Source organism: Procambarus clarkii, chromosome 91, assembly GCF_040958095.1.
Source record: "Procambarus clarkii isolate CNS0578487 chromosome 91, FALCON_Pclarkii_2.0, whole genome shotgun sequence".
Classification (NCBI taxonomy): Eukaryota; Metazoa; Arthropoda; class Malacostraca; order Decapoda; family Cambaridae; genus Procambarus; species Procambarus clarkii.
This window is the reverse complement of record NC_091240.1, coordinates 15821594-15893682: the sequence shown is the minus strand read 5'-3', so window position 1 is coordinate 15893682 and position 72089 is coordinate 15821594. Positions and strand designations below refer to the sequence as shown.

The window sequence follows — 72089 nt, the reverse complement described above, 5'->3', positions numbered from 1 at the left end:
GCTGCATGTGTTCTGTGTCGCCTCAGGACCGGCTTACGGCACTGCAGCCTACTTGGTAACAAATCAACAAGCAAATTTGCTTACATCTAAAGCCAGGGTGGCGCCCTTAAAGAAACGGTCATTACCACATTGCAATGCGAATGCATAGCTGGACGCTGGAAAAAGTTCTGAGGTATGCCACAAGGCTAGTGCCAGAAATAAGAGGCATGAGGTATGAAAAGAGGCTGCATGAACTGCACCTCACATCGCTGGAAGACAGAAGAGCTCGGGGAGACATGATCACCACATGCAAAATTCTCATGGGAATTGACAGGGTAGACAAGGATGGCATATTTAACACGGTTGGTACAGGCACAAGGGGACACAGGTGGAAGCTGAGTACCCAAATGAGCCACAGAGACATTAAAAAGAACTTTTCAGTGTCAGAGTAGTTAGTAAATGGAATGCACTAGGAAGTGATGTGGTGGAGGCTGACTCCATACACAGTTTCAAATGTAGATATGATAGAGTTCGAGGAACTCATGAATCTCTAGACCAATTGATTTACGGTTGCGAGGCGGGACCATAGAGCCACAACTCAACCCCCGTAAGCACAACTAGGTAAGTACAACTAAGTGGGTACAGGTGTGGGCTTCCTCAGACTCAATACTTTTCCAGTCAGCAATTTACAACGCACAGGAGTACAACTTGATCATAAATGCTTGAAAATTATTAATTCCGTGACCTTCTCTCACTGAAGCATCTACTATAAGCTCTAATCTGTGATTAAGACGGTGCCAGATTATTATATAAGGGTAATGTTCCTTGAGAACTGTTGTAACGCTGAGTTTGGCACCAAGCATGACACTTGCATGACACCATGACTCCATGACAAGCATGACACTTGCCCCATCACTAACAAATGCTATAAGGAGAAGGAGTTCTGTTCCAAATGTAAGTCATCAAACCCATGATAATTGAGACAGTTCAACAGATGCCTAGCAATAGTTGCCACTTGCTGATCAGGTAGTTCAATTAGATCTAAGAACATGAAATAGGGATTACCTTCCTCATCACTTTCACATTTCATGTAAACTATCAAGGTTGTTTTAATGCTCAGTCTTGTTGATTCATCAATGAGAACAGAAATGTTGCCATTTATCTGCTCGATATGCTGGCAAATTTTCTTGTCTACATTAATGGCTATGTGATTAATTATCTCTGTGGCACTAGTGCAGGAATGCCGTACCATTGCAATGTCATCTCTATTGTGCTTTTGTAGTTTCAGTAAGCCAAAGTGATCAGAGTTTGGTATTTAGCTCAGAGTCATTCTGAGCTAAATAATGTGCAGAACGCAAAATTGAATGTTGTTCACTTGTCATTGTCATCTAAAGTTTTCTTTAGAAGCGAAGCATTCACTAGCTTCAAGATCCAAGAGCATCTTCACTAGCTACATTTTAAACACGTAAAGCAGCAGTGTGAGTTTTCCATAGTTTATGATCAACAACTTTTTTTCTGAGAGACTTCAAGCGTGTACTTGGATCTGCTCAATAATTGTTTACTTGGTACATCTGCCACTCATTTGATAGTCTTAAACACTTAGAAATGATGTGTTACATTGCTTATGTTAGCACTCACTTTACACCCAAGTTTATCATCCCTCAAGTCTAACCATGGATAAGTTTCCCTATTGTCCACAGCTCGTCAGTACAAAGACCTGACCAGGATACAAGTTAGACTTCCAATAACCATTAGTTTCTGAATTGTACATGGATCCAGTTTGAAAATTTGAATTAGAAACAGTAGAAACACAATTTTTGACACTTTCACTGTTATCATTATCAGTCTCCTGGATGTTATTCTTCTTACACTCCTCATTTTGTTTACGAATGAGGAAAGTTAACATTGTTTGCTTAGAAGCCACGATGGGGTTGTTGGTGAGGAAAAATGCTTATGAATTAAAGAGACATCCAGGTACGACCAGGGGACAACCAGTGACCTCCAGGGACCGCGAGGGACCACCAGCCACCACCAGGGACCACCAGCCACCACCAGGAACCAGCAGCCATCACCAGAGATCACCAGCCACCATCAGGGACCACCAGCCCCCATCAGGGACCACCAGCCCTCATCAGGGACCACCAGCCACCACAAGGGACAACCAGCCACCACCAGGGACCACCAGCCACGACCAGGAACCAGCAGCCATCACCAGAGATCACCAGCCACCATCAGGGACCACCAGCCCCCATCAGGGACCACCAGCCCCCATCAGGGACCACCAGCCACTACCAGGGTCTACCTGCCACCACCAGGGTCTACCAGCCACCATCGGGGACCACCAGCCACCACCAGGGACCACCAGGGACCACCAGCCACCACCAGGGATCACCAGCCACCACCAGGGACCACCAACCACCACCAGCCACCACCAGGGACTACCAACTGCCACCAGGGACCATTAGCCACCCTTAGGGACCACCAGCCACCCTTAGGGACCACCAACCACCACCAGGGACTACCAGTCACCACCTGGGACCACCAGCCACCACCAGGGACCACCAGCCAACACCAAAAACCACCAAGGTCCACCAGGGACCACTAGCCACCACCAGGGACCACTAGGGACCACCAGCCAACACCTGGGACCACCAGCCACCACCAGGGATCACCAGCCAACACCAGGGACAACCAGGGACCACCAGGGACCACCAACTATCACCAGGGACCACTAGCCACTACCAGGGACCACTAGGGACCACCAGCCAACACTTGGGACCACCAGCCACCACCAGGGATCACCAGCCAACACCAGGGACAACCAGGGACCAACAACTATCACCAGGGACCACCAACTATCACCAGGGACCACCAGTCACCACCTGGGACCACCAGCCACCACCAGCCACAACCAGCCACCATCAGGGACCACCAGCCACCACCAGTTACCACCAGCCACCATCAGGGACCAACAGCCACCACCAGAGACCACCAGTCACCACCAGAGACCACCAGCCACCACAAGGGACAACCAGCCAACACCAGGGACCACCAGCCACGACCAGGAACCACTAGCTATCGCCAGAGACCACCAGTCACCATCAGGGACCACCAGCCACCATCAGGGACCACCAGTCACCATCAGGGAACACCTGCCATCATCAGGGACAACCAGCCACCATCAGGGAACACCAGCCACCATCAGGGAGCACCAGTCACCACCAGGGTCTACCAGCCACCACCAGGGACAAACCGCCACCACCAGAGACCACCAGTCACCACCAGGGACCACCAGCCACCACAAGGGACAACCAGCCACCACTAGGGACCACCAGCCACGACCAGGAACCACCAGCTATCGCCAGAGACCACCATCACCATCAGGGACCACCAGCCACCATCAGGGACCACCAGCCACAATCAGGGAACACCAGCCACCATCAGGGACCACCAGCCACCATCAGGGAACACCAGCCACCATCAGGGAGCACCAGTCACCACTAGTCACCACCAGGGTCTACCAGCCACCACCAGGGACAAACCGCCACCACCAGGGACCACCAGCCACCAGCAGGGACCACCAGCGATGGTCCCTGTGGTGCTACGATCTTCATTGCCCTGATTTCCACGTCAGAGGTACACAGTGCTATATAAGAGAGGAAGTCCAATATAATAGCCCTGAAATTTTTTTTTGAGGCAGGCAGAAACAGAGGGAGAAACAGACAGGCAGAAACGTGGCAGGAGTATGGATGGAGAGGGGAAAATGCCCAAGACTGGACTACGGTTCGTCATCAAGCCCCCATATACTACACCCCCCAACTACACAGAGACTACCACACTCCCCAGTATCACTTCCAAAACTGGACAAACCATTGCCACAACAACACACCCTGGGTCAGGGTAGAGGAGGGAGAACTACCAAAACCTTCCAGAAGTGACACACAATATGGACAATCATTCATATTTGCAAACTTTCAAGGTTTAAAGCCAAAGTCAAGAAATAAAGTTAAGTTCATAAATGGCCTCCTATTAGAGCCAAACTCAATATTTGGGGCATTCACGGAAACTCATACAAAAGATTACATGGATGGTGAGATCTGGATTCCAAATTATAATTTATATAGATGTGATAGAAAAACTAGGTCAAATGGAGGAGTAGGCGTGTATATTAAAGAAGACCTGGTATGCACAGAACTACTAAACTCAACTAATGAGGTGTTAGAGGTACTTAGAATTAAGGTAGAGAAACTAAACCTAATTATCATTCTAATATATAAACCGCCAGATACAACGGTTGAGGAATTCACAGAGTAGATGCCCAAAATAGAGAACATACTTGACAACCTAGCAAACCCAGCTCCAGATATTATCTTCCTTGGAGATTTCAATTTACCGAGTCTAAGATGGAGAATGGCAAACACAAATATCATAGCAGGGAATGACCCGGGAAATAACCAACCACAGGTCAGAGAACTTTTGAGATTCTGTGACAAATTCTCACTCAATCAACAGATTACAGAACCAACTAGGAACGAAAACACACTAGACTTGTTATTCACAAACAATGATGAACTAATCAGAGACATTACAATCTCAGATACTTTATACTCAGACCATAAGCTCATTGAAGTGCGAACTAGCATAAATAACGGTAGTAGGTCTAAGAGACCCAACAAGCGAGAAGGAGTATTCAATCAATTCAATTTCAACAATAAGAGGATCGACTGGGAAAAAAATAAATGTAGACCTTGCAACCATTCAATGGGAGATGGTATTAAGCGACAAAACTCCCACACAGGGAATAGCTCAACTGACAGCTGAAGCTTACAATGTCAGCTTGAAGCACGTGCCTGTGAGGAGGGGCAGAAAGAGGACCACTCTAGAAAGAGAACGCAGACGACTGTACAGAAGGAAAAAAATAACGGAAATGCTTCGCCAGACACAACTATCACAAGCAAGGAAAATAAGCCTAAACAGGGAGATCGAAGAAATAGAACAAACGCTAAAGCGATCATATGAGTCTGAATAAATGGAATTGGAACAGAAAGCTATACAAGAGATAAGGAAAAATCCGAAATATTTTTTTCACATACGCAAAATCAAAATCCAAAACCTCGACCAGTATTGGACCGTTAATTACAAATGAAGGTTCGTACACAGAGGACAACAAAGAGATTAGTGAAATTCTAAGAAGCCAGTATGAGGCCATGTTTAGCACACCAATAAACAACATGAAAGTTGATGACCCAGACAGCTTCTTTATGAATGACATTCAAGCTGCAGATAATATAACGGATATTACAACGAACTCGGAAGACTTTGAAAGAGAAATTGACAATATGCCTATGCACTCAGCTCCTGGGCCTGACTCATGGAATTCAATATTCATAAAGAAATGTAAAGTACCAGTAGTGAGAGCACTCAGCGTAATATGGAGAAAGAGCCTGGATACAGGGGAGATACCAGCAGCACTTAAATCTGCAGATATAGCTCCGTTGCACAAGGGGGGGGGGGGTGGTAAAGCCTTGGCAAAAAATTATAGGCCAGTTGCACTAACATCACACATAATAAAAGTGTTTGAAAGAGTGATTAGGAATCAAATTTCTAGTTTTATGGAAAACAATGAATTGTACAATCCAGGACAATATTGATTTAGAGCGGGAAGATCCTGTCTGTCACAGTTACTCAATCACTATGACAAAATCACAGAAGCCCTAGAAGAAAAGCAAAATGCAGATGTTGTATACAAAGACTTTGCAAAGGCGTTCGACAAATGTGACCATGGAGTGATAGCTCACAAAATGAGGTCAATGGGAATAACTGGAAAAGTAGGACGCTGGATACTCAATTTCCTGTCGAACAGAACACAAAGAGTAACAGTCAATCAGATAAAATCGAGTCCAAGCGATGTTAAAAGCTCTGTACCTCAAGGTACAGTCCTTGCACCGCTACTGTTCCTAATTCTCATATCTGATATAGACAAAAATACACGTCACAGCTTCGTGTCGTCCTTTGCAGATGACACAAAAATCAGCATGAATATTACCTCTGCTGAAGACATTGAAAAACTACAAGCAGATGTCAACAAAGTTTTTGATTGGGCAGCAGAAAATAACATGATGTTTAACAGTGATAAATTTCAGGTACTCAGGTACGGCAAAAATGAGGATCTGAAACATAATACAGGGTACAAAACACAATCGAATCTTCCCATAGTAGAAAAACAGCATGTCAAGGATTTGGGAATAATGATGTCCGACGACCTAACGTTTAAGGAGCATAACCAAGCAAGTATTGCGTCAGCCAGAAAAATGATCGGACGGATTACGAGAACTTTCGAATCCAGGGATCCCATCACAATGGCTGTACTCTTCAAGTCACTTGTGTTGTCCCGTCTCGAGTACTGCTCAGTACTCACTTCCCCCTTCAGAGCAGGAGAGATTGCTGAAATAGAGGGAATACAGAGAACATATACGGCACGCATACGAGATAAAACACCTAAATTATTGGGATCGTCTCAAAGCTCTCCAAATGTACTCTCCAGAAAGGAGACGTGAGAGATACCAAATAATATTCACATGGAAAATACTGGAGGGCCAGATCCCAAATCTACACAGTAGAATAACAACGTACTGGAGTGAACGATATGGAAGAAAATGCAAGATTGAACCAATGAAGAGCAGAGGTGCCATAGGCACAATCAGAGAGCACTGTGTACACATCAGAGGTCCGCGGTTGTTCAACGTCCTCCCAGCGACTATAAGAAATCTTGCCGGAACAAGCGTGGACATCTTCAAGAGAAAACTGGACTGTTTTCTAAGAGAAGTTCCGGATCAGCCGAGCTGTGGTGGGTATGTGGCCCTGCGGGCCGCTCCAAGCAACAGCCTGGTGGACCAAACTCTCACAAGTCGAGCCTGGCCTTGGGCCGGGCTTGGGGAGTAGATGAACTCCATCAAGCAGGTATCAAGCAGCCACCACCAGGGACCTCAAGCCACCACCAGCCTCCATCAGGGACCACCAGCAATCAGCAGGGACCACCAGCCACCATCAGGGACCACCACCCACCAGCAGGGACCACCATGGAACATAAGCTATCACCATAGTCTAACGGCCAAAACCAGGGACCATCAGCTACCACCAGTGACCACAGTCACTACCAGGGACCACCAGCTACCACCAGGGACCACCAACCACCACAGGGACCACCAGCCACCACCAGAGACCATCAGCCACAACCAGGGACCACCAGTCACCAACAGGAACCGCCAGCCACCATCAGGGACCACCAGCCACCATCAGGGACCACCAGCCACCACCAGAGACCACGAAACACCACCAGGAACCACCAGCCACCACTAGGGACCACCGTCCATCACCAGGGACCACCAGCCACCACCAGGGACCGCCAGGCACCACCATGTACCATCAAGGACCGCCAGCTACCACCAGCCACCGCCAGAGACCACCGGCCACCATCAGGGACCACCAGCCACCACCAGGGACCACTAGCCACCACCAGGGACAACCAGCCATCACCAGAGACGACCAAGGACCATCAGCCACCCGTAGGGACCACCAGGGACCATAAGCTATCACCATAGTCTAACGGCGACAACCAGGGACCACCAGCCACCACCAGGGACCACCAGCTACCACTATGGACCACCAGCCACCACCATGGACCACCAGCCACCACCAGGGACCACCAGCCACCACCAGGGACCACCAGCCACCACCATGGACCACCAGCCACCACCAGGGACCACCAGCCACCACCAGGGACCACCAGCCACCACCAGGGACCACCAGCCACCACCATGGACCACCAGCCACTACCAGGGACCACCAGCCACCACCAGGGACCACCAGCCACCACCAGGGACCACCAGCCACCACCAGGGACCACCAGCCACCACCAGGAACCACCAGCTACCACTATGGACCACCAGCTACCACTATGGACCACCAGCTACCACTATGGACCACCAGCCACCACCATGGACCACCAGCCACCACCATGGACCACCAGCCACTACCAGGGACCACCAGCCACCACCAGGGACCACCAGCCACCACCAGGGACCACCAGCCACCACCAGGGACCACCAGCCACCACCAGGAACCACCAGCTACCACTATGGACCACCAGCTACCACTATGGACCACCAGCTACCACTATGGACCACCAGCCACCACCATGGACCACCAGCCACCACCAGGGACCACTAGCCACCACAGGGAGCACCCAGGCATCACCAGGGACGACCAAGGACCGTCAGCCACCCGTAGGGACTACCAGGGACTATAAGCTATCACCATAGTCTAACGGCCACAACCAGGGACCACCAGCCACCACCAGGGACCACCAGCCACCACCAGGAACCACCAGCTACCACTATGGACCACCAGCTACCACTATGGACCACCAGCTACCACTATGGACCACCAGCCACCACCATGGACCACCAGCCACCACCAGGGACCACTAGCCACCACAGGGAGCACCCAGGCATCACCAGGGACGACCAAGGACCGTCAGCCACCCGTAGGGACTACCAGGGACTATAAGCTATCACCATAGTCTAACGGCCACAACCAGGGACCACCAGCCACCACCTGGGACCACTAGTCACTACCAGGGACCACAGTCACTACCAGGGACCACCAGCTACCACCAGGGACCACCAGCCACTACAGGGACCACCAGTCACCACCAGGGATCACCAGCCACCACCAGGGAGTACCAACGGCCACCAGGGACCACCAGCCACCACCAGGGACCATCGGCCAACACCAGGGACCACCAGCAACCACCAGGGACCACTAGGGACCACCAGGGACCAACAGGAACCAACAGGGACAACCAGCCACCACCTTACTAATGCCACTGAAACACAAAAGCAGAGTTGCCAGCTCAGAATTTCACACGACGCCGGAACCACCCCAAAAAACACTAAAATGTGTAAAGTTGTGTTTAGCAGTTTTGTGGTTTACCTGTCCAGTGTTTAATACTAAAATATACTATTGTATGAATAAGGAATACCTGTCTAATGAACTACTGCTAAACCAAGTACGAATATCGCTGAGTATTGGCACCCAAAGCTGTGGGTTGGCAGCATTCTCTCATATCGTGCGTCTGGCACAAATGGACAGGAAGCGTTCACGAGCGTCGGGTATTATGTGCTCACATTCCTACCACTACAGATCAGCCTGTGTACATTTTAAATATATAAAAATTTTAATATTATTGAATCTTTACAGAAAGTTATGAAATATCATAACATTATTGACTTGTTAGTGATGTATTACTAATATTTTCCGGCCATGATCAATCATCACCCACAAGCCATCATCTCCCTTTCCCCCTCATTCTCTCTCCCTTTCCCCCATTCCATCATCCACTTGCAGAGGTGCCGGAGTGGCGCTCCGGCGAGCTCCGGCACCTTTGGACGAGATGCAAAGGTCAAGGTAAAATATTCTCGTTTTCTGGAGCAAATATATTACGACTGCTATCTCTTTTATATCTAACTAATGTGTTTTCTTATAATGGAATTAACACATTCAACGGAAATTGATTTCTACGTGTTGCATTAACACACTGAGGTGATATGGGAGTTAACTCCCACAACATTCTCCCTTAGACATTTGTTCGCTCCTCGCTCGCTGTCTGCGCCTTCCTCCGTTAAGGAACGGACATAAAAAATATTTCCATTGGCATGCGCCTCTACCTGAGGGTCGTCGCAGGCGGGTCGTCGCAGGCGGGTCGTCGCAGGCGGGTCGTCGCAGGCGGGTCGTCGCAGGCGGGTCGTCGCAGGCGGGTCGTCGCAGGCGGGTCGTCGCAGGCGAGTCGTCGCAGGCGGGTCGTCGCAGGCAGGGGTTTAGTCTGAGCTCATTCACACGACCCATACTATATCACCTCAGTGTTTACTGTTTGGTACGACTTCTCGGCGGGATATTAAGATTCCTGATACCTGTCGCTTCTGTCACGTTGTCCCTATAGCGGCTCTCAACACACCACTGTGCCCCTGCCTCTACCACACACACCACTGTGCCCCTGCCTCTACCACACACACCACTGTGCCCCTGCCTCTACCACACACCATTACACATACCACTGTGCCCCTGCCTCTACCACACACCATTACACACACCACTGTGCCCCTGCCTCTACCACACACCATTACACACACCACTGTGCCCCTGCCTCTACCACACACCCCATTACACACACCACTGGGCCACTGCCTCTACCACACACACACCATTACACACATTAGGCAGAGGTAACGCATAAGGGATATCTTGACACATACAAGCACGCCCGCCCACGTACGTATACACGCACACAAGTGTGCACACGCTAAAACAGACACACACACACGTGCACACACACACACACACACAATTGTCCAGTCAGGGGAAAAGGCATTAACACCTGGGATAGGACCTTACTATCCCCCCCCCCTCTTGACCCCACCATCGGACCTGACCTGACTTAGTCGCCATCTCCACCCCCCCCCCACCCCCAGTCCCCCGCATCGCCCATACACACACTCTTCCCCTCCCCACTCTCCCTCTCTCCCACTCCCTCTCTCCCCCTCCCACTTTCTCTCTCCCCTGCTCTCTCTCTCCTGCTCTCTCTCTCCTGCTCTCTCTCTCTCTCTCTCTCTCTCTCTCTCTCTCTCTCTCTCTCTCTCTCTCTCTCTCTCTCTCTCTCTCTCTCTCTCTCTCTCTCTCTCTCTCTCTCTCTCTCTCCCTCTCTCTCTCCCTCCCTCCCTCCCCCTCTCCCTCCCTCTCTTTCCTTCCCCCTCCCTCTCTGCCCACACACACACACACACCTCCCCCCCCTCTCTCCCTCACCAGCTCTCTCCCTCACCCGCTCTCTCCCTCACCCGCTCTCTCCCTCACCCACTCTCTCCCTCTCCTCTCTCTCCCTCCCGCCTCTCTCTCCATCTCCTCCCCCCCCTCCCCTTCTACTTTCTTCTCACTTCAGTGGAAGGGTCGGATCCCCCCCCACCCACCCATTTATCTCTCCCTTTATCACTCCCTTTCTCTCTCTCTCTTTCTCTCTCTCTTTCTCTCTCTCTTCCTCTCTCTCTCTCTCTCCCTCCCCCATCCCAACAGGGTCAAGCATGGCAGCCAGAGGTCCCAGGGGAACAGGAAAGAGCCAAGGTAACGAGATGAAGGAAATGTTCGCCCAGTTTCTGGAGGACATCAAGAGTGAGATGCAAGAAATGATGCAGGAAATGAAGAACGAAATAAGCAACCTGAAAAGAGAGCTGACAGCAGCAAAGGAGGAGATTAGAGCCCTCAAAGAGAATGGTATCGAGGCTGAGAATCAGAAAACCACCCAGGGAGAAGGTGGTAATAGTCTTTTGGATGAGAATGCCACAATAAAAGCAACATTTGCGGAAATACTAAAAAAAAATAACTCTGAAGTAATGACTGCAGTGATGGAGGTGGCCATGAAAGCAGCCACCTCGCAGGAGGCGGCACGCTCCACTAGCCAACTGCTGGAAAGGAACAGATCAGTGGTTGCTGTGGGTATTAAAGAGCAGGAAGGCTCTAATAGGACAGAGTGGAGTGACAAGGACAAAGCAGCAGTGAATGAAGTACTAAAGGCACTAGACATGGAAGGGGCTGAGCATAGCATTGAGAAGGTTTTCAGGCTAGGCCGGTACAACAAAGACCGAGACCGAATGATAAAGATAGTGTTTGCAAACGAGAACACAAAGGAGAAGATCCTATCAAGGAAGAGCTCCCTGAAAAACGTGGGAAAATTAAAAAATGTATTCCTCCAGAGAGACATGACAAGGGAGGAGAGAGCCGTGGCGGCAGAAGCAAGGAAAAGGCGCAGGGCGAGAGGGGAAAACCAGGAAGTCACAGCTCCCAACACAACACCCCCAGAGGTGAGGGGGAAACCCACAACCAGCTACCCAGTAACACCAGAAGGGAGGACAACCCCGCCTCCCTCCTCTGCATAGAAAACCCCCCTACCCCAAACCCTCCCTGCCCCCACTCAAATGTTCAGCCAAATCTCCCTCCCCCCACACCCAATCCCCACCCTTCTACCCCTCCCCTCCTTCCGAGTCCTCCCTCCCCCCGTTTCCTTCCCGTCCTCACTCCCCTTTCACCCCATACCCTCCCTGTCCCTCCCCCTTCACTGGATCCCCCGCCCCTCATCCCAGTATCCTCTGAGACCCTGTTATCCACCTCACAGGTCCTCACACCCATGGAACAGCCTCCCCCACCAGCAGAACACTCACCAAGGAGGCGATTTTAGAAGGGACAGAAGAAAGTGAGCCTCAAAGCGATGTACACTAACATAGATGGAATTACAAATAAAGCAAATGAGCTTGGAGAACGGGTACTAGAGGAAAACCCAGACATAATAGCCCTCACAGAAACAAAGATCACGAAAACGATAACAAATGCAGAGTTCCCACAGGACTATTATGTTATGAGGAAAGAGAGGGAAGGAAGAGGTGGGGGTGGTGTAGCTCTGCTGGTAAGAAAAGGCTGGGATTTTGAGGAGATGGATATTCAGGGCTGTGAAGGTTTCAGTGACTACATAGCAGGTACTGTAACAAATGGAGGGAAAAAAAATATAGTCACAGTCATATATAATCCACCACCAAATGACAGAAGACCTAGACAGGAATATGATAGAAACAACATGGCCACCATTAACATAATAGAAAGAGCAGCTTCTGTTGCTAGCAGGAATGTTTCTGGACTACTAATTATGGGAGACTTCAACCATGGGAAGATAGATTGGAAAAACAGAGACCCGAAAGGAGGACAAGAAACATGGAGAGCTAAGCTGCTGGACGTGGCAACAACAAACTTTCTAAGCCAGCACACCAAAGAACCAACAAGAATGAGAGGAGAAGATGAACCAGCAATGCTTGATTTGATATTTACCCTAAATGAATGGGATATAAGGGAAGTTAAGATGGAAGCGCCCTTGGGAATGAGTGACCACAGTGTATTGAACTTTGAGTACCTGGTAGAGCTAGGACTTATCTCCCCCCAAAAAGAACTAGGAATCAAAAGGCTGGCATACCGAAAGGGGAATTATGAACAGATGAGAAGTTTCCTAAGTGAAATACCTTGGGACACAGACCTCAGAGACATGTCTGTACAGGGTATGATGAACTATGTTACCCAAAAGTGTCAGGAGGCAGTAAACAGGTTCATCCCGGCCCAAAGGGAAAAATCCGAGAAGCAACAGAAGAATCCATGGTATAATAGGGCATGTATGGAAGCGAAGAAACTGAACAAAAAGGCGTGGAGGAACTTCCGGAATAACAGAACACCAGAAAGCAGAGAGAGATACCAGAGAACCAGGAATGAGTACGTCAGGGTGAGAAGAGAAGCAGAGAAAAATTTTGAAAATGATATAGCAAACAAAGCCAAGACCGAACCAAAGCTACTCCACAGTCACATCAGAAGGAAAACAACAGTGAAAGAACAGGTATTGAAACTTAGAACAGGCGAGGACAGGTATACAGAGAATGACAGAGAGGTGTGTGAGGAACTCAACAAGAGGTTCCAGGAGGTCTTCACAATAGAACAGGGTGAGGTCACTGTGCTAGGAGAAAGGGAGGTAAACCAGGCGGCCTTGGAGGAGTTCGAAATTACGAGAGAGGAGGTCAAGAGACACCTGCTGGATCTGGATGTTAGAAAGGCTGTTGGTCCAGATGGGATTTCACCCTGGGTACTGAAAGAGTGTGCAGAGGCACTTTGCTTGCCACTCTCCATAGTGTATAGTAAGTCACTAGAGACGGGAGACCTACCAGAAATATGGAAGACGGCGAATGTGGTCCCAATATACAAAAAGGGCGACATACAAGAGGCACTGAACTACAGGCCAGTGTCCTTGACTTGTATACCATGCAAGGTGATGGAGAAGATCGTGAGAAAAAACCTGGTAACACATCTGGAGAGAAGGGACTTCGTGACAAATCGCCAACATGGATTCAGGGAGGGTAAATCTTACCTTACAGGATTGATAGAATTCTACGATCAGGTGACACAGATTAAGCAAGAAAGAGAGGGCTGGGCGGACTGCATTTTCTTGGATTGTCGGAAAGCCTTTGACACAGTACCGCATAAGAGGCTGGTACATAAGCTGGAGAGACAGGCAGGTGTAGCTGGTAAGGTGCTCCAGTGGATAAGGGAGTATCTAAGCAATAGGAAGCAGAGAGTTACGGTGAGGGGTGAGACCTCCGATTGGCGTGAAGTCACCAGTGGAGTCCCACAGGGCTCTGTACTCGGTCCTATCTTGTTTCTGATATATGTAAATGATCTCCCGGAGAGTATCGATTCATTTCTCTCAATGTTTGCGGACCATGCTAAAATTATGAGAAGGATTAAAACAGAAGAGGACTGTTTGAGGCTTCAAGAAGACCTAGACAAGCTGAAGGAATGGTCGAACAAATGGTTGTTAGAGTTTAACCCAACCAAATGTAATGTAATGAAGATAGGTGTAGGGAGCAGGAGGCCAGATACAAGGTATTATCTGGGAGAGGAAATTCTTCAGGAGTCAGAGAAGGAAAAAGACTTGGGGTTGATATCACGCCAGACCTGTCTCCTGCAGCACATATCAAGCGGATAACATCAGCGGCATATGCCAGGCTGGCCAACATACGAACGGCATTCAGAAACTTGTGTAAAGAATCATTCAGAACTTTGTATACCACATATGTCAGGCCAATCCTGGAGTATGCAGCCCCAGCATGGAGTCCATATCTAGTCAAGGATAAGACTAAACTGGAAAAGGTTCAAAGGTTTGCCACCAGACTAGTACCCGAGCTGAGAGGTATGAGCTACAAGGAGAGACTACGGGAATTAAACCTCACTTCGCTGGAAGACAGAAGAGTTAGAGGGGACATGATCACCACATTCAAGATTCTGAAGGGGATTGATAGGGTAGATAAAGACAGTCTATTTAACACAAGGGGAACACGCACAAGGGGACACAGGTGGAAACTGAGTGTCCAAATGAGCCACAGAGATATTAGAAAGAACTTTTTTAGTGTCAGAGTGGCTGACAAATGGAATGCATTAGGAAGTGATGTGGTGGAGGCTGACTCCATACACAGTTTCAAGTGTAGATATGATAGAGCCCGATAGGCTCATGAATCTGTACACCTGTTGATTGACGGTTGAGAGGCGGGACCAAAGAACCAGAGCTCAACCCCCGCAAACACAACTAGGTGAGTACAACTAGGTGAGTACACACCACTGGACCCCTGCCTCTACCACACACACACTATTACACACTCCACTGGGCCCTTGCCTCTACCACACACACTCCATTACGCACACCACTGGGCCCCTGCCTCTACCACACACACCACTGTGCCCCTGCCTCTACCACACACCCCATTACACACACCACTGGGCCCCTGCCTCTACCACACACACCCCATTACACACACCACTGGGCCCCTGCCTCTACCACACACACACCATAACACACACCACTGGGCCCCTGCCTCTACCACACACACACCATTACACACACCACTGTGCCCCTGCCTCTACCACACACACACCATTACTCACACCACTGTGCCCCTGCCTCTACCACACACACACCATTACACACACCACTGTGCCCCTGCCTCTACCACACACACACCATTACACACACCACTGTGCCCCTGCCTCTACCACACACACACCATTACACTCACCAGATGAATGAGATGTATGTCAAGTTTTGTGAAATATATGATAAAGGCACACAAAAATTTATACCAAAACTGAGATGCAGAACTAGGAAACAGGATTGGTTCAATAGAAATTGCGAGAGGGCCAGAGACCAAAAGACACAAAAATGGAATCAATACAGGAAAAGGCCAAACCCCCAAACATACCAGCGATACAAAGATGCGAGAAACAACTACAAGGCAGTGAGGAGAGAGGCAGAAAGAAATTTTGAAAAAGGGATTGCAGACAAATGTAAAACAGAACCAGGTCTATTCTATAAATTCATGAACAACAAATTGCAGGTAAAGGATGATATACAGAGGTTGAAAATGGGAAATAGATTCACGGAAAATGAAAAGGAAATGTGTGAAACATTAAACGAAAAGTTCCAAAGTGTGTTTGTACAAAATGAAATCTTCAGGGAACCAGATACAATAAGAATTCCAGAGAACAACATATAGCACATAGAGGTGTCTAGGGACGAAGTGGAAAAAATGCTCAAGGAGCTAAATAAGAACAAGGCAGTTAGTCTAGATGGAGTTTCACCATGGGTCCAGAGAGAATGTGCACCTGAGCTCAGCATTTCTCTTCAACTGATTTTTCAGGCATCCCTGTTTACAGGAGTTGTAGCTGATGTGTGGAAAAAGGCTAACATAGTTCCAATCTACAAAAGTGGAAACAGGGAAGACCCCCTTAAATATAGACCGGTATCATTGACAAGTGTAATAGTCAAAATATTGGAAAAAAGATAAAACTAAATGGGTAGAACACCTGGAGAGAAATGATATAATATCAGACAGACAGTATGGTTTTCGATCTGGAAGATCCTGTGTATCGAATTTATTCAGTTTCTATGATCGAGCAACAGAGATGTTACAGGAAAGAGATGGTTGGGTTGACTGCATCTATCTGGACCTAAAAAAGGCTTTTGACAGAGTTCCACATAAGAGGTTTTCTGGAAACTGGAAAATATTGGAGGGGTGACAGGTACGCTTCTAACATGGATGAAAATTTTTATAACTGATAGAAAAATGAGGGCAGTAATCAGAGGCAATGTATCGGACTGGAGAAATGTCACAAGTGGAGTACCACAGGGTTCAGTTCTTGCACCAGTGATGTTTATTATCTACATAAATGATCTACCAGTTGGTATACAGAATTATATGAACATGTTTGCTGATGATGCTAAGATAATAGGAAGGATAAGAAACTTAGATGATTGTCATGCACTTCAAGATGAACTGAAGGGCAAGAGCTACGAGGAGAGGTTAGAGGCATTAAATATGCCAAAACTGGAAGACAGAAGAAAAAGAGGTGATATGATCACTACATACAAAATAATAACAGGAATTGATAAAATCGATAGGGAAGATTTCCTGAGACCTGGAACTTTAAGAACAAGAGGTCATAGATTTAAATTAGCTAAACACAGATGCCGAAGAAATATAAGAAAATTCCCTTTCGCAAACAGAGTGGTAGACGGTTGGAAAAGTTAGGTGAGAAGGTGGTGGAGGCCAAGACCGTCAGTAGTTTCAAAGCGTTATATGACAAAGAGTGCTGGGAAGACGGGACACCACGAGCGTAGCTCTCATCCTGTAACTACACTTAGGTAATTACCACTGTGCCCCTGCCTCTAACACACACACCATTACACACACCACTTTGCCCCTGCCTCTACCACACACACCATTACACACACCACTGGGCCCCTGTCTCTACCACACACACCATTACACACACCACTGGGCCCCTGCCTCTTCCACACATACACCATTACACACACCACTGGGTCCCTGCGTCTACCACACACACCACTGGGCCCCTGCCTCTACCACACACACCATTACACACACCACTGGGCCCCTGCCTCTACCACACACACACAATTACACACACCACTGGGTCCCTGCCTCTACCACACACACCACTGGGCCCCCTGCCTCTACCACACACACACCATTACACACACCACTGGGTCCCTGCCTCTACCACACACACACCATTACACACACCACTAGGCCCCTGCCTCTACCACACACACACCATTACTCACACCACTGGGTCCCTGCCTCTACCACACACACCATTACACTCACCACTGGGTCCCTGCCTCTACCACACACACATTATTACACACACCACTGGGGCCCTGCCTCTACCACACTATTATGACCCCCGTTCAAGGCTTGCGGTGCAGACCTCAGTTGCACAATAGTGGGACTCCTGTTCTCAAGTTAATTCGAACTTTATTCTGTCTAGGTCTAGATATATAGTAAATAAATATAGTAAAGATCTATAGTAAAATAATCCCCAGTTTACTCGAATGACTTTATCACACGTAAGAATAGCTATTTAAAGCCTATTAGAATTAGTAACATTGGCACTTGTCACTGAAGCTAGATTTTACTAAGTTAAACAGCTCAAGCTTAAGGTACACGAAATCAGCAACATTGGTGTACTAGATTTACTATATGATGTGAAGTTAAACTTGCCAAGAGCTTAGTTTCTATAAAATCCAAGAACATTGATACACTAGATGGCAGTTGATGTGTATCAAAGTTTATATGGTTAAGTTTTTCTCAATGTGACGTTATCCAGCTTTAAAAATCCCTGTGGACAATTAATATCAAAGTCTCTCAAGACTCAACAAAGGTAAAGTCTCCAGTACTGGCCAACTTACAGTCATTAGACCTTAACAAACTTAAAAGTCACTGAGTATCTCTCAAAAACTAAGTCCCTCAGGATTGGCAAAGTCAGTAATCACTGAAAAAGTTAGTCCCATTTGGCTTGACAGAACGAGTCCCCACGCGGACAAATATATAACATGACTTTAAACCAGGAAATTACACAAGTCAATTTAAAGGATATAAATTGATAATATAATGACACATTTCCACAATAAATCACAAAAATTAATTCACATGTAAAGTCTATTAATTGATCTCAGCTCCTCAGAGCTCAATACAATACTACCGAATCACCCATGATCCCCAGACTAGTGAGGTGGACCTCTCGACCACCACACAGGTAACCTTGGGCATTACCAACTGTGAATAATACTTCCTACCCTCTCGGGGAACACTTAATAATACCTTAACATACACACATGTTCATTATGTATAATGGTAAGAGATCATCATAATAATAATTCATCACAACACCTCGAAGAGTAACCAACCAATTGGGGTGGCTGCCTGAATCATGACACACACACACACACACACACACACACACACACACACACACACACACACACACACACACACACACACACACACACACACACACACACACACACACACACACACACACACACACACACACACACACACACACACCTACACACACCCACACACACACACACACACACACACACACACACACACACACACACACACACACACACACACACACACACACACACACACACACACACACACACACCCACACACACACACACACACACACACACACACACACACACACACACACACACGACAAGTTGGAGGGACCTACGCCTGGCAGCGGCGTGGATGGAGACAGCAGGCCTACACACCATTGTCAACAGTACTTAACACCTGTTTGTGCTGTGGGATGTTTTGAATTGGCGGTAAGGTAAAGCCTCTCACAAAGTCAGTCAGTCAACCGGTGTACAGTGTTATTGCTTTTTAATAGTTAGTCTTGGATATAAGTTAACAAACTGAAACGAATATCAAGGGAAATGGGCGGCTCATGTGGGAACTACTTTTCTGACACTAAAGTGTGAAAAACACTACGCCCTACCTACACGGAGACAACTCTCCCCCCCCCTTCTCTAACCCCCACCCCCTCCCACCAGACCAACAACAGTAAACAAGGTCTCCCTACCATATGGTCAACATATGACCTCACCACTCTAATTGCCCCCACACACCCTCGCCATCCCCTCCCTCTCTCCCACCTCCCCCCCCCTTCAGTTCACACTCAGACACACCCACCTCTCCCCCCCCTCTCTCTGTCTCTCTCTATCTCTCTCTATCTATCTCTCTCTCTCTATCTTTCCCCTACATCTCTCTCTCTCTCTCCTACATCTTCCCCCCCCCCCTCTCTCTCTCTCTCTCTCTCTCTCTCTCTCTCTCTCTCTCTCTCTCTCTCTCTCTCTCTCTCTCTCTCTCTCTCTCTCTCTCTCTCTCTCTCTCTCTCTCTCTCTCTCTCTATCTATCTATCTCTCTCTCTCTCTATCTCTCCCCTACATCTCTCTCTCGCTCTCTCTCTCTCTCTCTCGTTCTCTCTCTCTCTCTCTCTCTCTCTCTCTCTCTCTCTCTCTCTCTCTCTCTCTCTCTCTCTCTCTCTCTCTCTCTCTCTCTCTCTCTCTCTCTCTCTCTCTCTTTCTCTCTTTCTCTCTCTCTCTCTCTCTCTCTCTATCTCTCCCCTACATCTCTCTCTCTCCCTCTCTCTCTCTCTGCTCTCTCTCTATCTCTCCCCTACATCTCTCTCTCTCCCTGTCTCTCTCTCTGCTCTCTCTCTATCTCTCCCCTACATCTCTCTCTATCTCTCTCTCTCTCTCTCTCTCTCTCTCTCTCTCTCTCTCTCTCTCTCTCTCTCTCTCTCTCTCTCTCTCTCTCTCTCTCTCTCTCTCTCTCTCTCTCTCTCTCTCTCAGGCAAGACATGGAAGGGACACGAACTCGGGCTTACATACGCAGGATGTCAATAGCGGCTGGAACAAATTCAGAGGATGGGGGGGAACAGGATGACTGGATGAAGGAAGTACTCCAGCAAATGCGGAACGAATTCAGTGAAGGACTGAGGGTAATGAGGGAGACAGTAGCCAACCTGCAAGATGATCTAAAGGCAGCAAAGGAGGAGATAAGAAGCCTGAAGGAGACTCTTCCACAATACCAGACACAAACGGTGCCTCAGGGAGACAGGAATGCTACTGTGGAGGGGACCTCCACACCTCAGCTCTCATTTGCTGAAATACTTAAAACGAGCCCTGAAGCTAGGTCTGCAGTTGAGGAAGTTGCCATGGAGGTGGCCTCCTCTCAGGAAGCAGCTAGATGTACTAGCCGGCTGATAGAGAGAAATAGAGCAGTAGTAGTAGCAGGCATTAAAGAGCAAACAGGGACCAGACCAAAGGAGCGGAGAGACAAGGACAAAAACATGGTTAAAGAGATCCTTAAAGAGGTAGGGATGGAGGGAGCTGAACAAAATGTTGAAAAGATTTTCAGGCTTGGAAAGTACAACAAAGACAGAGACCGAATGATAAAGGTGGTTTTCATGAGCGAAATCGCGAAAGAAGAACTGTTAGAAAGGAAGTGCTGTCTAGCAAATGTAGAGAAGTTCAAAAGAGTATTCCTGCAGAGGGATATGACAAGGGAAGAGAGAATGCAGGCAGCAGACGCGAGGAAGGAGCGCAGGGAAAGAGAAAGGAATCGGGGAGCCACACCCCCGATCCCTACAATCCAAGAGGGGAATGGGGAACCCTGCTCAAACAGTGCACTAGCCACAGGGAGTGCGGCACCACCCCCTCATTCCACCCAACAGACACCCTACCTTCCCCAACCCCTGTCAGCCCCCCACTAAGCACTCCCCCCACCCACCCCTCTCCTCCCACTCACCCCCCTCCTCCCACTCCCCCCTCCCCCCAGGACCTCCCTTCTCCCCCCATCCCCCAAGCCCTCCCTTCTCCCTCATGCCCTCCCGTCTCTCCCACCCACAAGCCCTCCATTCTCCCCCGTCCCCCTAAGCCCCCCACTCTCCCCTACCCCACCTAACCCTTCCCCTCCCCACCACTCCCCAAAACCCTCCCCTCTTCCTCAACCACCTCAGCCTTCCCTTTTCCCCCACGCCCCCCAAGCCCTCCCCACTTTACTGCCCCCCAAACCCCCCTTTCTCCCCATCCCCCCAAACCTCCCCCTCTCACCCCCCCAACACTCCCCCTTTCACCCCCCCAACCCTCCCCCTATCACCGGCGAGGATACGTGGAGAGCCAAACTACTGGAGGTGGTGACTAGAAACTTCTTAACCCAGCATGTCAGAGAACCCACAAGGATGAGAGGAAATGACGAACCAGCGAGACTCGACCTGGTCTTTACCCTGAACGACTCTGACATAAGAGAAATCGGTTTTGAGGCCCCACTAGGAATGAGCGACCACAGTGTATTGGTGTTTGAGTACCTGATTGAAGAATGGCTATTTGTTATACTCAAATTCTGTCAGTTGAAATGTAACCAATCACAGGCAAGGAGGCCTCTGACGTCATGCCAGACAGAGGAGCATCAAGCCATGCTCCCAGCAGCCTCAGTTCTCTCTCAGACCCAGAGTAAGGTGGACCTCGGTTGGCCAGATATATACCTTGCTGTCTCGGTCAATAAATGTATACAGAAGCGACTACTGTGTCTACATTCAACCCGAACAAGGCAAATGAATATATTGAACTCGAGGAGGGATACCGAAACCAAAAGGTGAGCATACCGAAAGGGAAACTATGAGGAGATAAGAAAATTCCTAACAGATATAGCATGGGAAACAGAGCTCAGGGAAAAGACGGCCCAAGATATGATGGACTACATCACGCAAAAATGCAAGGCCGCAGCAAACAAGTTTGTCCCATTCCAAAAGGAAAACAGTGAAATGAAGATGAGAAACCCATGGTTTAATCAGAGATGTAGGCTAGCTAAGCAGCAAAGTAAAAGGGCATGGAGAAACTATAGGAATAACAGGACACTGGAGAGCAGAGAAAGATACCAGAATGCCAGGAATGAATATGTCAGGATGAGAAGAGAGGCAGAAAGACAATACGAAAATGACATCGCAAGCAAGGCAAAGACTCAACCTAAATTGCTGCATAGCCACATCAGGAGAAAAACAACAGTAAAGGAACAGGTTATGAAATTAAGGATAGGGGCAGAAGGATTCACTACAAACGACAAGGAAGTGTGTGAGGAACTGAATAAGAAATTCCAAGAGGTCTTCACCTTAGAGCAAGGAGAAATCCCAGAGATAAGAGAGGGAATAGCTAACCAGGAACCACTGGAAGAGTTTGAGATTACCAGCGGGGAAGTAAGGAAGTGTTTACTAGAATTGGATGTAACAAAGGCTATAGGCCCAGATGGAATCTCCCCTTGGATACTAAAGGAAGGAGCAGAAGAACTGTGCCTCCCACTCTCCATAGTGTATAACAAATCACTGGCAACAGGGGAACTGCCAGAAATTTGGAAAGTGGCTAACGTAGTCCCGATATACAAGAAAGGGGATAGACAGGAGGCACTGAATTACAGGCCAGTGTCTCTAACTTGCATACCATGCAAGATGATGGAGAAAATTGTGCGAAGAAAGCTAGTGGAGCACCTGGAGCGAAAGAACTTTGTAACACAGCATCAACATGGATTCAGGGATGGCAGGTCCTGCCTCACAGGGTTACTTGAATTCTATGACCAGGCAACAAAAATAAGGCAAGAAAGAGAAGGGTGGGCAGACTGCATATTTTTGGATTGTCAGAAAGCCTTTGATACAGTGCCACACAAGAGGCTAGTGAAAAAACTGGAGATGCAGGCTGGAGTGAAAGGGAAGGAACTCCGTTGGATACAGGAGTACCTAAGTAACAGGAGACAACGAGTCAGTGTGAGGGGTGAGGTCTCAGATTGGCGAGACGTTACGAGTGGAGTACCTCAGGGGTCGGTCCTTGGACCTATACTGTTTCTGATATATGTCAATGATCTCCCAGAGGGTATAGAATCGTTTCTCTCAATGTTTGCCGATGATGCAAAAATTATGAGGAGGATTGAAACTGAGGACGATAGTAAGAGGCTACAAGATGACCTAGACAGACTGAGTGAATGGTCCAACAAATGGCTGTTGAAGTTCAACCCGAGTAAATGCAAAGTAATGAAAATAGGCAGTGGAAATAGGTGGTCAGATACAGGATACAGAATAGGAGATGAAGTACTTAATGAAACGAACAGAGAGAAAGATCTAGGAGTTGATATCACACCAAACCTGTCTCCTGAAGCCCACATAAAAAGAATAACGTCTGCGGCATATGCGAGGCTGGCTAACATCAGAACAGCGTTCAGGAACCTGTGTAAGGAATCATTCAGAATCTTGTACACCACATATGTAAGACCAATCCTGGAGTATGCGGCCCCAGCATGGAGCCCGTACCTTGTCAAGCACAAGACGAAGCTGGAAAAAGTCCAAAGGTATGCCACTAGACTAGTCCCAGAACTAAAAGGCATGAGTTACGACGAAAAGCCGCGGGAAATGCATCTTACGACATTGGAAGACAGAAGAGTAAGGGGAGACATGATCACAACCTACAAAATCCTCAGATAATCGACCGGGTAAACAAGCATAAACTATTCAACACTGGTGGGACGCGAACAAGGGGACACAGGTGGAAACTGAGTACCCACATGAGCCACAGAGACGTTAGAAGGAACTTTTTCAGTGTCAGAGTAGTTAACGGATGGAATGCATTAGGCAGTGATGTGGTGGAGGCTGACTCCATACACAGTTTTAAATGTTGATATGATAGAGCCCAGTAGGCTCAGGAATCTGCACACTAGTTGATTGACAGTTGAGAGGCGGGACCAAAGAGCCAAAGCTCAACCCCCGCAAGCACAAATAGGTGAGTACAAATAGGTGAGTACACACCCACACACCCACACACGCACACACACACACACACACACACACACACACACACACACACACACACACACACACACACACACACACACACACACACACACACACACACACACACACACACACACACACACACCCACACACACACACACACACACACACACACACACACACACACACACACACACACACACACACACACACATACACACACACACGTGTCCCCCCTTCCCTGAAACTCCCACTCCTCACCCCAAACTCCTCTGAGACCCTGCAAACCACCTCACAGATCTTCTCACCCACGAAACAGCTTCCCACACCAGCAGAATGCTCGCCAAGAAAGGGACAAGAAAATGAACTGAAGAAAATGAGCTTCAAGGCAATGTACACTAACATAGATGGGATTACAAATAAAACAAGTGAACTCGGAGAATGGGCACTAGAAGAAAACCCAGATATAATAGCACTCACAGAAACAAAACTAACAAACACCATAACAAATGCAGTGTTTCCACAGGGCTACTATGTAGTGAGAAAAGAGAGAGAAGGGAGAGAAGGAGGAGGTGGTGTAGCTTTGCTACTAAGAGAAGGTTGGAGTTTCGAAGAGATGGTAATTCAGAACTGTGAAGGTTTCAGTGACTACATATCAGGCACCATAGTGCCTGGAGGACAGAAAATTATAGTAGTAGTCATATATAACCCCCCACCGAATGACAGAAGACCCAGACAGGAATATGATAGAAACAACTTGGCCACCATCAATATAATAGAGAGAGCAGCTTCTGTGGCAAGCAGGAACGGATCCAGGCTACTAATCATGGGAGACTTCAACCATGGGAAGATAGATTAGGGGAACAGAGACCCACATGGAGGCCCAGACACATGGAGAGCTAAGCTGCTGGATGTGGCAACAAGAAATTTTCAAGTTAACACGTTAAGGGACCGACAAGAATGAGAGGAGGGGATGAACCAGCCTTGCTTGATCTGATATTTACTCTAAATGAGTCGGATATAAGGGAAGTTAAGTCGGAAGCCCCGTGGGAATGAGTGATCATAGTGTATTGAGCTTTGAGTACCTGGTTGAGCTAGGAATTATCACCCCTAAAAAACAACTGGGAAACAAAGGGCTGGCGTACCGAAAGGGAAACTATGAGGAGTTCCTTTGGGATATACATTCCGATGGGATATACATTGGGACACAGAACTCGGAACCAAGTCCGTACAAGACATGATGGACTATGTCACCCAAAAATGTCAGGAGGCTGTAAGCAGGTTTGTCCCAGCCCAACAGGAAAAACAGAGAAGCAAAGGAAGTATCCGTGGTTTAATAGGGAATGTATGAAAGCAAAGGAGCTGAACAAAAAGACATGGAGGAACTTCCGTAATAACTGAACACCAGAAAGTAGAGAGAGATACCAGAGAACCAGGAACGAGTATGTTAGTGTGAGAAGAGCAGCTGAGAAAAGGTATGAAAATGATATAGCTAATAAAGCCAAGACCGAACCAAAGCTACTACACAGTCACATCAGGAGGAAGACAACAGTGAAGGAACAGGTGATGAAACTTAGGGTGGGCGAGGACAGGTGCACAGAAAATGACAAAGAGGTGTGTGAAGAACTCAACAAAAGGTTCCAGGAGGTCTTTACAATAGAACAGGGAGATGTCGCGGCGCTAGGAGAGGTGGCAGCAAACCAGGTGACCTTGGAAAGGTTCGAAATTACAAGAGATGAGGTCAAGAAGCACCTATTGGAGCTGGATGTGAGAAAAGCTGTTGGGCCGGATGGAATCTCACCATGGGTATTGAAAGAGTGTGCAGGAGCACTTTGCTTGCCACTCTCCATAGTGTATAGTAGGTCACCGGAAACGGGAGACCTACCAGAAATATGGAAGACTGCTAATGTAGTACCAATATTTAAAAAGGGTGACAGACAAGAGGCACTGAACTACAGGCCAGTGTCCTTGACTTGTATACCATGCAAGGTGATGGAGAAGATTGTGAGAAAAAACCTAGTAACACATCTGGAGAGAAGAGACTTCGTGACAACCCATCAACATGGGTTCAGGTAAGGTAAATCTTGCCTTACAGGCTTGATAGAATTCTACGATCAAGTGACAAAGATTAAGCAAGAAAGAGAAGGATGGGCGGACTGCATTTCTTTGGACTGTCGGAAAGCCTTTGACACAGTACCCCATAAAAGGTTGATGCATAAGCTGGAGAAACAGGCAGGAGTAACTGGTAGGGCGCTCCAGTGGATAAGGGAGTACCTAAGCAATAGGAAGCAGAGAGTTATAGTGAGGGGTGAGACCTCAGAATGGCGTGAAGTCACCAGTGGAGTCCCACAGGGCTCTGTGCTTTGACATATCCTGTTTCTGATATATGTAAATGATCTCCTACAGGGTATAGACTCATTCCTCTCAATGTTTGCTGAAGATGCCAAAATTATGAGAAGGATTAAGACAGAGGAGGACAGCTCGAGGTTTCAAGAAGACCTGGACAAACTGAAGGAATGGTCGAACAAATGGCTGTTAGAGTTTAACCCAAGCAAATGTAATGTAATGAAGATTGGGGTAGGAAGCAGGAGACCAGATACAAGGTATCACTTGGGAGATGAAATACTTCAAGAGTCAGAGAGAGAGAAAGACCTGGGGGTTGATATCACGCCAGACCTGTCCCCTGAAGCTCATATCAAGAGGATAACATCAGCAGCATATGCCAGGATGGCTAACATAAGAACGGCCTTTAGAAACTTGTGTAAGGAATCTTTCAGAACATTATATACCACATATGTCAGACCAATCCTGGAGTATGCGGCTCCAGCATGGAGTCCATATCTAGTCAAGGATAAGACTAAACTGGAAAACGTTCAAAGGTTTGCCACCAGACTAGTACCCGAGCTGAGAGGTATGAGCTACGAGGAGAGACTACGGGAATTAAACCTCACTTCGCTGGAAGACAGATGAGTTAGGGGGGGGACATGATCACCACATTCAAGTTTCTCAAGGGAATTGATAAGGTAGATAAAGACACGCTATTTAACACAAGGGGCACACGCACTAGGGGACACAGGGGGGAAACTGAGTGCCCAAATGAGCCACAGAGATATTAGAAAAAACTTTTTTAGTGTCAGAGTGGTTGACAAATGGAATGCATTAGGAAGTGATGTGGCGGAGGTTGACTCCATACACAGTTTCAAGTGTCGATATGATAGAGCCCAATAGGCTCAGGAACGTGTACACCTGTTGATTGACGTTTGAGAGGCGGAACCAAAGAGCCAGAGCTCAATCCCCGCAAGCACAATTAGGTGAGTACACACACACACACACACACACACACATACACACACACACACACACACACACACACACACACACACACACACACACACACACACACACACACACACACACACACACACACACACACACACACACACACACACACACACACACACACACACACACACACACACACACACACACACATTGTGTGTGTTCAGAAGGTTCAGGTTGAAGGTTCAGAGGTTTGCGACGAGGCTTGTCCCAGAGCTACGAGGGATGGGATATGAAGAGCGGCTGAAGGAACTGAACCTTACGACACTAGAGAAAAGAAGGGAGAGAGGAGATATGATAGGGACATATAAAATACTCAGGGGAATTGACAAAGTGGAAATAGATGAAATGTTCACACGTAATAATAACAGAACGAGGGGACATGGGTGGAAACTGGAAACTCAGATGAGTCACAGAGATGTTAGGAAGTTTTCTTTTAGCGTGAGAGTAGTAGAAAAATGGAATGCACTTGGGGAACAGGTTGTGGAAGCAAATACTATTCATACTTTTAAAACTAGGTATGATAGGGAAATGGGACAGGAGTCATTGCTGTAAACAACCGATAGCTAGAAAGGCGGGATCCAAGAGTCAATGCTCGATCCTGCAAGCACATATAGGTGAGTACATATAGGTGAGTACACACACACACACACACACACACACACACACACATATACACATACAAAAACGCCTGGTGACTGATTAAACAGCACTCAGGACTCATATTCCTGGGGATCAGGGTTTGATCCCTGGCGATGGCGGAAAACAAATGGGTAGAGTTTCTTTCACCTTGATGCATCTGTTAACTAGCAGTAAATAGGTACCTGGGAGTTAGACAGCTATTGCAGCTGTTATATGAAACCAGGTAAAAGTACAGCACCTGGTGAAGATGGCGTCACCTATGGCATACTCAATGCACTGTGTGAAGTGTCTGGGAACCTACTACTCCACCAATTCAACAAGTCATTCCTAAGTGGCGTGTTGCCCACACAATGGAAACATTCAATAATTGTTCCTATACCGTAGCCCAGTGACCCTGGCAATTACAGACCTATCAGTGTAGTGACATGCACATGCAAGATGCTTGAAAGGATCATCCTAAACCGATTGTTGCACAAAATAGGCAGACTAGGGGAGAGGGTCGATGGATTTGTTAAAGGACGGAGCAAAACAAATTGCATAGTTAATTACCTGGCTAATGACACAGTTAAGTACTCTGTATTTGTTGACATCAAAGGAGCCTTCGACCAAGCACAGGGGATTGCGATCCTGGACGAGCTTGCATGCATGGGGGTCAAGGGGCGACTCATGAAAGGATAGAAGACTACCACACAGGGAGGAAAGCCAAGATCAGCTTCAACAGAACAGTCTCAAGAACAATGAATATGGAACTCGGTACTCCCCAAGGAGTAGTCTTAAGCCCCACACTGTTCAATGTACTTATGAACGCCATTGCAAATATTAATTTTTTAGAAGGAGCGCAACAAATGGGATGTGCAGATGATGTTGACCAGACTACACACTAGAAGGTGAAGTGACGACGACGTTTCGGTCTGTCCTGGACCATTCTCAAGTCGATTGTGTTCCAGGACGGACCGAAACGTCGTCGTCCCTTCACCTTCTAGTGTGTGGTCTGGTTAACATTCTTCAGCCACGTTATTGTGACTCATCACCTGCATATGCAGATGATGTCCTAATACAAGCTTTAGGTTATCTTGAGGTTATCTTGAGATGATTTCGGGGCTTTAGTGTCCCCGCGGCCCGGTCCTCGACCAGGCCTCCACCCCCAGGAAGCAGCCCGTGACAGCTGACTAACACCCAGGTACCTATTTTACTGCTAGGAAACAGGCGCATAGGGTGAAAGAAACTCTGCCCATTGTTTCTCGCCGGCGCCCGGGATCGAAACCGGAACCACATGATCACAAGTCCAGCGTGCTGTTCGTTCGGCCGACCGGCTCCCGACAAGCTCCCACCTTAGGAAAAATTAAACAGTCCATTGAACTCCTCGGAAGGAAATGTGTTAAACTCGGTTTCACTCTCTCCACAAACAAGACGAAGGCATACTCTCATCACAAGCGGGGAGAAAATGAAGAACTACAAATTAATGGTGTAACGCTTGAATGGGTTCGCCACTATCGGTACCTTGGTGTCACTGTCGGCTCTAACAAGGGGAAGAAAGAGGAGCTCAATCAGTTCATAGGAACATGTTAAAGTCGACTTATGGTACTGAAAGCAATGACATAGAATGGGCATGTTGTCGTGCTTAAAATTATGTACACAGCCTATGTGCGCTCTGTCATTCCAAAAGCTATATGAAACGGCATTAAAGCATATAAAATGAAGTTATGACAATCATTCTTGGAGTCCCAAGAACTACCAAAACATCTAATCTACGAGAAAAGTTGTTTCCTCCTGCAAGTAGCATAGAACTCAGTTTCTTATTGGCAATATCATTGTAATGGGAATCTCTGGCTATCTTAATTGCAAGGTTAAAAGTGTTAAAAGCAGAATTAAGGAACTTTATGAGTGCTAACCTTACAATTAAGATAGCCAGAGATTCCCATTACAATGATATTGCCAAGAAGAAACTGAGTTCTATGCTACTTGCAGGAGGAAACAGAAGAATACAAAAATGGCGTCACAGATCAATCTGGTACCTCGAAGAACTTCACCTCCAAGCCCGTGAGCTCCTGCCTGTAGAGAGGTTACCTCCCTGGGAGGATTACTCATGCAGGATTATTATCAATGAGATGACAATAAAAAAGTCCAATATGATACCACAATAAATAGGCAGAAGTATCTTGATGAAATCTATAAAGAAGCCGGAAATGAATTAGATCAAACCGCCGTGATCATATTAGATCAGGACCGCTGTGTGGTGGTAAATTTTCTACAACACGATTTATTTCAAGAGTTTCTAGGTCGATTACTGATGGGTAATCTAACCCTGTCAATGGCAGGGCTGGTGCAGCATAAACTGTAATTAGGAATAATGTCTTTCAACGCAGAAATGAAGAAAAGCACGTATTGAGAACTATGCCTCTTCAACACAGAGCTAACTGCCATTATTATGCGTTAAGATTCCTTGAACGAAACACTACCGGTGCAGTGATTTGCACTGATTCAAAAGCAGCACTACAAAGCCTTAGTAAAAATCGGGCAGAAAATCTTGCAACAGTCACTGAAATCAAGAGAGCTGTAAGAGTACTAACCAATCAGGGAAGAGTCGTCAAATTTCTGTGGATCCCCTCCCATGTTGGGATATGTGGAGGTGAACGAGCAGATATGCTGGCTGCTGAAGGAGACCATAATTCATACCCAAGACTCTTCTACAAATTAGAAGTATATCAGGCAACATCACCGTGACAAGGTAACTGAAGACAGGAGGATAGAAGCACAAATCAGTGAATCTGTACGCTAATACAATACGGTTGCAGCCAGCAATCCCAATCATTATGGACTAAGAAGAGCTGGCTGCGGAAGGGAATCAGAAATAGCAAGAATCCGTCTTGGATACAAATATCCGTGGAGATTCAGAATGGGAACAACAGTTGAGCTGCTGAGTTGCAGAATCTGTGGTGAGAGTGACAGACACTGCCTTGACCACTACCTGTAGGAATGTGAACATCTAAGGGTAATTAGAAATATGTGTGTAGAAAAAACACCCCCATTGTTTGGGTTTGGAAAATACTGTCAAATATAGATACTGTTCTGAAAAGATTTCCCCATTTTGCACCCCCAAGATATTGTAAGACTTTAAGAATTGACAAATGTAATCTTTTTGTTTGAGAAGCTGTTCACTTGAGACAGGTAAACTGCAAATCCCAGCTGTGTCTGGAAACAAGTGACAGGATGAGGAGTGGGCATCTGTCCCGGGGCGGGCGTGTTTATTTTCGGCTCCACAGTTGGTGCGCACATGGTGGTGATGAAGGTCGTGTGGCTCGTTCGGACCTGTTTTGGGTGTCCTGCCGATGTGGAGTGAGAGTATTCCAAGATTGGGTCTACCTTGCCTACGTTGAAGAGGATTACCTCCAATTTGATGGGTGTTCAGCTTCTTCAGGACCGCCGTGTGGTGGTAAATTTTCTACAACACGATTTATTTCCAGAGTTTCTAGGTCGATGTAAGGGGCTGTTTTGTCCCTCTGCCTGATTGAGCATGAACCGTTCAGGTGGTTAACCAGAGTGTGACATTGACGTACGTGGTGGTCTGTGGAGCGCCGTTCGAAATGATGGATGGGCTTTTAATCAGGCTCTTAAGGCAGTTTGGGAAAGTGCTCAGTATTGGGTGAAACAAGGTCTCTACCGGCTAGTGTGCGAGTGTGTTAGCTGGCACCCAGGACTCTGACGATGACCCTGGCACGAAGTGCACCATCTTTGTTGTCCCTGGTGGGGTTTATGCTCCGCTGTCTATAGAGAGGCCAGCCCCGTACGTGTTATCGTTGTGGTGTGCAGGCTCACCTGGCGCCGGCTTGCTCCGTTGGCACGGCTGACCACGTAAATATATTCCTAGAGGATGATTTTCCGCCTCCTACCACTCCGGAGGCGCCAGTTCGAGTGTTGGCTCGGTTGTGTTGCTCTGCTTCCCAGTCTCCCGGGTAATGGGCCTGTGTGTGTGATGGTCCTGGCTGAGAGAGGAGGAGTAGTGGTACACTCGGTGTTGCCGGAGGACGACGGACCGTCAGTGTGCGTGGCTGCGGTTGAGCATGATGGGGGTTGTGTTTCCAGCCTCATGTGCAGGTAGAAGTCCACAGTGTGCCGAATGCATTGGAGGTGGGGAAGGCTTCCCTGGGGGTGTTCCCATCTACTTTGGGGTGCGGATCAGGTGTGATTGACCCGCCTGTGGGGCCTCTGAGGAAGTGGGGTTCTCCCCTCCCCCCCCCCTCCCAGGCAGCCTCGCCTATGGAGAGTGTGCGTCCCCCACGACGCTTCCAGGACTCGTTGCGTATGGTTGGGCTAGTACCTAAGCAGAAAAGCAGGAAGGACACTGCCAGGTCGCGTTCCCATGCTGGTGTGGACCCTGTAGGGACTATGGAGAATGAGAATGGGGTTGATGAGGCTGTGATTGTAAACGTGCCTAGGCGAGATGTGGTGGCTCCTTTGTCGGTACCCTTCTGTGTACCCCGCAGTGCAAGGTGCCAGTGGTCGTGCAGGACTTGATTTGCGTTTGGTTTTAAAGAGGGAGTCTATCGACCCTCCTCAGAGGGACTCTCCCCCTTCGACCCCCCTCCTGCTCCTTGGGGTTCTGCGCGTGTTTTACCATAGGTTGATCCGGAACCGTTGAACAGTTACCCGCCTCTTGGTTGGTGTTAACGGTTTGTGGGCTGGAGCTGCTACTCTGCTTGGGCGAGCTTGTGTGTGTTCCTTTGCGTGTGTTGCTTAGTTTGAATGTTTGTGTGTTGCTTGGCGTGGGTTGCTTAGCTTGAATGTTTGTGTTTTCCTTGGCATGTGTTGCTTAGCTTAAATGTTTGTGTGTTCCTTGGCGTGTGTTGCTTAGCTTAAATGTTTGTGTGTTCCTTGGCGTGTGTTGCTTAGGTTGAATGTTTGTGTGTTCCTTGGCGTGTGTTGCTTAGGTTGAATGTTTGTGTGTTCCTTGGCATGTGTTGCTTAGTTTGAATGTTTGTGTGTTCCTTGGCATGTGTTGCTTAGTTTGAATGTTTGTGTGTTCCTTGGCGTGTGTTGCTTAGTTTGAATGTTTGTGTGTTGGCTGGTTGCGGTTTTCTTGTATTTACATGTGTTGCCTTTGTGCTTATGGACCGCTACTGTTCATGTGGGCCTATTGTGTGTGCGTGTTATGTAGCGAGGTTCGGGGGTGTCTGTCCTCCTTGCTAGTGCGGATTGTTATGAGTATGTGTTGTGTGATGGGTTCCGTCTGCTTTAAATGTATGTTGTTAAGTCAGGTCTTGTGTCTGGTCTTTCATTTGAACCATGTTCTCTTATTTTGTACTGTTTAGTTGTAGGTGAATGTATGTTTGGGGTTGAAGGCTCCCCCTTGCCCTCATGTACTTGCTTTCTTCATTTTGGTGGGAGGTAACGGCCTCAGGTTGTTGGGGTGCATTATGTGTGTGTTCTTGGACCTTATGTATTTCTGTTCGGTGCTGCTGATGTTCTGTACTTGCGGTACCCTATCGGTGTTCCACTTGTATCGATGGTGTACATATGGTGCACGTCTCTGAGCTGTGCCTGTGTGTGGGTATTACTGTTATGTATATATTGTTTTCTCATTTGTGTATTTAGTGTTTCCTTAATGTTATGTTCCCTATATGTGTGGATGGGGTTGTACCCTCGTACGTGTCCGTGTAATACACTGGTGTTTGTATATTAACATATTGGTGTTTGTATATTTAGGAATTTTTTATTATTAGTATGGTGCTCCGATGTTGGTGATGAATCCTGGGGTGTTCGACACTGTTAGGGTGCCTGGCCTTTTAATTGTATTTATATATTATTTTACAATAAAGAGAACAAAAAAGTGACAGGATGAACAACCGAGCGGTGTTTCTTCCTATTTGGGGGTGTTGTATATACTGCTACGGTGATATGTCCACTCACACTTACAGGATGAGGGACGCTGCCCAATAAACTTGCCCCACTGGGCTAAACTAAATGACAAATTTCCACTCCCACACACAGACACATGCACACTCATTCACTGGCTGGCCAGCACTCTCACTTTTCTCAACAATGGAGTCCGCCCTGAGCAGCCGTGGAGTGAGGACGTGTCCCGGCCTCCATGACTGCTGGGGTTGTTTGCCATTTTGGTCGCCAGGTGGTGTGGGCGTCTCTGCCCTCCCAGTGTTGTTGCCTGCCTGGCTGCGTCCTGACGTGGCAGTTTTGACATTGGGGGCCTTCCAATTCCTCCTGTTCTGCGTGTGAATTCCGTGGGACTGGAGTTCTCGTGTAACGCTGGTTATCTAGCCATTGAGTTGGTGATGTGTGACATGCTTCGTGTCCCGGTGGAGGCTGTCTACGGAGTTGAGCTTGTTACGGCCCACCGGGTGATTAGCAAGTTCGTGCGGGAGGAGGAGTATCGGGACTTCCTCCGTCGGTACGAAGGGCATTCGTTGCCATTGCCGGATGGCGCCGGCTCTGTTGCGGTCTCGGACCGCAGTGGTGCCCTGACTTATGTCAATGTACACGGTGCGCCCCTGGAGTTCCCTGAAGACCTTCTCCGGCGCTTCTTTGGGAGGTATGGTGGTGAATCAGTGTGTGGGTGAACACGCTTTCCTTGGGGAAGTATGCTGGGAAGCGGACGAACATCCATATCTTAGGTATGCGCCTGCGGTCGGATATCCCATCTTCTGTCCGGCTGCTGGATTACTACGTTCGGGTGTATAATGCCCGGCAGCCCCGTACCTGTTTCCGGTGTGGTCAGTTAGGGCATCAGGCTGCCGGGTGCTCTGAGCCCAGCAAACATTTTCACGTTTTTAAAACGTTCTAAAAACGACATTTCATTGTTTTCAGCACGTTTATAATTACGTTTTAAAAATGTTTTTTGAGAATTTTTTTATACGACCTTAGAACGTAAATAAAAAAACATTTAAAAAAACCTTTTTATAATCTTTTAATTACCTACATTAAAACATTTAGGGTAAATCAGGGTATAATAATTTTTTAAATTATATCTGAAATAGAAAGGGAGAGAAAGAAAGAAGACATATCTGAGAAAGAAATGGACATCCTATATATGTACGTGTAAATTACAAATAAATAGGGTACAAAAAGAGAATTAAAATATTATATTTATTTAAGATTGAGTAATACAACAAAATATATGTAATAGCTCGAAATATATAGACTATATCTATAACAGAATATAAAAGTAAAAATCTATATAAGCAATATGTGAACACAATAGATTTCGTGATCAAGCAGCCTGTGATTCATGTCATGCTGAGTGAGATCAGCCTGACGTTACAAGCAGTTATTGTTACTTAAAACTAAAACAAGTAAAATTTCCCGAGTATACATATAACATTATAGTTTTTCTGTGACTAAAAATAAAAATCTATAAATCAAAAGTTTAGGACTAATTAACTAAAAATAAAAATCTACAAGTGAATGTAAACACAGTCAAGTATAATATTCATGTAGAAAGAGAAAGAAAGAGAAAGAGAAAAAGAAAGAGAAAGAAAGAAAGAAAGAAAACAAAGGAGAAAGAAAGAAAGAGAAAGAAAAAGAAAGATAGAAAGAAAAGAGAGACAAAATATATATTATTCAAGAGAACTTGACAATTAAGCACCTTCAAACAATTCATGATCAAGCAGGCTGTGATTCATGTCATGCTGAGATCAGTCTGACGTCACAAGCAGTTATTGTTACTTAAAACTAAAACAAGTAAAATTTCCTGAGTATACACTATATACTATATAACATAACACTATAGTTTTTCTATGACTAAAAATACAAATTATAAATCATTTATTCAAATGTTAGCACCATGCAAGAAGAGAGGAGACAGAACAAAATTAAGGCAAGGGGAGAGAAGACAGAATAGAAACAACAGAGAGGGGAGAGAGAAATGAGAGAACATTGAAGAGAAGGGGAAGAGAAAGACAAGATAAGAAAAAGATACAAGATAAAAACGACGCAAGTGAATTCCACAAATGTAAAAAGTAACGGAAGAGAGAAGCTAGAAGAGACAGAAAACGAGAGGTGTTAGAAGAGAGGAGGAAAGGAGAGATAAAAAGAGACAAGAAAAACAGGAGAGAAACGTAAAAGAAATTAAAAAAAAAGGACATTTGTGAGGAGAGAAAATAAAGAGACCAGAGAAGACCATATATCAAGAGTGAGGATAAACACTTAATTGTGAATTTTCTTAGTAGACATCCTCTGCCTCTTGTTGCCCCTCTTGTATACGAATCGTACTTGCAAGTTTTCCCTGAAAAGATATTAACAAAATTAATTAATATTTATTTGTTTATATAAATTACACACACACAAATATATATATATATATATATATATATATATATATATATATATATATATATATATATATATATATATATATATATATATATGCATATATGTATATATATATATATATATATATGTATATATATGCGGAAAATCCACAGAGAAATATGAAATGAGGTGAACGTTTCGGCTTTGTTAAAGCCTTTGTCAACACCAGACTGATTGAGTCTGGTGTTGACAAAGGCTTTAACAAAGCCGAAACGTTCACCTCATTTCATATTTCTCTGTGGATTTTCCGCATAAAATGATCAGTGTTTTGTGATCGTCAATTGCATGTATATATATATATATATATGAGGGAAGGGGATGTTCCCTCCATGCTGGATATTATATTTACCAGGAAAGAGGAGAGATTTATCATTCAGTACCTCCCTCCCTTGGGTAAAAGTGACCATGTCTTTTTGGGACTAAAGTATGCAATGCATTATAATCTGGAAGAAAATGAGCTTGAAGCAGTTGAAAAACCTGATTTGTGGAGAGGTCATAATGGGGAACTCAGATATTTCCTTAAGGAATTTGACAGAAACACTTGCTGTTAAGACATTAGGACATCTTCGGACATTAGGACATCTTCAGAACGAGTGGATTTACAGGTCGAGAACTGGACATAAATAGGCAGGAGAGAATGGTGGAGTGAGGCGAGGTACAATATGTGGACACTGCAGAGGGCCTATTGGCCCATCCGATGCAGCAACCACACACAGGCCCAAACATAGATTGGGAGATGGCTTCTTCAATAATGAATTGTAAAAGTACTTATAACAGAAACATAATTGGATCTGCTTTGATACAGATCACAAAAGAAAGTAAATTGAACATTAGCAGCGGTTTATATAACTTAGATCCATTTTTAATAGATCAATTAAAGGGCGATTTAAGTAGGATCATTGGAACACATTTGTCTCACTAATTCATTGTAAATATTTACTATTTTTATGCTATGATTATCCATGTTTGGGCCTGTGTGTGGTTCCTGCATCGGAAAAATTCTTGTTTCAATTTTCCTCCGTGGTCTGACACTGACTATCTATCTATCTATATATATATCTATCTATATATCTATATATATATATATATATATATATATATATTTATATATATATATATATATATATATATATATATATATATATATATATATATATATATATATATATATATATATATATATATTTTTTTTTTTTTTTTTTCAAAGACTTCACAAATACACAACTGATTAGAACTTACGTCTCTCTGATATTATATCTACATTTGAGTGAGGTGGGAAGGATGATGTGGCATTAACACAAGACAGAACAGGGGATATTAATAGGGTATTAAAAGTATCAACACAAGACAGAACAGAAACAATGGGTATTGAATAGAAGTGTTTGTAGAAAGCCTATTGGTCCATATTTCTTGATGCTTCTATATTGGAGCGGAGTCTTGAGGTGGGTAGAATATAGTTGTGCAATAATTGGCTGTTGATTGCTGGTGTTGACTTCTTGATGTGTAGTGCCTCGCAAACGTCAAGCCGCCTGCTATCGCTGTATCTATCGATGATTTCTGTGTTGTTTACTAGGATTTCTCTGGCGATGGTTTGGTTATGGGAAGAGATTATATGTTCCTTAATGGAGCCCTGTTGCTTATGCATCGTTAAACGCCTAGAAAGAGATGTTGTTGTCTTGCCTATATAGTTGTCCTAGTAAACAACACAGAAATCATCGATAGATACAGCGATAGCAGGCGGCTTGACGTTTGCGAGGCACTACACATCAAGAAGTCAACACCAGCAATCAACAGCCAATTATTGCACAACTATATTCTACCCACCTCAAGACTCCGCTCCAATATAGAAGCATCAAGAAATATGGACCAATAGGCTTTCTACAAACACTTCTATTCAATACCCATTGTTTCTGTTCTGTCTTGTGTTGATACTTTTAATACCCTATTAATATCCCCTGTTCTGTCTTGTGTTAATGCCACATCATCCTTCCCACCTCACTCAAATGTAGATATAATATATATATATATATATATATATATATATATATATATATATATATATATATATATATATATATATATATATATATATATATATATGTCGTACTTAGTAGCCAGAATGCACTTCTCAGCCTACTATGCAAGGCCCGATTTGCCTAATAAGCCAAGTTTTCATGAATTAATATATTTTCTCTAATTTTTTTCTTATGAAAAGATAAAGCTACCCATTTCATTATATATGAGGTCAATTTTTTTTATTGGAGGTAAAATTAACGTAGATATATGACCGAACCTAACCAACCCTACCTAACCTAACCTATCTTTATAGGTTAGGTTGCGTTAGATAGCCGAAAAAGTTAGGTTAGGTTAGGTAGGTTAGGTAATCGAAAAACAATTATTTCATGAAAACTTGGCTTATTAGGCAAATCAGGCCTTGCATTGTAGGCTGAGAAGTGTGTTCTGGCTACTAGGTACGATATATATATATATATATATATATATATATATATATATATATATATATATTTATATATATATATATATATATATATATATATATATATATATATATATATATATATATATATATATATATATATATATATATATATAAACAGATAATTAGTGAAAACAAAAAAAAATTAAATTATTTTACCTTGTACCTAGATCCACCAGGCCTGTTTGGAGCATGTTTAAGTACTTCAGAAATTTGAAAGGTCACGTCTTCCACCTTAACTTGCGGATGTGCGTTGATAGATGATTCTGTAAAATTAACAGTTATTTATATAACAAATTCTGTATAACAATAATATTCTGTAAAATTAAAAGTAATTTACACATCAGATAAAACTCTCCAGAGATGGTGATACACAACATATAAAAGACAAGTTTCAGAACAAGATATGCATTTAGGAATAAGGTTTCGTACATGTAGGTAGCACATGAGAAAAAAAGTGGAAGGTGATCAAGTTTATATTAACATGTTAACGGCTTTATTGAGGCTTTGCAAGAATGAAAAAATATTACTAATATAATCTCACCGACCAATGAATTGTACGTTGTTTAAAAGTCAATTATTTACATTATTATTATTATTTAATACTAATGATATAAAAATGCATTTTGCAATCTACTATTTATGCAAGTATTAACCACAGGATCATGAAATAAACTGCAAAATACTGTAAAGGATAAACCAATTAAGTTTACATTTTCCCATAGCTAAGTCAGTCAGTTCTACAGTACTAGCAGCAGAGAACAATTATGACCAACCTCTATTAAATGAAACAATCTTAAGAGCAAGTGATAGAAATATAATCATTTATACTTAATGTACACTTAATTTGAACTTAAAATTTTAATTTTTTAGTGAATTTTAAATAAAAAAAAATTATATAATTTTTTTGTTACTTACTTAAAATAACATTATATAGTTCTTGTTTTTCTAGAAATGCTAATTTCTTCTTTTGTCCTTTTAGGCTGTATAATGACCAAAGGCCGTTTGTTCCTATCTTCTTCATCATTCTTCGAACCGTAGTTGCACAATCAGACCCACGTACACTGGTTAAAAGCAACACCTAAAAGCAACAACAAAAATGTAGTACACTAGTAATTTTGATATATGTATGTATGTATGTATGTATGTATGTATGTATGTATGTATGTATGTATGTATGTATGTATGTATGTGTGTATGTATGTATGTATGTATGTGTATGTATGTGTATGTATACATATACATATATATATATATATATATATATATATATATATATATATATATATATATATATATATATATATATATATATATATATATATATATATATATATATATATATATATATATATATATATATATATATATATATATATATATTGGTGTATACTGGCAGCAGGTTTTCTTTCAAACATGTTTCATTGAATATGACCGCATATTCTGTATTTATTATTTTCTGGTTTAGGGCTTCTATCCCTCTAACTATTTTCTTAGCATCAGGGCTTAATTGAAATAGGAGTTCTCCAAAACTCATTTTCGTACTTTTAAGGTGAAGAAAAGAAGTGATTTACTATAGAGTGTATTACACTTATTTATATAATTTGCACGACGTTTCGAACCTCCATGGTTCATTCTCAAGTGAACAGATCTTACAATACTCTTAGAGAGTTCTCTTAGAGTTAGTTCTCTTAGAGAGAACAACAAGAGAAAACAAGAGAAATGTTTCTAACAAGAGAAATGTTGAACAAGAATAATTGCATAATAGACAAAACCCAAGATGCAAGATTACAAATTCTTGAGGCAATTCACATAAGAATAGAGCGACCTACCATGAACACCCAAATCACGGAACTATTTACTCTACCTACCATGAGAGTAAGGACAAGACAAGAACATATCGATGCCAACACAGAAGACAATGTCCAACATAACATGCCAATTACACTGGATTAATCTTTGTTTAGATAGGAGATGCCTCGTATGGGCCAATAAGCCTTCTGCAGCCTCTATGTTTCACCTCACATTTATCCCTTATGTATCCCCCCATGTTTTCACCTTCATTGTATTATCACCTGACCCAGTGCGGGTATAAAATCAACTAGTATTGTAAGATCTGTTCACTTGAGAATGAACCATGGAGGTTCGAAACGTCGTGCAAATTATATAAATAAGTGTAATACACTCTATAGTAAATCACTTCTTTTCTTCACCTTAAAAGTACGAAAATGAGTTTTGGAGAACTCCTATTTCAATTAAGCCCTGATGCTAAGAAAATAGTTAGAGGGATAGAAGCCCTAAACCAGAAAATAATAAATACAGAATATGCGGTCATATTCAATGAAACATATATATATATATATATCATAACTTATGATAAGGCATCTTATCATAAATAACATCTCAAGAAAAATCACATCATTCTAGGAGGTGATTTCAATATTGACCTGGGTCTACAAAATAGCCCTCTAGTTGACTATTTCCATAACAGCATGTAATCCTCTATGATAATCCCCACAATCACCAAGCACTAGACCAAAGTTCTCAAGTCAAGCCTAGCCTCGGGCCGGGCTTGGGGAGTAGAAGAACTCCCAGACCCCCATCAAGCAGATAAGTGTGTGTGTTATGAAGAGATACATCTCAACGACTAACAAAATTAGCAAGAGAAATATAGTCGTTGAAATGTAAGCCTCATCCTAACCATACACTCAAGACCTTGAGAAAGCACTCAGGAGAGTGTGAAAGACTCTGTGTTAATATTACATAATTTACAAATACATAAGTGTTATATTTTATCCTATCCTATATAAACAAGATTATATCATTATTCTTATTATTTAGCAATTTTATCTTTTCTGCATGAACTATCAAAAAATTTTAATTAGAAAATTAGCAAATATCTGTAATATTTAAGATGAAAAATTGAAGGAAACATTACTGTTAAAATACCACTTACAAATTTTGTTCTGAAACTCGATTCCGCTAACTTCCTATTGAGAACATTAAGATCACCTTCTGCAGCAATAGGATTTGGTATTAGATCTTCTATGATCTTGTCGGTTTCTTTTGTAGTCAAAGTTGCTTTCAATATCTTCACATCACTTTTCAGTTCATTCACATCACTTTTCAGTTCATTCACTTCAGTGTATATGGCCTGCAACATGTTACCTGGAAATTTATACAGTATATAGAAAGTGTACATGCTATTATATTACATATCTTGAATGTACATTTAAAATAAAAGCATTATAAAGTATATTTTAAAATAACTGACACTGAGAAAGCACCCAAAAAGTAGGCTATGACTGATGTGATAGATAATGGGATAATTTCTTAGTAATTATGAAACTGCTTATATAATTGGAAGCAAATTCAGCAATCTAACCTGCTCAGTTTGCAGTCTACTTGAACATGAAACTTATGCCTATCACCCATAGGGTACATATAGGTTATAGGCTACATAATAAATTAATTAAACTTTCAAAACTTACTCATATTCTGCATTATTTCTTTCAAACTCCCATCGTTCTTGTCTGGTGACTTTGGGTCGAATAAATTCCTTGACCTTGGAGTCCTAACGACTGAAGTACTTGGCATGACCAGCTCATTGTCTTTAAGATTGCAAGATTTAGCTATTAAAATCTAACTACTGTACTGTATAATCAACAAATTTCATGAGCTTTTACTACTGCATACTAATATTATAAGTTATACTATATGTCTACATCACATTTAAACTACCCAACATCAGAAAGAGGGTGAGCCAACATCAGAGAGGGGGGGGGGTTATCATGAGAGAGAGGAGGGCCAACATGAGAAGAGAAGAAAAAAGAAAAGAAAGAAATAAATAAAGAAAAAGAAAGAAAAGAAAGATAGAGAGACATACAGAGACAGACAGACACATACACACAGAATAAGAAGAGGTGACAGAACAAAATTAACAAAACAAATTTCAACATGAGAAAAGGGAGGTCAACATGAGAGAGAGAATGAGGGTCAACATGAGAGAGTGGGTCAACATGATATATATTTTAAATAATTACTTATTACCTTCATGAAGAAATACTGATGGCGTCAACGGTGTATTGTGAAGTGTAGTCTTCACTGGAGACTGCTTTTGTAGGACTGTTCTATTAGCTGAAAAGGAGTTATGTTTATTTCAAACACTTTTTAACCAAATAATATTTTTAAGACTTTAATATAGTTTGAACTAACATGAGAGAGGTGGGGGTCAATATGAAATACACATTTTAAAAATTAACTTATTACCTTCATGAGGAAATACTGATGGCGTTGAAGGTGTATTGTGAAGTGTAGTCTTCACTGGAGACGGCTTTTGTAGGACTGTTCTATTAGCTGAAAAGGAGTTATGCTTATTTCAAACACTTGTTAACCAAAATATATTTTTAAGACTTTAATATAGTTTGAACTAACATGAGAGAGGTGGGGGTCAATATGAGATACATATTTTAAAAATTAACTTAAGGTAAGGGACAAATTAACACGTAAGGTAAAGGTAAGATAAAGGACAAATTAACACGTAAGGTAAAGGTAAGATAAAGGACAAATTAACACGTAAGGTAAAGGTAAGATAAAGGACAAATTAACACGTAAGGGACAAACAAAAAGAAAAGTAATAACAAACCTGCTTGTTTCTAGTGACTAGATCAAAGGAAAACCAAAATTTCCCTGAACTGTGACAAGTGAAAAGCACCTGCTAGACAAAGTGGGAAAAGTTCACTAGACCCCATATGCACATAAAAGAATAATATACTTAATATTAAACAATTAGAAATAAACACATATTTCTATACAGAAATTCCAGATAAGCATAAAAATTACTCAAAGCTTCTAGTACTTCCAGAAGGAATTAAACAAAAAAAAAAAAAAAAAAACAGCAAGAACTAAGTTTAGAGCAGTTTTTAGTTTTTTTTTAAACCAAAAGCATAAATAACCAAACAAAGGAAGCATGGTTAAATATCAATTTAGAACTTTTAATGTTATTTACTACTAATCCTTACATTCACTTAATATACCAGAATAATATGGTATTTGCGGAGGACTTATTTCTTTTGAAGGTGTATTCTCATATGAAGATGGCGAACACTTCTTCTTGGATTGAGACGAGTGATGATTGCCTGAAATTATTTAAATTGCTTAATGTATTGAATGGCATTTTTCAAGTTGCAAATTTTTTTTAAATTACTGTAGTAGGTTATCAATGCTTACGTTTGTTATTCTCGGAATTCTCTTCTTCATATTTGAAGCATGGTTTCCTTTTTCGTTGTCGAGGATAGCCCATATCGTCTTCAGTTTCGACATTTGAAGTGTCTTCCGCAGCTAAGCATCTTCGTTTTGCAACGTCAAAATCATCTGTAATAATTGAATATAATTAGTAATATATCAGCGAGATATATATTTATCGTTACCTAGTAGAGTAGTGAACACTAAGAAATAACTTAAATCAGCTTCCTAAAGAGATGTTTAATAAAACGACGTACATGATTTGGAACTTATAACTGGGGCACAAAAGTCTTAAGTAGCTATGAGGAAACCCATCTTGTGATTAAAATATAATTATAATGCTGTTTTTGTTTGCAGTGTTAAAGTTATGGTGAATGAATGAATAGGTGTCTTGTATCTTAAATCTTAATAATTATAAATTTAATACCTACCAGTTGTTGATAGGATTGTTGATACGACATGCACTCGCCAATTTGTCGTGTCTGGCTTTTCGTGCTTTTGGGCACTAACTGTATGCCTGCTCTGTGGCCACCAGCACAATATTTTTTCCTGAAAAGTCGAAATAAACTGTTACATGCTAATTTTAGCACTAATTTGGAATATTTTTAAAGCAACTCAATATATGCAATTTTTTAGTTTCAAAGTAATGCTTACATCATCAGATTTTTCAATCCAGGTTGTGGAGATGATACCCACACTACGATCATTGAAGCCTACCACTGCATACCGCTTTTCAGATGTCATCTACAAAATTGAAAAATCTTATTAAGGGTTGTTCTCCCCAAAAAAAGAAATTAGCATAAAGTTGGTAATAGATTTACTTGATTGTGTCAATCATAGATTAGCCACATTTGTAAATGATTTTCGGTTGGTATAAACAGTAGCTGCCATGTATGGACTAAAAGGCTTAATACAGTTTTATCTCTTAATGTGCTCTCAAAATATTAATAATTTTCATGAAATACAGGGTAATGGGATTTTTAAACAGGTAAATATTGGTCAAAAGATAATAGCTTTAATAAAAAACAAAATTGTGAATCTCATTAACTTACAATATTAGTTCAAACTATTATTAAAGCATGGATACAGTATTTAAATACGTACTTGTCATAAGTCATGTAGTATTGACAGAAAAGTATTTGCGCTTTCTGTCTCGATCATCATACCTGTGCGGTTTAGTTTTCTTGCTGGAATCACCTTCATGGATGAATTCCTAGTAAGAACCTTAAATGCTCCAATTAATTTGGAGTTACAAGGTTTCTCAAAGAGAGGTATACTTCTCGAATATACCCTGCAAAGGAACATGCTGTCTCCATTTTCATCGGTGTCACTGACAGTGTCCAAAACTTGGCAGCAAGTTTCATTATTCAGCAAATAGGCATTGTTTGGTGCCTTGGTATATATTTTATGTTCTGTATTTGGTGTATAAATCCTTTGAGCATGCTGCATCTCTTTCAGCCTCTTTGCAATTTGAACAAGAGGGTTTTTACTTGATCGAACCATATTCTTAACCTGCTGCAGGTAATTTTCAAATGGAAATGCTGAACATCTGTCCAAACTACCAAACTCTTTGGCATCAGAGGATATGTGTGTTAGGCAGTGTACATTGTACACTAAAAAATCCTTACCATACAGCTCACGAGCCTTTAACACAAAGTACAGCAAAAGATCATGTGCATATTGGCTGTAATTTAACTGAATCAATTTAGGTGATACAAGAATAGAAATGGCTACACTCAGAGTCAGGAAATGGTCATACAATTCTTTGGGTAAGATTCCCTTCAGTACAATCTTACCGGTGTAGAGAAGGAGTTGCCTGTATTCAGTCGCTTTCCATCTATCAACCTCTGAAAGACTTCGAGGTTTACGTGCAAAGTGCATAGGCACAAATTGTGTTAGTTGAATTAGACGCTGACTAATTTCATCAACTTGGCGAGCACATAATTTTACGTTTTTATTTCGTATCCAGGCAAGAAGTAACCTTTTCATAACCCCAAGACATATCTGATGCATATAGTCTATGGGAAAAGTACTCACCATATTTATATTTAAGTCACAGAATGGTGATCTACCATGGTGATGTTGAGAATTAGATTGATTACGAAAATCTTCATCTGTTATGAGTTGTAAATTTTTCACTTGTTGATAAGTCATTCTTCCATTCCAAACACCCTCTTGGGTACATCTATCACACCCAAAGTAGCCAGAGTGGAGTTTGATTGCCTTCACCATTGCTTTTGCTGGGGCATCACATATGACTCCTTTTAGTTTTACTGGCAATGTTTTGTCATCATTTTTAAATCCATAGTGCATAATTTTTTTCAAATCCTGAATGAATTCATTTAAAAAATCTAAATCACTAGGTTTAGAGCTTCCGTATGTGAGGACTACTGGGAAAACTCTTATAGGTTTGACATTATTGATAGCACAAAGAACAGGCCATAAACTTTCATTTTTACTTCTAAATATTGGCAAACCATCAATGTTGCAAATTAAAGATATTTCTGCCAAATCTCTTATTGTTGATTTAGGATACAGCCTTAAAGTTTTCAACAATTCAAAAAAAAAAACAAATTAGATGGCAAATTCCTTGGCATTCTCATTGACCACAAGCTTAATTTCCAGGGACACATTCTAAACATATCAAAAAAAGTTTCAAAAACTGTGGGCATTCTTTCTAAGATCAGATATTATGTACCACGCCCTGCCCTGGTGACTCTCTATTACTCCCTTATCTATCCATATCTCAACTATGGTATTTGTGCTTGGGGCTCTACTACCCAAAATCACTTACGTCCTCTAATTACTCAACACAAAGCTGCTATTAGGACAATATTCAATTCTGGCCCCAGACACCACTCGGTACCCCTACTTAAATCTCTGAATATGTTAGACATTAAGTCACTGCACATTCTCTCATGTGTATTATACATATATAAAACGCTAAAGTATAATGCCAATCCTGATCTCAAAAGCTTCATAGAAGGTTGTATCAGAACCCATGAGCATCACACCAGAAATAAATACAGTTTTGATATTCCTAGAGTACGACTTAATCAAACTAGAAATGCTCTACAAATCAAGGGGCCCAGAATGTGGAATGACCTTCCCAACCATGTTAAAGACTGTACCTCTCTCAACCAGTTTAAGTTAAAAGCGAAGATATACCTAATAAATTCCCTGTAACCTACCTTACCCTTCTATTGTCAACCAATGTCTGTTTTTTTCTTTAAAGAGCGCTGTTTGTCGACATAATTGTATTTGTGCTGCTTTTTCATCTATGTTTTCATTTCTTGTTTTCATTCTACTCATTATGCTCAATTAGTATTAAGCTTGTCATTTAAGTTTATCATGCCCGAGACGCTTTGCGTAATAGTGGCTTTAGGCATTGTATGTACTAGCTCTACCTATAAGTCAAACAATCCTTGTAAATATTTATTGTATGTATGTACCTTACCTAAATAAAATTGTTGTATTGTAACATTTCCTCCTCTAACCCCAAGTAGATATACATCATGCCTGATTTAGTCTCAGTAGGTATATGTTTAACTGTATTCAGTAACGAACGAGCTGTTTTTGGCAAGTCAGCATGTCCCTGTTTTCTCAATTTTTTTAATAAATTATCAATGGCATTGTGTGTTATGCCATATTTATTAACCCATACTAACAATACATCTGATAATGATTTATCATCCTCATCACCACTGCTCTCTGACTCTGATGATATTGGGTCATGCTCATCAATCATGTCCCAAGTCCAATCTCTCTCTCTCTGACTTTCCAGAGATGATGCATCTTCATTGGCTCCACAACCAATATTAGGTTCTGAATTAGATGACAAAGCAGCATGGTCATCGTCTATGCTGTTTGTTGTAACATTGGCCAAAGGATCCTGATTCAACAACTGAATCTCAACCTCATCACTATTTTCATTTTTGCCACGCTGGGACGCCTGTTCTTTCAGGCGTCGCTTTTTGGCCCGTGACATACGCTGCCATCTTGTGTGGTATTCTCTTCTTTTTTCTATAATGTGTGCATACATTCTGAAGGAGAAAGGCCAAGTGCTACATTACCAATTACTATTACAAGATTATTAGTAAAGTACTGTACTGCAAAAAGCAAATAAAATGGGGTAAACTAAACTTTGAAAACAAATAATAATTAAAACAGGTAAATTAGTAAAATAACAAAGGCTTAAGCAGACATGACTCTGCTTAAGCCATGTAAAGCAGACAGATAAGATGGCAATATATAAGGGGAAAAAATTAAAAAGCTAGGATATAAAACTAATTGAGATCAAAAGCATAAATTACTATAGGGGAAAAAATAACAAATGACTTCATAAAAAAATTATCCAATTGCCAACAGCAACTTGGTAGTACAAGTCTAAGAAACAAACAAAATTTAAATGCTGTTATCTGCAATGAAACAATACATACTATTGCACGTACCGAAACATTGATGAATGTAAAAAATAGAGGTGTGAAAAAAAGGAGGTGTTATACCAAAACAGATGCAGAACTAGGAAACAGGATTTCTTCAACAGAAATTTTGAAATTGTTCACAATTTTTGTTAGACCAAAGTTGGAGTATGCAGCAGTTGTATGGTGCCCATATCTTAAGAAACATATCAACAAACTGGAAACGGTGCAGAGACATGCCACTAACTGGCATTAACTAAATGCCAAAAAATATGCCAAATATACTACATAAATATACATACTACACATGCACAATAATTGTCCTGGGTCCAATGTCCTGGGACCTCTGATATTCATAATATATATATATATATATATATATATATATATATATATATATATATATATATATATATATATATATATATATATATATATATATATATATATATATATATATAGGGCCATCAACACACCTCCAGCTAGGGCCACCAACACACCTCCAGGGCCATCAACACGTCTCCAGGGCAACCCGTTCTCACACAAGACAGTACATATATGACTAGTGCTTAAAGTCAATATGTGGAATGTGATTTAGTACATATGTGATATATTCCCAGTTAACTTTTTTACCAAGGCTCAAACTCTTCCTCACGTACCAATTTACGTCTCACAGTACTCGTCCATCAACGTAGATAGCTGAATAGTCGTGATTGGTTCAATTATAACGAAAATTGTAGTTTTCAGGTCCCACATGGGTTGTGAAATTCACCTACTATTGTCCATGCTCTTATAATATTACAGATCAGCTACATCCTATTGAAGGCTCGTAGTTTTGTTTTGAGAAATATTAGTTGTTCTTAGTAAATTATAATAAGCACAATAAATTATTACATAGAATAAGTGCTTCACCAATCAATATTATATACCATAGTTTGTGCTTTAGAAATCTTTAAAGAATGTTTTGTAGGAACGCTAACAGAAAACGATGTTATGTTGGAATGTATATAGGGTAAACTACTGCAAACAGGATGGTATGGTGTGGATTATTGGAAACTATAGGATTAGTATAGGGTCCACTACCACCTGTTAGGTGGGTAAGGGGTCCAATAACACCCGCAGGATGAGTATGGGGGTCACATCCACCCACAGGAATGGTATGGGGATCACTTCCACCCACAGGAAGGGTATGGGATCCAATACCATCCACTGGATGTGTATTGCGTCCACTACCACCGACAGGATGGGTATGGGCTCACAACCACCCACAGGATAGGTATGGGGTCCAATACCACCCACAGGATGAGTATGGGGTCCACTATAACCCACAGGATGGGTATGGGGCTCCAACCACCCACAGAATAAGTATGGGGTACAATAACACCCACTGGATATGTATGGCATCCATTGCCCCCACAGGATGACTATAGGGTACAGTATCGCCCACAGGATTAGCATATAGGGTTCACTGCCGCCCACAGAGTCGGTATGGGGTCCACCGCCACCCACAGGGTCGGTATGGGGTCCACTACCGCCCACAGGGTCGCTATGAAGTCAACTACCGTCCACAGGGTCGGTAGGGGTCCACTACCGCCCACAGGGTCGGCAGGGGGTCCACTGCCACCCACTGGGTCGGTAGGGGGTCCACTGCCGCCCACAGGATCGATAGGGGGTCCACTGCCGCCCACAGGGTCGATATGGGGGGGGTCCACTACCGCCCACAGGATCGATAGGGGGTCCACTGCCGCCCACAGAGTCGGTAGGGGGGTCCACTGCCGCCCACACGTTCGGTAGGGGTCCACTGCCGCCCACAGGGTCGGTAGGGGGTCCACTGCCGCCCACAGGATCGATAGGGGGTCCACTGCCGCCCACAGGGTCGATAGGGGGTCCCTTACCGCCCACAGGGTCTCTATGAAGTCAACTACCGCCCATAGTGTTTGTATAGTGTCCACTATCGCCCATAGTGTTATTATGGGGTCCACTACCCCTCATAGGGTTGGTATGGGGGTCCATTACTACCCACAGGGTGTGTCTGGGGTCTATTTTGGCAATACTGCTTTTCCAATCTCATTTGTTGTTCAATGTAAAATATTTGTTGCTCGACTTGCAACAATTTATATATATATATATATATATATATAGTATAGTGCCTTTGCAATAATGTACCAATGTGTGTATTTTCATAACTCGTTTTAAATTGTTGAAAAATAAATAACTACATTGTGAATGCAAGTCAATGTTTACATGCTAAATCAGAGTTGCCAGATTCCGCTTAAAATAGCAAATTGTGCTTATTTTCAAAGCTTGAGAATTTAGCTTTAAAGTAGTTAAAAAACTACGAATTTCGCAATTTGCTATGTACTTTAGTGTACTATTTTAAAATAAGGTTGGTTTTTAAGCTGCAAGTCATATGAATCTCAAAAAAAGTATATTATTAACAATCTTATCTCCATAGTTCACTAGTTTCTGTAAATCAGATCTGGTAACTGTAGGCCAAGTACTGGAAGACTCAAGACACAATGTGTTGAAGCTATTCTCTTTGAAGAAGTCATCTCGACAGGATCTTCCAGCTCCAGCTATAAAACTTCACCAAACATGGATCTACCTAGTACATCAAATGGTAAGGAATTACTAAACTGTACAAAGTTTTATGCTAGAACATTTGTTACAGTCCCCTGTTCTATGTGTACTCCATCACATAGTGACGGAGTATGTGGGAATAATTTTGTTAACACTGTCCATTTGACATGGTGGTGGTGTATGGTGCTGGTGGTGTATGGTGCTGGTGGAGTATGATGCTGATGGTGTATGATGCTGATGGTGTATGATGCTGATGGTGTATGATGCTGGTGTATGGTGCTGGTGGTGTATGATGCTGGTGGTGTATGATTCTGGTGGAGTATGATGCTGATGGTGTATGATGCTGATGGTGTATGATGCTGATGGTGTATGATGCTGGTGGTGTATGGTGCTGGTGGTGTATGATGCTGGTGGTGTATGGTGCTGGTGGTGTATGATGCTGGTGGTGTATGGTGCTGGTGGTGTATGGTGTATGATGCTGGTGGTGTATTATGCTGATGGTGTATGATGCTGGTGATGTATGATGCTGATGGTGTATGATGCTGGTGGTGTATGATGCTGGTGTGTATGATGCTGGTGGTGTATGGTGCTGTTGGTGTATGATGCTGGTGGTGTATGGTGCTGGTGGTGGTGAATCTGACACTGTCATATATATATATATATATATATATATATATATATATATATATATATATATATATATATATATATATATATATATATATATATATATATATATGAGGGGTACCACCTCTGGTGCAAGTGTAGGGACCCATAGCCTCGGAGAAGAAAATAAAGAGTACTCAGAGAAGACCTTGTGGATCCTCACTGAACACTTTCATATTTTCTTCTCCTACCACCTTATTCTTTTGGTATGTGTGTATATTTATCTAACTTTATTTGAAAACGTCATTACACAAAAAAAGTTACAATATTGATTATATATATATATATATATATATATATATATATATATATATATATATATATATATATATATATATATATAATTTTTTTTTCTTCCAATAATATAGTATTCGCTTGAAATTAACAGCCTGGTCAATCAGGCTGTTGGATTCAACTCCTCTCAGTTTTGTTATACGAGTTACAGCATGGTTAATCACATCCAAAATTAAAGTTATTTCCAGATGCAGTCCTAAAATTTTTAACATTGCTCTCACTAGTGTTAATGTAGATTATTTCATAATTTAAATAATATATTTAATTACTGTAGTACATTTTAACAACAATTTAACTTATAATTTTTGCAGCATAGGTCATTTGAATATAAGTATTTTATTAGAAACTATTTCCTTCAGGTCTTCAGGGAAAATTCTTGAGGAGATGCACAAACTGCAAACAATGTGTGCATGTCCGAAGCAATGTTTGCAAGTTCTGCCAGTGTGACTTCCGAAACAGTAGAGAATTAATGAAGAAAGAAGAGGAAGCCCGTTTTCTACTTAAAGGCAAGAAGGCTTTAGAACGAAATACAGCAAGCCGGGTTCTACGAAGGATTGAAAATCAGGTATTGAAGTTTGTCTACATCTGTTGTATTCATTTGTATTCTTCTTATGCTGAACTTGCTTGATAAGGTATAGAATCAACATGAATAATGCTGTACAGTACTTACATACTATTTGTTTATTTATTTATATACAAGTTAGCACACTGGGATTATGAGAGTACATAGCATTGATGTTTTTACATTCTTGTAAAGCCACTAGCACACATAGTGTTTTGGGCAGGTCCTTAATCTAACAGATAATTTTAAATAGGCAATTTAAAGCTTAAATGGAAAAAAATTGGCTGGTACATTGTAAGAAAGTATCACAAAGATTACTATGTACATTAAAGTAAAATTTGAGGGTTATCAACATATAAATTGTAGCATAATTTGAGGAATATTTCAAGGTATAATATAGTAAGATATGCATTCAATATAACAATCATGATATAAGGTGATAGCAATGATTACAATGGAAAAGTTGTATGGTTTAGGCACATATATTCTGGCATTGGATTTCATAAGATACAGTGCGAGTTTAATACACTAGTTAGGAAACTATCAAGACAAAATTTAGGTACTTTTTGGTTTTATTTTTTAAAATGGCAGAAGTTGGACAGTTTTTAAATTTGTTAGCGAGTGAGTTCCATAGACAAGGTCCCTTTATTTGCATAGAGTATTTACACAGAATAACTTTGACTCTGGGGATATCAAAGATATTTATATATATATATATATATATATATATATATATATATATATATATATATATATATATATATATATATATATATATATATATATATATATATATAATTTCAATTCAATCATCTCTGTCATTGATGTATATGGCAAAAAGTGTGTGGCCCAATACAGCACTATGTCTTAACGTAATGGGTCCAAGGGCCCATAAGTTCTCGACAGCATTAAGGGCCCTTTAGCAAACCAGTGTGCTGGGGCCCCCATGACGTCTTTGTATCATTTCAAGTTTGTACATGTACTTCTTAAGATATGGGCACCATACAACTGCTGCATATTCTAGCTTTTGTCTAAAAAAATCATGAACAATTTATTTATTATTTATCCATGAATGCCAGAACTAAACCCTGTGGTACTCCACTCGTGACATTTCTCCAGTCCAATACATTGCCTCTGATTACTGCCCTCATTTTTCTATCAGTTTGAAATTTTTTAATCCATGTTAGAAGCTTACCTGTCACCCCTCCAATATGTTCCAGTTTCCAGAACAAACTCTTATGTGGAATTCTGTTGAATGCCTCTTTTAGGTCCAGATAGATGCAGTCAACCCAACCATATCTTTTCTGTAAAATTTCTGCGGCTCGATCATAGTAACTGATTAAATTTGTTACACAGGATCTTCCATTTCAAAATTTTTTATTTTTTATTTTTATTTTTTTTCCAGCACGCACAAGGAAGCTTGATGCAGATAAACTTACATTAGGATCAGAAGGTGATAGCGATAATGCCTTGGAAAAAAATCCTGACGAGCTACAAGTGCAGCAGGTGCATAAAGTCCAAAAAGTACCGCAGGTGCAAGAAATTCAACAAGTACAAAAAGTTCCGCAGGTGGAACATTTACAAAAAGTTCCGCAGGTGCAACAAGGGCTACCATTAGCAATCATTCAGAAACAGCAAGAAGTACAAGTAGTAAAATTTGAACCACAGGGAACTACACCAGGAAAACAGTGTAGTAACAACGGAATGGGAATTTTAAAATACCTGAGGAAACAGGTAAAAAAGGACAAACAATAGAAATGGTTCCTTACACCTTATTATTTGGTAGTTTATAGGTATTTTACTTATAATACTTTATATTATGTCTACAGTTTATAATTTAGTTTACAGTTAATTTACTTTTCAACTTCCATATCTTACATGAAGGATTTTTACTGTTTTTCATTTTTAAAACCTTATTAGTATCATTTATAGTTTAGTGTCAATTCACTTATAATACAATATATGGAATAATTTACTAAATTCATTTAACTATAATAAATTTAAATAAACATTTTTACCCCAGGATGAGTTTCAGTCACCCTACCCAAAAAATTAATGTTTCTTTATTACTAATCTTGTGAGAGGTAGCTTATTGTGCAGCCCATACTCATTCTGTGAGTGTTAGTTTATTGTGCACCCCATAGTCATCATGTCACCCAAGCCTGCTGCAGCTGCACCTGAGGGGTGGTGTAGGGAACCATTAGTGTACTATTATGATTTGAGAGAGAGAATGCTCTGTGGACAGAGCATCAATATGGCTTAAGGCATTGAGCTTTGCCTCAAGATGAAGCTTGGGCTGATCTCTGATTTGCTTCTTGGGAGTCTTCATTTACGTGCACCCCATACTCAACCACTTTGTAGTAATTAATTGTGCAACCCATACTCATCCTGTTACCAGTAGTTTGTGCAACCCATACTTATCCTGTGATCCCTATCCCTCTACTTCAAGTCCCTCAAGGGGCGCACGAATTCAGTTTGGCATACTGCATCCTGCCTTCCCATCCCTAGCTACTGACCCATCACAATATTTTATTTTATTTTATTTATATATATACAAGTAGGTACATTGGGGTTGTGAGAATACATTGAATAGTACAGTATTTACAATCTTGTAAAGCCACTAGTATGCGCAGCGTTTCAGGCAGGTCCTTAATCTAACAGATAATTTTAAGTAGGTAATTTCTATCAGAATTGATAAATGATAATAAATACATTGTTTACATACATACATTACAAATACATACATATAAGCTCAAAAGCTTCATTGAAGGTTGTAACAGAACCCATGAGCACCACACCAGAAATAAATACAGTTTTGATATTCCAAGAGTACGACTTAATCAAACTAGAAATGCTCTACAAATCAAGGGACCCAGAATGTGGAATGATCTTCCCAACCATGTTAAAGACTGTACCTCTCTCAACCAGTTTAAGATAAAAACTAAACACTACCTAATAAATTCACTAACCTACCTTACCCCTCTATTGTCAACCCATGTCTGTTATTTTTTTTTTTTTTTTTAATCAACACTGTTTGTCAACCTATTGTATTTGTGCTGCTTTTTCAGTCATGTTCCCTCTTTTTTTTATCTTTATTTGTATTTGTTCTCAACACATTATATTCTTTATGCTCAATTAGTATTAAGTTCTAGATATTAATGTTTTTCCTGCCCGAAACGCGTTGCGTAATAGTGGCTTTAGGCATTGTATGTACTAGCTCTATCTATATATCGATCCATTAATGTAACATTACTTGTATGTATGTACCTTACCTGAATAAACATATTTATTTATTTATTTATTTATTTATACAAGTTTAACTCTGGGGATATCAAAGAGATATTTATTTCTGGTGTGGTGATAATGGGTCCTATTACATCTGTCCAGGAAGAGTTTCAGAGCAGGATTTGCATTTAAGAACAGAGTTTTGTAAATGTAGTTGACACAAGAGAATTTATGGAGTGAGATTATGTTTAGCATGTTTAGGGAGTTAAACAAGGGGGCTGAGTGTTGTCTGAAAGCAGAATTTGATATTATTCTGATAGCAGATTTTTGCTGGGTGATGATGGACTTGAGGTGGTTTGCAGTGGTTGAACCCCATGCACAGATACCATAGTTGAGATAGGGATAGATTAGTGTATAATATAGAGAGATGAGAGCAGGGTTAGGTACATAATATCTGATTTTGGAGAGTATACCAACTGTTTTAGAGACTTTCTTAGTTATGTGTTGTATGTGGGTACTGAAGTTGAGTCTCTTGTCTAAGAATAGACCAAGAAACTTTCCATCATTGTTATTGCTAATGTTTACATTGTCATCTGAAGCTGAATTGCATTTGTAGATTTGCTTCCAAATAAGATGTAGTAGGTCTTTTCTATGTTAAGTGTTAGTTTGTTGGTTGACATCCATAAGTGGACTTTTTTTAGTTCATTATTAACAACATTACAGTATTTAGTGTATGTGGGTTGGGGTTGGAGTAGATGAGTGTAGTATCATCAGCAAACAATATAGGTTTCAGAATGTTAAGAACATATACATCCTGCCTTCCCATCCCTAGCTACTGACCCATCACAATATACATCCTGCCTTCCCATCCCTAGCTACTGACCCATCACAATATACATGTAGTAGAGTGTTTTCTGTAGGCAATTTTCTAATTATACAATCATATGTTGCCCTCAGCTCTCCTATTTCATACATACTTTTTTTCTTTTGCAAGGGAGTAATTACTACATCTACATTACAATCCTCCCATGGTGGTGTAAATTTTCTCTTGGGCACAGCAATACACTCTGAAATAACATCATACTTAATAACATTAGAACATAAGGTATTCATATATGCTCTTTTCTTCATCATACATTGTTCAGTACTTCCCACCTTTTGAACTGAGAGGACCAATTCATTAGCTCCCCCACCTCTCATTAATCTAATGGCAGAAGCTACATTTATCTCTGCAATTCTATCCCCAATACTCTGCAGATTCAACTCCATCCTGATTTTCTCAATCATAGCATTTCTTGGGCATCCTAAGATAATTCTCATGGCTTCATTTTGTACCTGTGGGAGGTTGGTGCTGGGGTTACTGTGGGAGGTGTACTGTGTGAGGTTGGTGTTGGGGTTACCTGTAGGAGGTGTACTGTGGGAGGTTGGTGCTGGGGTTACCTGTGGGAGGTGTACTGTGGGAGGTGTACTGTGGGAGGTTGGTGTTGTGTACTGTGGGAGGTTGGTGCTGGGGTTACCTGTGGGATGTGTACTGTGGGAGGTTGGTGTTGTGTACTGTGGGAGGTTGGTGCTGGGGTTACCTGTGGGAGGTGTACTGTGGGAGGTTGGTGTTGTGTACTGTGGGAGGTTGGTGTTGTGTACTGTGGGAGGTTGGTGTTGTGTACTGTGGGAGGTTGGTGTTGTGTACTGTGGGAGGTTGGTGTTGGGGTTACCTGTGGGAGGTGTACTGTGGGAGGTTGGTGCTGGGGTTACCTGTGGGATGTGTACTGTGGGAGGTTGGTGTTGTGTACTGTGGGAGGTTGGTGTTGGGATTACTGTGGGAGGTGTACTGTGGGAGGTTGGTGTTGTGTACTGTGGGAGGTTGGTGCTGGGGTTACCTGTGGGATGTGTACTGTGGGAGGTTGGTGTTGTGTACTGTGGGAGGTTGGTGTTGGGGTTACTGTGGGAGGTTGGTGCTGGGGTTACCTGTGGGAGGTGTACTGTGGGAGGTTGGTGCTGGGGTTACCTGTGGGATGTGTACTGTGGGAGGTTGGTGTTGTGTACTGTGGGAGGTTGGTGCTGGGGTTACCTGTGGGATGTGTACTGTGGGAGGTTGGTGTTGTGTACTGTGGGAGGTTGGTGTTGGGGTTACTGTGGGAGGTTGGTGCTGGGGTTACCTGTGGGAGGTGTACTGTGGGAGGTTGGTGCTGGGGTTACCTGTGGGAGGTGTACTGTGGGAGGTTGGTGTTGGGGTTACCTGTGGGAGGTTGGTGTTGGGGTTACTGTGGGAGGTGTACTGTAGGAGGTTGGTGTTGGGGTATTCACCTAGTATATCTTGTTTCTGGGTGTACTAACCTAGTATATGTTGCGTGTGTGTGTGTATACTCACCTAGTCTCACCTAGAATATCTTGTGTGTAAGTACTCAACTAGTACTCACCTAGTATACCTTGTATGTGTGTATTCACCTAGTATATCTTGTTTCTGGGTGTACTAACTTAGTATATGTTGCGTGTGTGTGTATACTCACCTAGTCTCACCTAGAATATCTTGTGTGTAAGTACTCAACTAGTACTCACCTAGTATACCTTGTATGTGTGTATTCACCTAGTATATCTTGTTTCTGGGTGTACTAACTTAGTATATGTTGCGTGTGTGTGTATACTCACCTAGTCTCACCTAGAATATCTTGTGTGTAAGTACTCAACTAGTACTCACCTAGTATACCTTGTATGTGTGTATTCACCTAGTATATCTTGTTTCTGGGTGTACTAACCTAGTATATGTTGCGTGTGTGTGTGTATACTCACCTAGTCTCACCTAGAATATCTTGTGTGTAAGTACTCAACTAGTACTCACCTAGTATACCTTGTATGTGTGTATTCACCTAGTATATCTTGTTTCTGGGTGTACTAACCTAGTATATGTTGCGTGTGTGTGTGTATACTCACCTAGTCTCACCTAGAATATCTTGTGTGTAAGTACTCAACTAGTACTCACCTAGTATACCTTGTATGTGTGTATTCACCTAGTATATCTTGTTTCTGGGTGTACTAACTTAGTATATGTTGCGTGTGTGTGTATACTCACCTAGTCTCACCTAGAATATCTTGTGTGTAAGTACTCAACTAGTACTCACCTAGTATACCTTGTATGTGTGTATTCACCTAGTATATCTTGTTTCTGGGTGTACTAACCTAGTATATGTTGCGTGTGTGTGTGTATACTCACCTAGTCTCACCTAGAATATCTTGTGTGTAAGTACTCAACTAGTACTCACCTAGTATACCTTGTATGTGTGTATTCACCTAGTATATCTTGTTTCTGGGTGTACTAACCTAGTATATGTTGCGTGTGTGTGTGTATACTCACCTAGTCTCACCTAGAATATCTTGTGTGTAAGTACTCAACTAGTACTCACCTAGTATACCTTGTATGTGTGTATTCACCTAGTATATCTTGTTTCTGGGTGTACTAACTTAGTATATGTTGCGTGTGTGTGTATACTCACCTAGTCTCACCTAGAATATCTTGTGTGTAAGTACTCAACTAGTACTCACCTAGTATACCTTGTCAGACCTTGCCTATACCCTATACAGACCTTGTGTGTGTGTACGATCATATGTGGCATTCTTCCAAGAAAAGGAGTTAGAAATGAAACGGTATAATCAGATCCTTTTATACAACACATTGAGAAAGAATAAAGGTTAAGTGTGGTATCAGTAAGATTTACACACTAGTCCACACTTGCGTGGTGTACAATATGTGTGTGTACAATGTAAGTGGAGGCAGAGTTGGAGGGAGGGAAATGTAGTTGGTGGACCTGTGGTCAGGGTGGCTCCAGAGGTAGGGTGTCAAATTTCAGTGTTTATGGCAGGGTAAGGGAATGGTCGTCGGTGGTCTTGTGATTCAATATTTTCTTGTTGTCGCTAAGTTACACTTTTTCAGGTCTATATAGTACAATGGCCAGTCCTCATGTACCTAGTAATTATGTACCTTAAATTATGTACGTAAATTATGTAATTATGTTCATGTACCTAGTAGCTAGTAGTTATAGTGTCAGTTGGGGGTTAATGGGCCAGGCCGAGCGTGCCTGTGCCCCACAAATATCACCCTTATTGCTGACTAGTTGGTATAACGGCTTTTCCCAAACCTCTCTCTCGCCAGAATTATACTGACATGTGAATATCTTTGGCAGTTGATGAATCCTAAATATAAATAATAAATAAATAAATGTTTATTTAGGTAAGGTACATCCATACAAGAAATTTTTACAAAGATTGGTGGACTTATAGATAGATTCATACATTGCATAACTGCATGGCATAACTGGCAATCCCCTCACAGTGTTCAAGTGAGAACTGGATAAGCACCTCCAAAGGATACCCAAGTATGCCAAGTATGCTGCCCTGAGGAACACCAATGTTGATGGGTAGGGTGGGAGAAATTGAATTATTCACAGAAACATACTGGAGCCTGTCAGTGAGGTACGTAGGATTTGAGGTATTGCAGGGGATACAAGACACTGATCACTGGTCTCCCATTTGGTCCTCATTGCTTTATCTTACTATTATTGAATGTCAATAACCGTATTATGCAATTTCAATTTCTTCTATTGCTTTCTTTATTACGCACCCCATACCCATCCCGTGGGCCGTGGTGTAAAGGATTACAGAGGCACATAATCGGTTCAGGACCTGAACCCTCTAGTTCGTTTAGCTAAGCAAATAACAATGTTTGACGCTAGTTACAAAATTATTAATGTTGTATACACATGTACACACACACTCATACATACATATATATATATATATATATATATATATATATATATATATATATATATATATATATATATATATATATATATATATATATATATATATATATATATGTATATATATACATATATATATATATATATATATATATATATATATATATATATATATATATATATATATATATATATATATATATATGTATATATATACATATATATATATATATATATGTCGTACCTAATAGCCAGAACGCACTTCTGAGCCTACTATTCAAGGCCCGATTTGCCTAATAAGCCAAGTTTTCATGAATTAATGTTTTTTCGTCTACCTAACCTACCTAACCTAACCTAACCTAGCTTTTTTTGGCTACCTAACCTAACCTTACCTATAAATATAGGTTAGGTTAGGTTAGGTAGGGTTGGTTAGGTTCGGTCATATATCTACGTTAATTTTAACTCCAATAAAAAAAATTGACCTCATACATAGAGAAAAGGGTTGCTTTATCATTTCATAAGAAAAAAATTATAGTAAATATATTAATTCAGGAAAACTTGGCTTATTAGGCAAATCGGGCATTGAATAGTAGGCTGAGAAGTGAGTTCTGGCTACTAGGTACGACATATATATATATATATATATATATATATATATATATATATATATATATATATATATATATATATATATATATATATATATATATATATATATATAATTATACCAGTATAATCTAATAATATATACTGGTCTAATAAAATAATTATACCAGTATAATCTAATAATATATACTGGTCTAATAAAATAATTAGACCAGTTAATACTCTCACTCGTTGTGTTAGGATATGTTAGCTTGATAAAACTGACTGTTCATTGTTGAGAAATGTGTTAACAAACAATATATCTGACTTATCAAGACTGTAGCTTGCTTAGCAAAAGGAACTTTTTTTAAATTTGGGTTCAGTTTAACTACCGCTCAAGGGATGAGTAATTGGGGCATAATAAAGGAACTAAGCTGATAAAATGAAAGATGGGAAAACAACATTAGAAAGATAAACTCGAGAGACGTTTTCATGTTAACCCGAAAATTATTTGAGGAGCAAGACAGACTGCGGGTCAAGCAATTGGTCTTTATGCTATCGTGATGGGGGATCAGCCATTACACGTGTTAATGACTCTTGTATAGTTGTGTAGTTAAGGACATCAGGGTAAAGGGGTAATGGGCATTGTGGTTGATTGTTCTACCTGGGAATCCTCCACTGTTTTATATCTTATGTATGTATGTATGTACTAACCTAGTTGTGGTTGCAAGGGTTGAACTTTGGCTCTTTGGTCCCGCCACTTGAATACATACACTTGAAACTGTGTATGGAATCAGCCTCCACCACATTACTGCCTAAAGCATTCCATTTATTAACTACTCTGACACTGAAAAGTTCTTTCTATAATCTCTCTGTGGCTCATTTGGGTACTCAGCTTCCACCTGTGTCCCCTTGTGCGTGTACCACATGTGTTAAATAAATGTATAAATAAATGTTCTTTGGAGACAATTCCTAACCTATACTTCTTCTCAAGGTCATGTTTTTTATTAATGGGTTTAAGTATTCCCTTTGTAAGCAAGGGATTGTTAAGCCTTTTGGTTATGCTTACAAAAAAGTCACAGGACAGACATTATCAGCAGCAGTTATAAAATTGTCAATAGCAGTTTCATTGTGCAGCCTAAAACTTAACTCCCTTGACTCTAGAGGTATATATATTAGGTTTAGGTTAGGTTTTTTTAATTAAACCAGCCAGGATGAGTGAAGCCATGAAGGGCGTTTTTATTAATTAAAACACCCAAATGTTGGGTGCTTCAGGTGTTGTTCCTCTTGGATGATCTTGTACCTCTCTGTCTCACACCTGTAAGAATGAGTGATATGGTTAAGGGGGAAACAAAGTGCAGGCAAGGCAATGGAGGCCAGTAGTAATCTTAGGGCTAGGATAATTAGAAATTAGAGAAATTAAGTAAGAGAAATTAGCAAGAGAAATCAGGTAAAATTTATTATACTTAACTTTTGTATCATCAGTTTAGTAGTAAATCTTCATCTTCATCATCATCATCTTCACTGTCACAAAGCTCCAGGTAGGGCTCGGAAACATCAACATCCTCTTCCTGGTATCCAAATAAACGCTTTGCATCACTCAGCTTGTCAGAACACAACTTTTGCCCTTGCTTCAAAAGAGCCAAGATTCCACTCTTATTTTTGGTTGATAGGTGCTTCTCTTCAATAGTGTACTTGTTAGGATCCTGTAATATATAGACTATTTAATGGGGTTTAAGACAGTTACAAAATTCCCTGAAAATACTAAAGAAATTAGAATAAATAAATAAAGTTTTCGGTAAAAGTTCAAATATATGTAAAACACACCAGTACAGTATATGAAAACCATGGAATTGTCTACCTGTCAAAGTTGTAAATAGCAAGACTTTACTCAAGTATAAAATTCTGCTGGATAAATGTTTATGAAGAACTGAATTGCAACACACATTTAGGCTGTTAGCTTACCTTGCTTAGATATGAAGGAAAAATTCCACATAACAACTCTTCAGTATGTTCGGTTAAAATCTCTCTCTTATTCTTGTAATATACGAGATAATGCAGCATTTCTTGAACAGTGTGTTGTTGCTCTTCTCTGGATCTCTTCTGAAGCTCCACATCTTCTACTGCCTTCTTTTTTTGAGCAAGGGACACTAATAAAAGAGGAAAATTATATTTACTGCAAGTAAACTACAACTCAATTTAATGTAATTACAGTTTAGGTACTTGCATTATACATACTATACATAGTTTATTGTGCAGTATCAACCTGATAAAAACCTACGGATTATGATACTGCACCTATTTTACAAACAGTAGTGATGATATTTTACTTCAAAAATAAGTAAAGCTTATCCATTATGCATGCTAAATGTTAGTTATCTTGATAAGGCCGAATTGTAACCCCTGATAAAATGAGATGTAGTTACATACCATTTTGGCTATGATGAGGCAATAAATTGTGCCATGGCAGGATACCTTCTATTGCATCCTTTTCACTGAGAATTTCAGAGTTTTCACTATTGTAGATTTTTATGAAGCCTTGAAGCTTTTTCCTATCACACTCATTTCTGTGCCGGAGTGAAGAGCGCATTTTACTGGATGCTGCAAATAAAGTTTTTTGGCTGAAAGTTTTAAAGTTGTTAAAAAAATTTCCTCATCATTTACCTACATAGAAATTATAGACAAGAGCTAAATAGAAATTGCTTCAGAGTTAACAAAGAAATAGTAAGCCTACCTGCATCAGTGGCAATCAGATTTTTGCGATGCCTGATAGAGTCTGCAACTGCCTCGATAGAATATTTTATGTTCTTCGAGGTTGTTCCAGTGTTTAACTCTAACTCCTTACATATTCATTTGTAGGTCAGATCGCCATTCTTGAATCAATGACTTTTGAACATCAAGTTTGTCGATCTCATTTGAAACTGTTATTTTCGTCTCTCTGGCCTATTTGAAAATATAATAAATTTAATGAACAAATCACATTAACCGTGATGAGTGGTCATCATGATCATCTTGAGGCAAAGCTCAATGCCTTAAGCCATATTGATGCTCTGTCCACAGAGCATTCTCTCTCTCAAATCATAATAGTACACTAATGGTTCCCTACACCACCCCTCAGGTGCAGCTGCAGCAGGCTTGGGTGACATGATGACTATGGGGTGCACAATAAACTAACACTCACAGAATGAGTATGGGCTGCACAATAAGCTACCTCTCACAAGATTAGTAATAAAGAAACATTAATTTTTTGGGTAGGGTGACTGAAACTCATCCTGGGGTAAAAATGTTTATTTAAATTTATTATAGTTAAATGAATTTAGTAAATTATTCCATATATTGTATTATAAGTGAATTGACACTAAACTATAAATGATACTAATAAGGTTTTAAAAATGAAAAACAGTAAAAATCCTTCATGTAAGATATGGAAGTTGAAAAGTAAATTAACTGTAAACTAAATTATAAACTGTAGACATAATATAAAGTATTATAAGTAAAATACCTATAAACTACCAAATAATAAGGTGTAAGGAACCATTTCTATTGTTTGTCCTTTTTTACCTGTTTCCTCAGGTATTTTAAAATTCCCATTCCGTTGTTACTACACTGTTTTCCTGGTGTAGTTCCCTGTGGTTCAAATTTTACTACTTGTACTTCTTGCTGTTTCTGAATGATTGCTAATGGTAGCCCTTGTTGCACCTGCGGAACTTTTTGTAAATGTTCCACCTGCGGAACTTTTTGTACTTGTTGAATTTCTTGCACCTGCGGTACTTTTTGGACTTTATGCACCTGCTGCACTTGTAGCTCGTCAGGATTTTTTTCCAAGGCATTATCGCTATCACCTTCTGATCCTAATGTAAGTTTATCTGCATCAAGCTTCCTTGTGCGTGCTGGAAAAAAAATAAAAATAAAAAATAAAAAATTTTGAAATGGAAGATCCTGTGTAACAAATTTAATCAGTTACTATGATCGAGCCGCAGAAATTTTACAGAAAAGATATGGTTGGGTTGACTGCATCTATCTGGACCTAAAAGAGGCATTCAACAGAATTCCACATAAGAGTTTGTTCTGGAAACTGGAACATATTGGAGGGGTGACAGGTAAGCTTCTAACATGGATTAAAAAATTTCAAACTGATAGAAAAATGAGGGCAGTAATCAGAGGCAATGTATTGGACTGGAGAAATGTCACGAGTGGAGTACCACAGGGTTTAGTTCTGGCATTCATGGATAAATAATAAATAAATTGTTCATGATTTTTTTAGACAAAAGCTAGAATATGCAGCAGTTGTATGGTGCCCATATCTTAAGAAGTACATGTACAAACTTGAAATGATACAAAGACGTCATGGGGGCCCCAGCACACTGGTTTGCTAAAGGGCCCTTAATGCTGTCGAGAACTTATGGGCCCTTGGACCCATTACGTTAAGACATAGTGCTGTATTGGGCCACACACTTTTTGCCATATACATCAATGACAGAGATGATTGAATTGAAATTATATATATATATATATATATATATATATATATATATATATATATATATATATATATATATATATATATATATATATATATATATATATATATATATAAATATCTTTGATATCCCCAGAGTCAAAGTTATTCTGTGTAAATACTCTATGCAAATAAAGGGACCTTGTCTATGGAACTCACTCGCTAACAAATTTAAAAACTGTCCAACTTCTGCCATTTTAAAAAATAAAACCAAAAAGTACCTAAATTTTGTCTTGATAGTTTCCTAACTAGTGTATTAAACTCGCACTGTATCTTATGAAATCCAATGCCAGAATATATGTGCCTAAACCATACAACTTTTCCATTGTAATCATTGCTATCACCTTATATCATGATTGTTATATTGAATGCATATCTTACTATATTATACCTTGAAATATTCCTCAAATTATGCTACAATTTATATGTTGATAACCCTCAAATTTTACTTTAATGTACATAGTAATCTTTGTGATACTTTCTTACAATGTACCAGCCAATTTTTTTCCATTTAAGCTTTAAATTGCCTATTTAAAATTATCTGTTAGATTAAGGACCTGCCCAAAACACTATGTGTGCTAGTGGCTTTACAAGAATGTAAAAACATCAATGCTATGTACTCTCATAATCCCAGTGTGCTAACTTGTATATAAATAAATAAACAAATAGTATGTAAGTACTGTACAGCATTATTCATGTTGATTCTATACCTTATCAAGCAAGTTCAGCATAAGAAGAATACAAATGAATACAACAGATGTAGACAAACTTCAATACCTGATTTTCAATCCTTCGTAGAACCCGGCTTGCTGTATTTCGTTCTAAAGCCTTCTTGCCTTTAAGTAGAAAACGGGCTTCCTCTTCTTTCTTCATTAATTCTCTACTGTTTCGGAAGTCACACTGGCAGAACTTGCAAACATTGCTTCGGACATGCACACATTGTTTGCAGTTTGTGCATCTCCTCAAGAATTTTCCCTGAAGACCTGAAGGAAATAGTTTCTAATAAAATACTTATATTCAAATGACCTATGCTGCAAAAATTATAAGTTAAATTGTTGTTAAAATGTACTACAGTAATTAAATATATTATTTAAATTATGAAATAATCTACATTAACACTAGTGAGAGCAATGTTAAAAATTTTAGGACTGCATCTGGAAATAACTTTAATTTTGGATGTGATTAACCATGCTGTAACTCGTATAACAAAACTGAGAGGAGTTGAATCCAACAGCCTGATTGACCAGGCTGTTAATTTCAAGCGAATACTATATTATTGGAAGAAAAAAAAATTATATATATATATATATATATATATATATATATATATATATATATATATATATATATATATATATATATATATATAATCAATATTGTAACTTTTTTTGTGTAATGACGTTTTCAAATAAAGTTAGATAAATATACACACATACCAAAAGAATAAGGTGGTAGGAGAAGAAAATATGAAAGTGTTCAGTGAGGATCCACAAGGTCTTCTCTGAGTACTCTTTATTTTCTTCTCCGAGGCTATGGGTCCCTACACTTGCACCAGAGGTGGTACCCCTCATATATATATATATATATATATATATATATATATATATATATATATATATATATATATATATATATATATATATATATATATATATATATATATATATATATATATATGTGTCAGATTCACCACCACCATCAAACACCACCAGCACCATACACCACCAGCATCATACACCAACAGCACCATACACCACCAGCATCATACACACCAGCATCATACACCACCAGCATCATACACCATCAGCATCATACATCACCAGCATCATACACCATCAGCATAATACACCACCAGCATCATACACCATACACCACCAGCACCATACACCACCAGCACCATACACCACCAGCATCATACACCACCAGCACCATACACCACCAGCATCATACACCACCAGCACCATACACCACCAGCATCATACACCATCAGCATCATACACCATCAGCATCATACACCATCAGCATCATACTCCACCAGAATCATACACCACCAGCATCATACACCACCAGCACCATACACCAGCATCATACACCATCAGCATCATACACCATCAGCATCATACACCATCAGCATCATACTCCACCAGCACCATACACCACCAGCACCATACACCACCACCATGTCAAATGGACAGTGTTAACAAAATTATTCCCACATACTCCGTCACTATGTGATGGAGTACACATAGAACAGGGGACTGTAACAAATGTTCTAGCATAAAACTTTGTACAGTTTAGTAATTCCTTACCATTTGATGTACTAGGTAGATCCATGTTTGGTGAAGTTTTATAGCTGGAGCTGGAAGATCCTGTCGAGATGACTTCTTCAAAGAGAATAGCTTCAACACATTGTGTCTTGAGTCTTCCAGTACTTGGCCTACAGTTACCAGATCTGATTTACAGAAACTAGTGAACTATGGAGATAAGATTGTTAATAATATACTTTTTTTGAGATTCATATGACTTGCAGCTTAAAAACCAACCTTATTTTAAAATAGTACACTAAAGTACATAGCAAATTGCGAAATTCGTAGTTTTTTAACTACTTTAAAGCTAAATTCTCAAGCTTTGAAAATAAGCACAATTTGCTATTTTAAGCGGAATCTGGCAACTCTGATTTAGCATGTAAACATTGACTTGCATTCACAATGTAGTTATTTATTTTTCAACAATTTAAAACGAGTTATGAAAATACACACATTGGTACATTATTGCAAAGGCACTATACTATATATATATATATATATATATAAATTGTTGCAAGTCGAGCAACAAATATTTTACATTGAACAACAAATGAGATTGGAAAAGCAGTATTGCCAAAATAGACCCCAGACACACCCTGTGGGTAGTAATGGACCCCCATACCAACCCTATGAGGGGTAGTGGACCCCATAATAACACTATGGGCGATAGTGGACACTATACAAACACTATGGGCGGTAGTTGACTTCATAGAGACCCTGTGGGCGGTAAGGGACCCCCTATCGACCCTGTGGGCGGCAGTGGACCCCCTATCGATCCTGTGGGCGGCAGTGGACCCCCTACCGACCCTGTGGGCGGCAGTGGACCCCTACCGAACGTGTGGGCGGCAGTGGACCCCCCTACCGACCCTGTGGGCGGCAGTGGACCCCCTATCGATCCTGTGGGCGGTAGTGGACCCCCCCCCATATCGACCCTGTGGGCGGCAGTGGACCCCCTATCGATCCTGTGGGCGGCAGTGGACCCCCTACCGACCCAGTGGGTGGCAGTGGACCCCCTGCCAACCCTGTGGGCGGTAGTGGACCCCTACCGACCCTGTGGACGGTAGTTGACTTCATAGCGACCCTGTGGGCGGTAGTGGACCCCATACCGACCCTGTGGGTGGCGGTGGACCCCATACCGACTCTGTGGGCGGCAGTGAACCCTATATACTAATCCTGTGGGCGATACTGTACCCTATAGTCATCCTGTGGGGGCAATGGATGCCATACATATCCAGTGGGTGTTATTGTACCCCATACTTATTCTGTGGGTGGTTGGAGCCCCATACCCATCCTGTGGGTTATAGTGGACCCCATACTCATCCTGTGGGTTATAGTGGACCCCATACTCATCCTGTGGGTGGTATTGGACCCCATACCTATCCTGTGGGTGGTTGTGAGCCCATACCCATCCTGTCGGTGGTAGTGGACGCAATACACATCCAGTGGATGGTATTGGATCCCATACCCTTCCTGTGGGTGGAAGTGATCCCCATACCATTCCTGTGGGTGGATGTGACCCCCATACTCATCCTGCGGGTGTTATTGGACCCCTTACCCACCTAACAGGTGGTAGTGGACCCTATACTAATCCTATAGTTTCCAATAATCCACACCATACCATCCTGTTTGCAGTAGTTTACCCTATATACATTCCAACATAACATCGTTTTCTGTTAGCGTTCCTACAAAACATTTTTTAAAGATTTCTAAAGCACAAACTATGGTATATAATATTGATTGGTGAAGCACTTATTCTATGTAATAATTTATTGTGCTTATTATAATTTACTAAGAACAACTAATATTTCTCAAAACAAAACTACGAGCCTTCAATAGGATGTAGCTGATCTGTAATATTATAAGAGCATGGACAATAGTAGGTGAATTTCACAACCCATGTGGGACCTGAAAACTACAATTTTCGTTATAATTGAACCAATCACGACTATTCAGCTATCTACGTTGATGGACGAGTACTGTGAGACGTAAATTGGTACGTGAGGAAGAGTTTGAGCCTTGGTAAAAAAGTTAACTGGGAATATATCACATATGTACTAAATCACATTCCACATATTGACTTTAAGCACTAGTCATATATGTACTGTCTTGTGTGAGAACGGGTTGCTCCAGGGCCATCAACACACCTCCAGGGCCACCAACACACCTCCAGGGCCATCAACACACCTCCAGGGCCACCAACACACCTCCAGGGCCATCAACACACCTCCAGGGCCACCAACACACCTCCAGGGCCACCAACACACCTCCAGGGCCATCAACACGCCTCCAGGGCCATCAACACAACACCACCATCAACACACCTCCAGCCAGGGCCACCAACACACCTCCAGGGCCACCAACACACCTCCAGGGCCACCAACACACCTCCAGGGCCACCAACACACCTCCAGGGCCATCAACACGCCTCCAGGGCCATCAACACAACACCACCATCAACACACCTCCAGCCAGGGCCACCAACACACCTCCAGGGCCACCAACACACCTCCAGGGCCACCAACACACCTCCAGGGCCATCAACACGCCTCCAGGGCCATCAACACAACACCACCATCAACACACCTCCAGCCAGGGCCACCAACACACCTCCAGGGCCACCAACACACCTCCAGGGCCACCAACACACCTCCAGGGCCACCAACACACCTCCAGGGCCACCAACACGTCTCCAGGGCCATCAACACACCTCCAGGGCCACCAACACGCCTCCAGGGCCATCAACTCAACACCACCATCAACACACCTCTAGCCAGGGCCATCAACACAACACCACCATCAACACACCTCCAGCCAGGGCCATCAACACACCATCCAGCCTACCACCACAAGCTTATATATATACTACACATGTCTAAGAGCAAATAAAAGAAAACAGTTACCTTAACTATTGAAGATGCAGCAGGATTTTGTGGATAAGCCAACAGCAGTCCCTCTCGACACGGTTTTAAAATGGCGGCGACTACCACAACATGCAATGAGCCTAAAGAATGTCCAGCGCTAGCATTATCTAAACGCTATTATATATTATCAAGCAATACGGAAATCTAAAATAAAAAAAATGATACAAATAATTGTATTAAATATTTATTTGCAATTACAATACCTCGGGAATATATTTTTGCGTTAGCAAAACATTAAGTTTGTATTTAGTTTAACTCAAATTAAAAAATTCTTTACAAATTCATTCATGTTTTTATTCATGTTGTTCATGTTTTTATGTTAAAATGTTTTTGTTGATTTGTTTGTATATTTTCATAAGTAAAGCATGCTTACCGTCTTATTCCAAGTTTTATGATAACTTTACAAGGTTTAAAACATAAAGTTCAATATATATTCTGGTTTTCACACAGGAATTATACGTTAATATAACATCATAATAACGTAATGATGTCGTGTAAATAACGTTATACTGACGTCATATAAATGTTATATTTATGTTATAAGAACGTAAATTGGATAGCTTTACAGAAAGTAAACAAAAAAAACTAAATGTTGACTGAAAATTATTTATTCCTAAATATAAAGCATGAAAACATTATAATTCCATAGCATTTACTATTATTTTTAAATTTTTACATAAATCTTAAAAAATTGTGTCTCAAGAATATATGTTTTTAGTTATATCCTTTGGTTTTAAGAACGTCAGATATACGTATTTATGTCAAAAGTTACAGTATTACCTTTGTGGGACCATTTAAAAACGTCCACAAACGTTCTGTGTTTGCTGGGAGGCCTCTGCTGCACCTGTTAACTTGTTCTGGGAAGAGGATTTCCCGCCGCTCCCTCAGGGCGTG

The 72089-nt window shown here is 41.6% G+C and overlaps 3 protein-coding genes across 3 annotated transcripts; 1 reads left to right on the top strand and 2 right to left on the bottom strand.

The window, feature by feature from the left end:
- Positions 1-1904: 1904 nt before the first annotated feature.
- LOC138359587 (MAGE-like protein 2) lies at positions 1905-2444 on the top strand. The gene has a single exon (XM_069318936.1). It carries the CDS (start codon positions 1905-1907, stop codon positions 2442-2444), a length of 540 nt encoding a protein of 179 aa, XP_069175037.1.
- A 39097-nt stretch (positions 2445-41541) lies between these two features.
- LOC138359586 (uncharacterized) lies at positions 41542-45760 on the bottom strand. The gene is made up of 8 exons (XM_069318935.1): positions 45467-45760; positions 45017-45106; positions 44794-44911; positions 44348-44491; positions 44140-44256; positions 43404-43474; positions 42075-42272; positions 41542-41571 (listed from the first exon to the last, which is right to left on the bottom strand). The coding sequence occupies exons 2-8, from the start codon at positions 45104-45106 to the stop codon at positions 41542-41544; spliced, it is 768 nt and encodes a 255-aa protein (XP_069175036.1). The 5' UTR covers positions 45467-45760.
- A 16953-nt stretch (positions 45761-62713) lies between these two features.
- LOC138359559 (uncharacterized) lies at positions 62714-63575 on the bottom strand. The gene is made up of 2 exons (XM_069318904.1): positions 63415-63575; positions 62714-63155 (listed from the first exon to the last, which is right to left on the bottom strand). Exons 1-2 carry the CDS (start codon positions 63511-63513, stop codon positions 62931-62933), a joined length of 324 nt encoding a protein of 107 aa, XP_069175005.1. The 5' UTR covers positions 63514-63575; the 3' UTR covers positions 62714-62930.
- Positions 63576-72089: the final 8514 nt, after the last annotated feature.

Excerpts from the sequence above, each read along its gene's own strand:
- LOC138359587 (XM_069318936.1), top strand. The coding sequence starts at position 1,905 with ATGGGGTTGTTGGTGAGGAAAAATGCTTATGAATTAAAGAGACATCCA.
- LOC138359586 (XM_069318935.1), bottom strand. The coding sequence starts at position 45,106 with ATGACATCTGAAAAGCGGTATGCAGTGGTAGGCTTCAATGATCGTAGT. Across the intron at positions 44,492-44,793 it reads AACAATCCTATCAACAACTG|ATGATTTTGACGTTGCAAAA; the intron begins GTAGGTATTAAA and ends CAATTATTACAG. Across the intron at positions 44,257-44,347 it reads GAATTCCGAGAATAACAAAC|GCAATCATCACTCGTCTCAA; the intron begins GTAAGCATTGAT and ends AAATAATTTCAG.
- LOC138359559 (XM_069318904.1), bottom strand. The coding sequence starts at position 63,513 with ATGCTGCATTATCTCGTATATTACAAGAATAAGAGAGAGATTTTAACC. Across the intron at positions 63,156-63,414 it reads TTCCTTCATATCTAAGCAAG|GATCCTAACAAGTACACTAT; the intron begins GTAAGCTAACAG and ends TATATATTACAG.